The 72089-nt window shown below is 39.5% G+C and overlaps 1 protein-coding gene and 1 pseudogene across 4 annotated transcripts; one reads left to right on the top strand and one right to left on the bottom strand.

The window, feature by feature from the left end:
* Positions 1-21997: 21997 nt before the first annotated feature.
* LOC100765649 lies at positions 21998-22869 on the top strand (annotated as a pseudogene).
* A 7450-nt stretch (positions 22870-30319) lies between these two features.
* Klf8 (Kruppel like factor 8) lies at positions 30320-69760 on the bottom strand. 4 transcript variants are annotated; one of them, XM_027432001.2, is made up of 8 exons: positions 69603-69760; positions 68835-69470; positions 65976-66153; positions 59119-59192; positions 45619-46177; positions 43383-43494; positions 42634-42773; positions 30320-36225 (listed from the first exon to the last, which is right to left on the bottom strand). In XM_027432001.2, exons 4-8 carry the CDS (start codon positions 59188-59190, stop codon positions 36044-36046), a joined length of 1065 nt encoding a protein of 354 aa, XP_027287802.1. In that variant the 5' UTR covers positions 59191-59192; positions 65976-66153; positions 68835-69470; positions 69603-69760; the 3' UTR covers positions 30320-36043. The 4 variants fall into 4 exon arrangements, with proteins under 4 accessions (XP_027287802.1, XP_035305904.1, XP_027287804.1 ...); XM_035450013.1 differs by having other exon boundaries at positions 69355-69470; XM_027432003.2 differs by lacking the exon at positions 65976-66153.
* Between the last annotated feature and the right edge of the window lie 2329 nt (positions 69761-72089).

Genomic DNA, 72089 nt, shown 5'->3' with positions numbered 1-72089 from the left:
GAAGGCAGCAAGAGCTCTGTATTAGGGACTTTAACTGACCACTTCAGAAACAACTGTTTTTATAATTTTCTAATATATTTTTATTTTATGTACATTGGTGTTTTACACACACACACACACTATGTTTGAGGGTGTTGGAGCCCCTGGAACTGGAGTTATAGACAGTTGTGAATGCTGGGAATTGACCCAGGTCTTCTAGAACAGCGACCAGTGCTCTTTTGTTTGTTTTGTTTTTAGTTTTTCGTGTAGCCCTGGCTGTCATGGGACACTCTCTGCCAACCAGGCTGGACTTTATCTCAGAGATTAACCTGCCTCTGCCTCCCAAGTGCTAGGATAAAAGGCAAGTATTCTTAATCGTTGAGCCATCTCTCCAGCCCCAAAACAACTGTTATTTTAAAATGAATTGAATACATTCCATTTTCTGAGTATTTGTGTAAAGAAATGTATACAGCTGTGTGTCCAAATCTTACCTAAGTATTATGCAAAAGTTTTCAGAATTGCAAACAAAGTTTAATACACACAAAGTGAACAAGTGGCGTCTCTTACATAATGGTTATTATATCTGGATTACTATCAAAATAGTCAGTGAAATTCTTTTGACATTACTGGTCATTATAATCAGTACCATTTAGATTAACTTGCAATTTGGAAATCCGTCTATCTTAGTTATGTTCTATTGCTGTGAAGGGACACGATGACCAAGGCAACTTGTAAAAGAAAGCATTTAATTGGGGTCTTGCTTACAATTTCAGAGGGTCAGTCCATTATCATCATGCAGGGAGCACGGCAGCCTGCATGATGCTGGAAAAGTAGCTGAGAGCTGCATTCTGATCCACAGGCCCAGAGAAAGAGACTTGGCCTGGCATGGATTTTTGAAACCTCAAAGCCCACTCCCAGAAAGGCCACACCGCTTAATCTTTCTCAAATAGTACCAGTCCCTGATGACTAAGCATTTAGATATGTGAATTTATAGAAGCTATTCATATTCAAACCAGCAATCAACTATTTAAACCCCAGAATAAATTTGTATGATTTGACTAAACAATCATTTTGTTATTGTATATATGAGGTGGACTTACATATCAGAAAATGAGTCTATTTGTGGGCATTTTCACTCTCCCATAAATTTGTGAGAGGCCTGAAGTTTTGAAATTTTGCCCATGTTGTGGACTTATTATTTTAACAAGCCTAGGATTTTAAACTTCGTTTCAAGGTAGAAGCTAAACACACACACACACACACACACACACACACACACACACACACACACACACGTGTCCAGGCTTCTTTGTATGTTGAGTTTGTTTATGCTCCTCAAGTAATTAGATGTCTAGAATAGAAAGCTTAGGAGAACACTTTGCCAAACTGGTGTCTTCCTAACTAGAACTGTTAGTAGTGATAACCTCTTTCAAGCTTATGCTCACATATCCTTAATTGCATCATTGGTATCCTCTTAAGGAAAAGATAATTAAGCATACTGTACCACAATGCACTCCAAGCAGTGCCTACTAATGATTTAAAAGAAACAGATAATTGGTAGCCTAAGAAGAGTGCCTACAAACAAAAACATTCCACTTCGGTTTTTAAAAATAGTTTTTGTTTATTCTTTTAAAATATTTTTATGTTTATTTAATAATGAGGGCATGCATGTGGAAGTCAGGAGAAAACTTGGAGTTTCTGTCTTCCACCACTGAGCTTTCTGGAATTAAACCCAGGTAGTTAGGTTTGGCAGTAAGAGCCTTACCCCAACGGACCATCTCACCAGCCCCACCTTTTGCTTATTCTTAGAAGACAACATTAAATGAGGATTTATGTATAAACATAACCTGGAATTATGTCATTCTTTAATTGAAACAATAATTTGAACGTATCTCTTCAAATAAGAAGAGTTAGGATAGGCTGTCGATCAATGCATAAAGCTATCAGTCATAATTACTACGTCTAAGGAACTATACACAATGAAAGCATAGCTCACATTGCTTTGGCCATTGTTAAGCTTTCTGGAAAATTCTAACCCCGGTGATTCTATGTCTTTTGTCAGCTACAGTCCTGATTCTTTTCTATAGCACCCACAATCAAGTTCATGAAAAGTGACTTACAAGCAATTATTTTTAAAAAATAGTATTTTTAAAAAGTGTGTGCTCTAGTTGGTTATATTTCTATTTTCCTTGTAAAACCCTGTAACTATTGTCTGCTGACATTTTGCAGAAGAACAACCTCTAACAAATAATTTATTTTTGAGATGTTACTCTTTCAGGCCTGAGTTAGAGTTTAGAGGGCATGCACTGAAGTCTCCAAGTTCTTCTTTCCCAGAACAAAGAATTGTATCAGGAGGTCCAATGAGATGACTCAGTGGGTAAAAGCACTTTCCACACAAGCCTGGTCACCTGAGTTCAATCCCCAGAAACTTCAAATAGGACAGTGGTTCCCAGCCTTCCTAATGCTGTGATCCTTTAATACAGTTCCTCATGTTGTGGTAACCCCCAACCATAAAATGATTTTCATTACTACTTCAGTAATGTAATTTTGATACTATTACGAATGTAATGTAAATATCTGTGTTTTCTGATGTTCTTAGGTGACACCTGTGAAAGGGTCATTGCACACACACCCTCAAAAGGAGTTATGACCCACAGGTTGAGAACTCCTGATATAAGAAAGAGAGAACCAACTCCACAAAGTTGTCTTCTGGCCTGTAAACATGCACCATGGCACAATTATATCAACATACATATTCACAAATAAAATACTAACAAATAAAATAAAAATTGAAAAAAATTGCACCAGGGATGCATGATAAGGTAAGAGGTAGTATAGTAAGAGAGAGAGAAAGTATACTAAGAAACAGAAAGACACTCTGGAGAATGAGAGTGAGCTAGTAAGCTGGGGACAGGAATAAGCTCAAAAATGGTAGGCCCCAAAGCCGGGTGGTGCACGCCTTTAGTCCCAGTACTCGGGAGGCAGAGGCAGGCAGATTTCTGTGAGTTCGAGACCAGTCTGGTCTACAAGAGCTAGTTCCAGGACAGCCTCCAAAGCTACAGAGAAACCCTGTCTTGAAAAAAACAAACAAAAAAAAATGGTAGGCCCCAAATCTCATGGTCCTTCATAGGTCATTTACATAGCACTTGCCTCTATCACCTTTATATAGAGAGGGTTTTTCTTACATATGCATTGCTTGTTGTGCACAGCTCAGGTGAATAAATGTTTCCAGTCTCTTTTATCAACTGGCCTCTTTCATATTTTCGAATAGGGATTTTATCCAGTCCCTATTCTCCTGCCACACTAGGGTATCACATATAGGATAGACAAAAGTTAAATTCAGAAGTGGAGTACAAATAAGCTTGTCATCAGAGTCACTCCTCCTAGAATCTAGAACTTTCAGTTGCTTGAATTTGTCCATAAAGAGTTTTATTGACATTAAGCCCTTGACCTCTGTCACTAACTCCAGTCCTGTCATAATTCACCCTAGTAAATGAAAGCATCTAAACAAACTTCCAGATAGTTAGTCAGAAGCATCTTAGAAGAAAATCACTCAGAGATAAAGGGGGAAATTGAGGACTTAAATGAATTCACACTGGATGTGATACATACCCATAATTCCAATAATGAATGGCTGAAGCAGGAAGAGCCTGAGTTTGAGGCCAGCTTTGGTTACATAGAAAGACTCTTTCTAAAGCCAATGGCAACAATGGAGTCATTTGTGGCAGCCATTTCAAAAGGAACTCAAACCAAGACATTATGAAGACACTATTTTTATGCACAGTTATTTGATATGAATGAAATACCCTACTCTCTTACAGTCAGACAGTAACTGTTTGGAGCCTGACCTGATGACTTGGGATGTGTTACACAAATGATTAAACCCTAACTCTTAATGAATCCTGGTACCTCATCCCAAATAGGCAGTCTCAAAAAGAAAAAAATAATATTATAAGTTTTACTGAGCAGATAGTAAGCTCCCCTTTTCTTATCTGATGAGCTAGGCCAGAAGGCAAGGTCACATAGCTCTTGACTGACAGAAAAGGACCCCTGCCCCAGGGGAGAAGGTGATTATCTTTCTCTGATAAGTCACGTACTGGGTTTCTGTTCACAGTGTATATTCTTTGTGAAAACTTTCCATTCAAAGGGATTGTAAATTCTGTAATGGTAAGTTCTTTTGCCCCTCACTTGAGGCTCCTTGATCCTGGAACAACACTATCTAACACTAAATTTCTTCCACTAGAATCCATTGCTAGTAGTCCTTATTATATGGATTCTTTTAGAGCAATGGATCCACTCTTGGCTCTCGGTGAGCTCACCAGAGAACGAGGATGCCAGATGATTATGGTCACCAAAGCTACCTTGAGTCATTTGTTTCCGGGCTTCTTGTTTATGCCCAAGATGAACAAGAAAACATAGACAAGGAGCAGAGAGAATATATTTTTGTTAAGGAATGTTAGAGTACTTAGAGTAGGAAGAATTCCAAGAGAGATACCACCATGCTGTCCAGTTTGGATGGGCCCTAAGGTAGTCTTTATTATGATTTCTCATTCTTTGAGTGGATTACAAGCTAAACCAATGAGGCACCCGCACAACCTATGCATGTTCCCTTGTTCTACCAGAGAGATAGTAATGTGTTACTCATCCAATCAGGGGAGTTGTCACACATTATCCACTCTGTCTTCCAACTCATTTAACTTACTCTGTAGGCTATTAATGGAGCCTCTTTCCTCATTTGCTATTGGGCTAAATGATTAATTTATGATCCACCTTGAACCCTTCCCTTACTTACTGCAAGGAGATAACTCCTGCCTCACTTTGTCAGAGATACTAACAGTAAGCATGTCTTCCTATAGGAGTTATTTAATTGGGTAATTTCTGAATTTGGCTTTTTCTTTACACTCTGCTTTACAGCAGAGCTTCTATTTTCAGAATGAGATACCTGGTTATCTCTTCATTTGTATGCTTCACCCATTCCAGCCTCTTCCTTTCTCAGGCATTATTTTTCCTCCAGGGCAGGGAACCTACAAAACCAGATTGGGTGACATCCTAATTCCCTAATTGTCATACAAAGGTGAAGATGATTAATCTGGGGAGAGATGATGACCAGTCTCCTTGTAATTTTTCTGCATTTTTCCTTTACTACTCCTTAGTAGTTTATTTTATTCCACTTAATAACCTTTTCAATATTTATAAGTGATTATTGTAAACACAAAGAAAGTTTTTTCTTCCAAAATGAAAAATAAAATTGCCCCCTCACTTCTTGGAGCATTTCCTTGAGATATTTACCTAGTATTTGTAAATCTGTCCCTTTGATGTGCATGTAAAATTTTTTCTTGGCTTCCGTGTAGCCCAAGAATGTTTTAATTAAGTGTTCCAGAGCCATCTCTTTGAAATGTTAATATCAAGGGAGATAAGATGCCCCCCCCATCTCCTCACCCTGAGTATTCTGCCTAGGGCTCTTACTTTAAGCATTAACTATGTGCTTCTCAAAGACATATGCGAACTCATATTATTCTTTCATCCAAAAGCAATTAGATTTCCCCATTACTAGATGAGTTTGTGATGAACACTGGGGGGAAAGCACATGAAAATAATGTTGCTGAATCCTTTTCCATGACAAGTTATTGTTTAATTTGAGAGCATGTATGTCAGGGATTTCATTTTTCAAGATTATATATAGTTGGCAAGTTATTCTACTTAAGTTTATTCAGTCATATTGGTATGAATTATGAACATACCTGGATGAGTCTGTCTCATTAAACAAAAAAGTTAATGTTTAAAGGATGCCATGTAATCTTACATATATTCACAAAATATCCCATTAATATTGTACTCAAAGGACTTTGTCAAATGTCAAAACCCATTTTAGTCCTTTACAGTTTCTAAAAATGCCATTTTCTTCTTTGGTTTTAAAAATGTGCAGATCTAGTTTTAGAGTATATGTAGTACAATATATTAACAACAGTTATTAGCATACCTTTTGAGACTTCAGAAATCAACCTGTCTCGTAGCTCTTATTAGCAAATTATTCAGTACAATAAAAAGAAGCCTATTTGTGTTGTAGGAACCTCAATAGTCCTGGGCATATCATAACAAACATGGACAGGAGTTTCTGAGAGAAGATGCTTTTCTGTCTCAAGAGCCATCATTAAACTGTCTAGAGTCCAGCTTCAGGGCAAGTTTTGTCCTCCTTGAGTAAATTGCCAGTTCTTTCAATAGTGTACTTTAGTCAAGCAATTCTTAACAGTAGGTGCTGGCAGATGTGCTTTGATAAGCATTTCATCACTCAAAAACTTAAAGATAGTATCTAACACTGTTTGGTAGCTAGTTAAGTATTATGTGGGTAAGTGGCTATTTGAGGTGGACCTCCTTCATAATCAACAGCATCATAAGCCAAGGACTAAACTATAGGGTTCTAATTACGGGTAAGAATGCTGGGATCTGAGTCTTATCTCTGGACTCTGGAGGAATCCCAGTATCTTGGATTGCCCTATTGTCACTAACTGATAACTATTTGACTCTGTTTCCAGGAGTCCAAAACCTTGTAAAATTATTTTCTAGCAGGAGGCTAGAATAAGGATAAACCACTGTCTCTTTCTGTAAGAGTCTATCTAAATGGGTCCATTATTCACTGGGACAGGAGAATGATCCTCAAAAATAGTCTGAGAACTTAGACATAACTTGAAGCCTGTATAAAATGTGGATGGGCACAATGGTCTCTTTGGCCATTGTCCATCCACTTTTACCCCCTGAGAATATGCTGTCTTCCACTCTGAAGGAAACCATGCCAATCTTCTATACTTCACTGTCTCATGTGAATTCTTCCTTTTAAAGAGATTTTACATTCCTTTGTTGGGGTAAGTTTCCTTATATATACAATGTTTTATTTACTAAGCACATTTCTGTGCAGAAATCATATGCTATCCATCTAGACACATTTTGGTACACTTTGCCTATTGATAGAGTAGTTCCATTTATAATGTTTTATATCTCAAAAAGCTTTGAACTTGACCAAGCTATCCATTAATTATCTCTGAAAAAAAGTCCCATTTAAAAAGAGAAAGAAAAAAATCCCATTTGATTTTAGCTCTATTTGATAGCATTAAAACCAACTTCAAATATTATTCTCTGTACAATGGCACTGAGTAGACAGAGCTCTTTATCCACCTAGATCCACAGAGCCACATCTGAGGGCTTTTGTTCCATACCTGGGACTTAGGAGACAGAGTATTCCTGACCACCTCACAGACTTCTTACTCTGACAAGTCACACTGCCAATGAAGACACACCAGCAGCTGTCGCACATACAACTGGCATTTGAGTAACAGGTCTGTGCCAACATGTGTGACAGAAATAGGTACTGCCATCATAATATCCAGGTAACTAAAGACCCATTTAAAAATGCCAAACTGAGATAAAAATCAAGGGTACAAGGCCATGGTAACAAATTCTACCCATGTGACTTAGCTACAGAGACATTAAGACATGATTCAAATCCCTTTATGCAATCTGCAGAGCCCTGGGATCATCCTGTAATGTGCATTCCAAAAAATAAAAAGCTAAGCAGACAAAGTTTGACATAATGGCATTATACAAATCAAACTGGGAAGGTCATAATTAAGTATTTATTTTGACAGAGAAACATCAAATCCTTTGTGTACACCTTTAGTCTCACTTAATAAAGCCACTTGCACATTTTTCCTTTTTTAACTTTCTCTTTCCCTCACTCTCTCCAATGCCTCCCACACTCCCATTCAAATTAATGACCCATGTTTTCATTAATTATTATCTCATGCATATGTATACATATATATTGCTAAATATAACCTGTTGAGTCCACATAAGGATAGCTACATGTATGTTTTTAGGGCTATTTGGTATCAGATAACCAATTGATGTGCTCTTCCCTAGGGATGACTATTCTCTCTCCCCGCCCCCAGCATTTTTCAGTTGCCTGAAGTTCTTTGTGTAGGGTTGAAGCTTCATGGGTTTTCTCGTCCATTTTGGCACATTCATTGGTGTTCAACTCATGTTTGAGTAGTCATGCTAGTGAGACTCCATGGGTGTAAACTTTAGTGTTTCAAATTGAGCATTTTTTTCTTTCCTTTCCAGTAATTCAGAGAGTATCAATTCCAACTAAAATCCTCTAGGTTCTGCTGATTCTCTGAGAGTGGGACTCGAGTCATCATTAGGAGAGAATTTTATCTTAAAAGTGTCATCTTGAACTTCAAGGATGTCCATTAAACATCACAATTAAACATGCCAAAAGAGAAGCCATGTTGTCAAAATGCCCGTTTAACCCACTCAAACATTTCAAACCCATTCTTTTGTTGACCTTCTGTACCTCATTTTTTATATTCTTTCCCTTTTTATTAGACAAGAGAAAGCAGGCAGTTACATGCTGATAAATGCCAACTGTCTGAATTCACATAAAGGCACAGTGTAATCTCTGAGACTGAAACAGAGAAAAGAGATGGGAAAAAAGGCTAGATTTCTATGCATCACTACATGGGAGCCTAACACTCTCTAATCTCTAGCACAGTGAACCCTCCAGGGGTTTTTGTTTTCCCATGGAGCGTTGTAGTGGTGTTGATTCACATCGTTTTTCAGACAAGAAGAGATCAAAATAAATTTAGAAAAGTTGAGATGCTCTTTCCATGGTATTTTGCTTGAGGTATTTCTTCCCCAAGTAAACTGTGGTTCTCACTTCTTCATTGTAGAAACTAAAGGTGCTATGCAGGCTGCTGGGAGAAAGACACCAGTGATCTTACTTACTGCTGTATTATACATGCTATAATACTGACCTATTAGGTGACATGTGCCTAGTGGTGACATAGTAGCATGACTATGATATGGTACCCAACTGCTTTCTCATTGGCATTGAGGCCTGCTCCACAGGAGAGGATTTCATGCCTGATACAATACATGTGGTTTAAAGCCCATGGCTGGGAGGTCATACATAGGCCGAAGGGTGGAACCAGCTATAGTTTCTTGCTAAATGGTAATGTTGTCAGACTACCTTCTAAATATTTATGATCATCCCATAGACTGGGCTGCTCTGAAGCTTGGACAGAGAGCCTTCTTTTCTGTAGTGGACAGCAGTCAATGCAGATAATCATAACTGATGCTGAGACTACATGTTTGTGCTTATCAAGCCCCCTACCACCAAAGGTTGGAGAACACCTTAAAAGAAGAACCAATGGAGGAGTGAGAAATGGGAAGAGTGCTGTGAAATGCTGTCTTCTGGATGTTGTGTCGCTGTTGAACAAGCAAACTCACAGTAGCTGTGATTATATGCACAAGATCAAATCAACCAAACTCCCATACTGAAGGGGAACAGCTCCCTAACTCTTCTTTGGGAGTTCAGACACTATAAGGATGCTCATACTCCAGTGGGTGGATGGCCCCATATCTGTGCATGTATAAGAAACACTAATGATGCTTACTGGATTATAAAACAAAAGAGGAAGAGGAAGAAGAGGAAATGAAGTTGGGAAGTAGATGTACATGAGATCTGTGGGGAGCTTGAGAGGAAGAATTGGGAGATGGATATAACCATACTTCATGGCACACATGCATGAAGTTCTCAAGGAAAATAATTAAAGCTGTGTTTCATTGTCTTTAAACCAAAGAAGTCATAATTGTAAGCCTTAAACACTTATGGTACAAGTACCCAGACAGAACACAAATTCCTATAGGAAGAATTGGCAGTAACCTTACAAATTTATTAAAAGTAAACAAATATTTCAGTCTTCATATGGCATATACACATGTGCACACATACGTAAAACATGTTGTCTAAGTGGGAATCTCCTTAGGCAAAACTGTGATAGAAATGTAGCTTGTCTTGTGAACCTTGTGGCTTGTGTTTCCTGACACCTATTTTTCTTCTTCTTTTCTTTTTCTTTTTCTTTTTTTTGTTTTTTCTGAGACAGGGTTTCTCTGTGTAGCTTTGAAGCCTATCCTGGCACTCGCTCTGGAGACCAGGCTGGCCTTGAACTCACAGAGATCCGCCTGCCTCTGCCTCCGGAGTGCTGGGATTAAAGGCGTGCGCCACCAACGCCAGGCGACACCTATTTTTCTTTATTGCCCCTCTTGCTAAGTGTTCTTTTAGTTTTCCACTCCTGTGTTCCCTATGCTTTGTCACAGTGGCTTCTGAACTGGATTCAGATTCCAAATGTGTTCTGTCTCACCTAAAAAACAGTTAACATTTCTGAATCAACAGTTAAAAATCCTCCAGGTTTCCACAGAAATGAGTACATACACATGTCCACATATTCATGTGTCTATTTCATTATATCTTATATAATATCTTATATTATATTCATGTATATGAATATTATTATTTCATTATATCTTCTATGATATAATTTTAACTCAAAAAACCAAAAAGCCAATGATATTCTATTTTTAACAACTGAAAGATTTACCACAGTTGTATCTGAAGACAAAATGTGCTCAATCTATGTAGTGGCTGTCTCTTTAAAGGAAGTCAATACATGGGCCTTACTATTCATTGTGTTGCCAGAGTTAGGATCAGAGTCTGGGCTCTGACAGCTCCCATAATAAGCAGGTTCCATAGTACCATTAAAGACACGTGGGGTACTGTAAAGCAGAAAAAGGAGACATTCATGGAGCCATTTTGGGAAGAACAAAAAGGTCCCGTGATTTCCCCATGCCAAACTTATCTTTAGGGTGCTAACATGAGGTTTAAGTTTAAATAGAGGGCCAGAGCATGTCTGACCGTTCCTGTGGAGGCTAGCCCATCCACTATCACCATCTCAGTTCCAATCCCTAAGGAAACTGACCTGGCAAATCAGCACTGTGTGAAATCTTTTCTATTCAGATACGCTCCTCCTCTGGCTAGCACCAGGCTCCCAGGCTTTTCTTTCTTGCAGCAGACTCATGGGAAAATTCTGATTTCTTGGAGTTCTGTTTCAATAGTTCAACAACCAAAGGGAAGGGCACAAATGTCTCTTTAGAATATTTTTATTCCTATCAGGACAGTTTTATTTACTTTGAAGAAATTCCTTCATTTTTCTTGACTGCAGGCTTTGTGGGGTTTTTGCTGTTGTTGGAGAAAAAGAGAGGGAGGGAGGGAGGGAGGGAGGGAGGGGATAAAAGTTGGGTGGGTAGAGAGGATCTGGGTAGAGTTGAGGGGAGGAAAGAATATGATCAAAATATACTGTATGAAAAAAACTTTCAAATAAAAATTGTTTTAAAGATTACCAGTTTTATTCGGGGCAAAAACCTACAGAGGGGGTTCTCTGAGAATCAAAGCCAGCCAGCCATGTACAAGCTGAGAGATATGGGAGAAAAAGCAGAAGGGACAGGGAAGGAGGTTGAAGAGTTACTTTCAGGCCCTAAAAGGGCCTTTGTTTGTTAGGAATGATAAAGAATGGTGAGTCGTGACAGAAAGAATGTCAGGTGATTGATAACATCTCTATGGCCAGGCATGCTGTGGGAGCCTGCAGGGAGATAGTGGCAGGAATCTAGGAAAAGAAGTTACTTTAGTCCTGGACTCCTCATCACTGTGGCTTGGGGAAAACTTCCAGAACATTTCAAAATGGTGGTTATAGCTAACACTGACTACATTCCCTGCTTTGTTCCTATAAAACCTTAGATTTCCAATACTCTGTAGAGCTTACACTAACCTGTGTGTGCCAAGGTTTTTCACTTGTTCAAGATTTTTTTTTGATGCTATTCTGAATGGGACTGTTGTCCTGATTTTCCTCTCAGTATGCTTGTTATATAAGAAAGCTGATGATGTTTTACAGTTTTATAGTCTGCCATTTTGTTGAAGGTTTCAACGAGTTCCAAGAGTTTCCTGGTGGATTCTTTCGGGTCTCCTACAGATAGAATCATATTGTCTATTAATAAGTGTACTTGAAACTTGAACTTCTTCCTTTCCTATTTGTATCCCCCTTTTTTGTGTTATTGAACGGGAGTGGAAAGAGTGAATATCCTTGTCATATTCTTTATTGTAGCGGAGATGCTTTGAAATTTCCTATTTAGTTAATTATAGTTAACTCACACACAAACTTTATTGAGATAGTTCCTTCTATCCATCTATTCCTAGTTTCTTCAATTTGTCAAAACCCTTTTCCACATCTATTTAGATGACCACGAGACTTGATATTTTTGAGGTATTCTTGAATTCAGTTGTCAAGTATTTGATTGAGAATTTCTGTATCACTGTTCATCAGAGACACTAGCTTCTAATTTTCTTTTTCTGTTTTTAAAATGAGTTTTCATTTTGGCTGATTCTTCATAACTTCCTGCCCCTTTTCTCTGTTCTACACTTTCACTTTGTCCATCTGTCTTCTCCTTCCCCGTAGACCCTCTATCTTCAGTCACAAGACTCTTTTTTTCTAGTTTCCTGGCTGTCCCCCATATCTATTCCCAGAGGCCTGGACATATTTGACAGTCATAGGCTAGGAGGTACATGTAAGAAAATACATATCACACTTGTCTGTCTAAGCCTGGGTTAGCACAATATAATGTTTTCCAAATTTCATTTTTCTTTATGATGGAATAAATCCCCTTGTACATATGAATCACATTTACATTATGTATCCATCTCTTGATAGATATCCATGACCTACTTTATTTTTTGCAGCTTTATCTGGTTTTGGTATTAGCATAATAATAATGGTTCTGTTAAAGGAATCTGGTAACTTTCCTTCCCTGGTACTTTGAAATGGTTTGAGAAACATTGGTGTTTGCAATTCTTTAAAGCTCTAGTGGAATTTCCAATTCAGTAGACACTTTGTAATTGAGGTGGCTGCTTCTTATGGATCACTTTCAATTGTTTATCTCATCTAGGTTTAATTTGCAACTAAAAGTTCATTAATTTTAGGTTTTAAAATTTATTGGAATATGGGGATTTTAAGGCTAGTTTTGATTTCCCTAGTTTCTGTTGTAAAGTCACCATTTTCATCATTAATTTTATTAATTTGGGTCCCCTCTCTTTCATTTTGCTAGTTTGGCTAGGGGATTGTCAAACTTCCTTATCTTTTCAAAAGAATGAATTCTTTGGTTCATTGATTTTTTTCTATTCTTTTCATTTCATTAATTTTTGCCCTAATCTTAATTATTTCAATGAAGTGATTTTAAGTTTCCTTGTCCTTGTTTTTCTAAGACTGCAAGTTTCACTGTTAGGCACTTTATCTGAGACACCTCTCTCTCTCTCTCTCTCTCTCTCTCTCTCTCTCTCTCTCTCTCTCTCTCTATTTTGGAGTACTTCCACGATGTTCTACGGACTTTTGTATCTTGTGTTTTCAATTTCATTTGATGCTAAGAAGTTTTTAATTTCCCTCCTGATTTGTCACTTGTGTTTTTAATAACCTACCACAAGGCTGTGCATGCTCTGTAGTTTCTCTTACAGTGGACTTCTAGTTTTATCACACTGTACTCAGATAGAATACCAAAAATTATTTTAATTTTCCTCCATTGGTTAAAACCTGCTTTGTCTTCCATTATGTGATCTACTTTTAGAGAAAGTTCCAGGGCTGCTGAGAAGACTGGACTCTGCATGTTTGATGTTTTTAGGTCTGTTTCATCTACAGTTATTTAACTCAAATGTTTCTCTCATTTTTTCTTAAAGAATGAATTGTGTGTGCAATAGACAGTTTTATGTCACTTTGACACCAGCTGGAGTCATTTAGGAAAAGGTAATCTTAATTTCCAACTGGTTGTGGGTGGTGCTACCCCTGAGCTGGTTGTTCAGGATTCTACAAAAAAGCAGACCGTGCAAGCCATAAAGACCAAGCCAGTAAACAGCACTCCTCAATGGTTTTTGTTTCAGTTTTGACCTTGAGGTTTCTGCCTTGAGTTGCTGCCCTGAATTCCCTCAGTGGTGGACTGTGTAAGATGAAATAAAAAAAATAACCTTTCTTTTCCAATTTCCTTTGGCCTTGGTGTTTTAAAATAGCAATAGAAACCCTAACTAAAACAATCTGTTTATTATTGAGAGGGGGTACACCCCTCTTTTTTGTTGTTTTTCGAGACAGTGTTTCACTGTGTAGCTCTGGCTGTCCTGGAACTCCCTCTGTAGACCAGGCTGGCTTCAAACTCATAGAGATCTGCTTGCCTTTGTCTCCTGAATGCTGGGATTAAAGGTGTGTACCACCACTGCTCGGCTATGGTACACCCACTCTTGATTGTCTGAGGTTACTGTGCATCTTTACATCCAGTATTGTTTGTTTTGTGAAGTTGGGAGCACTGATATTCAATGTGCATATGTTTTAAATTTCTATTCTCCTTTGAGGGTCTGTTTCCTCTGTATCCTTTTTTGGACTAATTTTTAAGAGATTAATAGTTTTGAATCATGTGTAAATGTATGTGTCTGCATGTAAGTATGTGTATGCGAGTGCATGTGCCATGTTGGCCAGAAGGTGTTGGATGTGCTGAATCTGGAGTTCCAGGTGATTGTGAGCAGAGGCATCGGACATGGGTCCTGGAAATTGAACTCCAGTACTCTAAAGAGCAGTAACCATTTTTTACTTCTGTGTCATCTCTCTAGTTGTTTTGAAATCTATTTTTTGATACATGATAATAGAACAGTGACCCCAGCCATTTCTGCTTCTATTTGCTTGGAATGCCCTTTTCTATCCTTTGACTCTTATGTTTCTGCCACTGTTTACATGGTCAATTCATTCTAGCACCTCCACTGTCCTGTTTTAAGCCTCAGAAAAGATTCTGGATATCCAGCTCCAGTGAATCCAACACCCACTCTGACAATGTCCAGGAACAGAGTTGGAATATGTTGAATGGCATTCACTGCAGAAGTTACATGAATCTCTGATGTCTCAGAACAAAAGAAAACCATAAATCAATGCATTTACCAAACCTACCGGTATAAACGTCAGGTATGTGGGTTACAACAGAGCAGAAACGTCTCTGGTGTGGTTTTCAGATTCAATCTTGTAACCGTCTTAGCTTTAGGGTTGGTGGAAACTAGTAGTCTGGTAAGTTTGACAATGCATTCCAGAAGTTTTACCTAACAGCCACAAAGTTAGATCAGAGATAGAGGCTGGGAATAAATGGCCATTATGTGGACTGAAGATAGCCCAAGATGATTTGGCTCCCGATCTGTAACATTCCATCTCTCCACAAATCATGAAGTTCTAGTAAGATAATCAGTTTTCAGGATCTTCTACACAGACATGGCTTCTTGAGAAAACTTCACTTCACAACTTAGTTACAAAGTTAACTTTGCTGTGCCTTTCTTCTTCTGAAAATAGTTTTCTTCTCAGGGATTCTCAGGTGTCACACCCTCCATATTCCATCAAACTACTCCCCCAAATACCTTTATGTTTGGTTACACATGTTCAATTTGCTAGTCATTCTCACATATGTTTGAAACACACATAGATACTTACCAAATTATTTCCTAGGTTTTCTTAACTCACAAATAAAAATTTAGAGACAAAGAGGCTCCTCAATTTAGACTAAAGCAAAGATTGAAAAACCATGAGGGAAACTAAAGGGAAAGATGGAGGTCAAATAAACAGTGTTGTGCTTATTTATTTCTGTGAATACCTCTTACAACATGACTCTTTAAATGTGCTATCATTTTGATATCATTAACTGTGTCTACCTGTTCACAAGATAGAATAAGCTCTCCTTAGCTTTTGTTTTCCCACATTTTACCTTTATGTAAATATTCAACAGCCGATTTTCAGTCAGGTATATATATTTTAATGATCCCATTTATGCTCTTTTAATATTTACCATTTAGGAAGTTTTGTGAGATAGAAAAGAAATGAATTGATTTTGTGTGTCTTTCCAGCTCACAGTGCAATAAAAATAGAAATAAAACAAAAATTTGAAAAAAACCTACAGAAACTAGACAAATAGGTGAAAAGTGACAATACACCCTTGAATGTCCATCAAGTCATTGAAGAAAGCAAGACATTTTATAATGTTTGGAACTAAATAAAAATGATAGCACAGCTTACTAGAGTCTTTTTGGTACTAGCAGATTATAAATATGAGTGATTACACTGAAAAGTCAGAATGACCTCACATAAAATAATGATGTACCTCAAAGCCTTAGAAAACAACCCAAACCCTAAAAAATAATAAATACCAGTGCAGAAATTTATTAAATAGAGTCTAAAAGAACAATGCATAGAATGAAAGAGTTGGCTGCTTGAAAAAAATAAGGAAGACTGACAAACCCTTAGTCAACTAACAAAAAGAAAAAACAAAGTAATAAAATTTGAGGTAAGGGCCAGGTGTATTGGTGCACACCTTTATTCCCAGCACTCAGGAGGCAGAAGCAGCCGGGTTTACAGAGAGAATTCCAGAACAGCCAGGACTGTAACAGAGGGATATCCTCTCTTTCTCTCTCTCTCTCTCTCTCTCTCTATATATATATATATATATATATATATATATATATATATATATATATGATACAGGAGAGGTTGTGATAAATACTATGATAATCAGACATTCTTTAGGGGATACTTTTAAAACTTACATTCTAAAAAACTGGATAACCTATACAAAATGGATAACATCCTGGATAATTATTAACTGCCAATTTTAAATAAAGATTGTATAATCAATTCAAAGAGATCAATGGTTTTGGAATCATTAATAAGATATCTTCCAGTATATATACACACACACATATATGTGACAACTAAAGAAAAGAGAGGCCATGAATTTGAAGGGGGGCAGACATGAAGGAGAGGAAAGGGAAGGGGGGATTACTTAATCATAATCATAATATATATACACATATATGTATATATAGTTTTAAGAAAGGCCCAGGACCAGATGGATTCCTTGCCAACTTCTTCCAAGTCTTAAAGGAGAGATAACATTAATGCTCCTCAAACTGTTCATAAAACAGAAGACAGAGGAACACCACAAAACCACCAAACAAGGCAAATGTTACCCTGATACTAAAACCAGATAAAGACATAACAACAAATGAAACCATATATCGCAGTCCCTGTGAACTCAAATGCAAAAAAAAAAAAATTCTGAGTAAACTGGACTCAAGGATTCAATGAAAACATACAACATACCCTCACTCATGGGGTACAATGAAGGCAGTCCTAAGAGATAAGTTTATACACCTAAATGCTTACATTAAAAAAGTAAGATCTCTTAAACAAAGAGCTTAATTATGTTCCTTAGAAAAACAAGAACAAAACATACCTCCAAACCATCAGACAGGGGAGAAATAATTAAGATCAGAGCAGAAATTAATGAAATAGAAATGAAAAAGGTCAGTGTAACAAAGAGTCAGTTCTTTGAAAAGATAAAACAAGATTCATAAACTCCCAACCCAATTAACCAAAGAGAAACCCAAATTAATAAAATTCAAGATGAAAAGGGAGACACTTTAACAGATGAAATTCAAAAAATCATAAGGGCATTTCTTGAACACCTCTATTCTACTAAATTGGAAAATCTAAAAGAAATGGATGTGTTTCTAAATGTATATGACCTACCACAACTAAAACAAGATAAAATAAATAATTTAAACAGCTCTATAGCCAGGAAGAGATCGGAGTAGTAATAAAAAACAGGCTTCAACTAAAAATTATTAATGGCCAGATGGGTTCACTGCGGAATTCTGTAAATTCAAATGATTCCACTGAGTAGAAGAGGAAGGAATGCTTCCAAGTCTTTTCTATTAAAGTATGAGGGGGTAGGAGCTCATGGGCCCCATCCCCAACTGGGGCATTGTGGATAGTTGATAGCTTCTGGAAAAAGGACAGTCTGTTTCCTTCAAGGTTATTGCTCCTGGTAGGCTGGCCATGTTCCAGTGGATGGCTCCACGTGGACCATGAGTTTATGAGCAGCACAATTTGGACTCCGGGAGATGATAAAAACAACAGGCATGACGTTGGAAGAGGGTAGAGATTTAGGGATTGAATCTTGTGGGATGTTAAGGAGCAGAGTATGGAGGATCACACAGGATCAAAATCCATTATTTGCATGTATGATATTCTCAAAATTAATAAAGATGTTGTTTAAAAAGAATACCAAAATATATCAATAACAATAAATGGTTTCATGGATGTGGCAAAAGAGAAAACCTAATACAATGTTGGTAGGAATGTAAACTAATGCGGCCACACTGGGAATCAGTCTGGAGCTTCCTTAAAAAATAAAAATCAGGGCTAAAGAGATGGCTCAGTGGTTAAAAGCACTGGTTGCTTTTCCAGAGAACCCACGTTTGATTCTTAACACAAACACAGTGGCCTATAACTGTCTACAACTACAGTCCTAGGGGTTCTGATGCCCTCTTCTGGCTTCCATGGGCACCAGGCATGCATGGGGTGAAAAGGCATAGATGCAGGTAAAAACGCTCAGATACATAAATAAACAAATTCAAATTTTAAAATCCTAAAGATAAAACTATTACATGACCTCACTATACCATTCCTCAATTCTATACCCTATGATAGGGATACTTGAATAACCATGGCATTGCTGCCCACAATATTGCTGTTCACAATAGCTAGGAAATGGAACCAGCTTAGATGGTCATCAACTGATGAATAGATAATGAAAATGTCCACAAAGAACTTTTCAACTGTAAAGAAAAATGCAAGTTTCTGGGAAATAGATGGCATTGAAACCTGGACTCAGAAACAAAAGTGCCATGTTTTCTCTCATATGTGGATCCTAGTTTTAACTCTTTAGTTATGTTTTTAGCTTAACCAAAAATATGTGTAAAATCCAGGAAACAAAGGGAACATGGCTGGATAGTGGTGGCGCACACCTTTAATCCCAGCACTTAGCAGAGGCAGGCGGATCTCTGTGAGTTTGAGGTCAGACTGGTCCACAGAGCCAGTTTCAGGAGAGCCAGGGATGTTACACAGAGAAACCCTGTCTTGAGAAACCAAAAAAGGTGGGGGGACATGGAGGACATTGCCTTAGATGAGGGGGATCATAAAATATGGGTAAAACGAAAATAAAGCAGGAGAATATTATGAGTGGAAAGGTTTAAACAGGAAGGGATGTGGGAGGACTGGGGAAATGAGAAGGCTTGCAGGGAGGTTAACCTTGAATAAGGAACGATAAAGAAACAATATTAAAACCCAAATAATATGGAAGACAGATTGAAAGGTGTCTCCCTGATTGCCTGGATGAGACTACTCTTAGAAGTGATGGGTTATTAAACACAGTTCCTAGTCCCAGATATGAAATACTCCACAGGAGTGGGTCAGGGAGGTGCCCAATGTCCCCCAAACAATATAAGCGCTTGTTAATCCTATTGGCTGCTTGCCAGAACTAGATGATAAGTTCATACTCCAGAAGACATCATACACCTTGGTTGTAAGATATGGAGAAAGCAAGCTAGAACCAAGCTGGAAACTTTCTCTACCTACTTCGCCTTCTGCTGCTGTGATAAAACACTGACCAAAAAAATTTTCCACTTATGAATCAGTTTAGTTCAGCTTACAATTCACAGGAGACCACTTCCTGAACATAATGCCAATAGCATAGACCCTGAGATCAACAATTAATAAATGGGACCTCCTGAAACTGAGAAGCTTCTGTAAGGCAAAAGACACAGTCAGCAAGACAAAACAGTAGCCCACAGACTGGGAAAAGATATTCACCAACCCCACATCTGACAGAGGACTGATTTCCAAAATATAAAATGAGCTCAAGAAGCTAGCCACCAAAACACCAAATAATTCAATTAAAAAGTGGAATACAGAACTAAACAAAATTCTCAATAGAGGAATCTAAAATGGCTGAAAGACACTTAAGAAATTGTACAACATCCTTAGCCATCAGGGAAATGCAAATCAAAACACCTCTGAGATACCATGTTACACCTGTCAGAATGGCTAAAATAAAAAACACCAATGACAGTTTATGCTGGTGGGAGTGCAAACTTGTACAGCCACTTTGGAAATCAGTATGGCAGTTTCTCCAGAAAATGGGAACTAGTCTACCTCAAGATGCAGCATTTCCACTATTAGGCACATACCCTAAGGATGCACATTCATACAACAAGGACATCTGTTTAACTATGTTCATAGCAGCATTATTTGTAATAGCCAGAAACTGGAAGCAACCTAGATGCCCCTCAACCAAAGAATGGATACAGAAAATGTGGTACATGTGAATTTGAGGCCAGCCTGTTCTACAGAGCGAGTTCCAGGACAACCTCCAAAGCAATACAGAGAAATTCTGTTTCCCCTCCCCAAAAAAAGAAACTCAAAAGGTAATTATGAACAACACAATCCAATTTAACAAAAGACACTTCTCAAAAGAAGATATGCAAATGGATAAAAAGTCTATTTATAAAGTGCTCAGTCTCACCAAACATCAGATAATCACAAGCAAAAATGAAAGCATAGTGAGATATCATATCAGTTCAGTTCAAATATAAAAAATAATAAATGCTGGCAAGTATGCAGAGGAAAGGGACTTTTCATATACTGATTGAAATCTAAGCTTTATGGAAAACAGTATGAGCAGGGCAGTGCTGGCACATGCCTTTATTTCCAGCACTCAGAGGAAGGCAGAGACAGGCAGATTTCTGGGAGTTCAAGGCCAGCCTGTAGACACAGCGAGTTCCAGGACAGCCAAGGCTGTTATACAGAAAAATAAAAACAAAAAAACAAACAAACCAGCCAGTATGGAGATTCTTCTTAAAGCTGCAAGTAGAAATACCATAAAACCCAACAATTCCACAGATGGGTACAAAGGAGATGAAGTACCAACAATGCATGCCTTCCCATTTTTAATGCAGCACTATTTTCAATATCCAAAATATAGAATTTCCCCACATATCCTTCAGTAAATCCAGATTACAAAGAGTGAAATTCTGTTCTTTTGTGTAGCATGGGTGAAACTTGGAATCTTTATGCTAAGTGAAAAACAGCCAGACACGGAAAAAACAAACCTACTTGTTCTTAATCATTTTTGAAATCTAATAAAACAATCTCATAGGAGACTAGACTGGAATAGTGGTTAGTTGAGACTAGGAGGGTGGAGTGTGTGGAAAGATGTTCAGTGCAGGGTACCAAACATAGTTGGGAGTTGAGGAACTACTTCTCTAACACAATAGCATAACTATAGAATAAAATATATAATGCATCTCAGAATGTCTAGAAAAAGAGTGCTCAGAATCTATAACATAAGAAAGTATTGGCCCCCCGCATATGGCAGAGGAAAGGCATGCTCCCGGTTGAAGAAGGGACACTTAGAAGGAAATGCTGAAACTCAGACTCTATCTGCCCTCAAATCTCTGGCCCCGTGGTTCACTTCTTCACACAGCAGCATAAACAGTGTTTGAGAAACACACACACACAAAAAAAAGAAAGTATTATCTGACATAAAAAGTCTTGACTTGGGGTTGAGGTGTGTATGTGTTGTATGAACACTGTGTGTGTGTGTGTGTGTGTGTGTGTGTGTGTGTGTGTGTGTAGAATAGTCTCCCTAACCCTTGACCTGTTTTGAATATTGTGTACATTTACTGAATTACCATAATATACTCCATAAAGATGTGTGAACATGTTTCAATTTTAAAAAGCTGGGTGTGGTGGTACATGACTGTAACTACAATACACATGAGGATAGTATTGGAGGTCAGCCAGAGTTACACAGTGAGGCAATGATTTTGTACACATAGAGAAGAGAGATGGAGAGAGGCAGGGGAAGCTGGGGGCAGGCATGATGCAGCCATGCCCAGTAGTGCAGATTTTGAGGCAGGATTAGAAATGTGAGACTAGCCTTTACTATAGAGTAAAACCATATGCATAAAGTACAAAGTCATATTATGATTTACAAACATAACAGAATAATTCAATGAAGTTTATTCACATATGCACCACCTCAAATCATTTTTATGCTAAGAACATTTGGAATTTATTCTTAGCAGTTTTGGAATGCATAATACACTACTGCTAACTATGTTCACCATACTATGCACAGAATCTTTAATACAGAAAAGAATAAAAGACAAAAATTCAAGGAAGACCGAAGTGGAAAACTACAGGATGTGTAACAGTGTTTAGTATAAATGCAGTCAAGTTCATCCTACAAAGAAAAACTAGCTCAATACTTGAACACTGAAAATAGAAATCACCAAACCAATGACTTAAAGAATAAAAACATACCCACAAGATGGTGGCGTGGCAAGAAGAAAGCTGGAGCATGTGGCCATGAGGGGAGCATACCAAGCCCACCGGGTTATTCAGCTATTCCAGTCAAGACCTCAGAAAAGCAGCAGGCTTCTAATTACTTCTACGTGAGACAGCACAGAGTTCACCAAGACACTCAGTCCACATGACCTCCCAATAGGACCCTTTTTGTCCTCAATGTGCCCCTGTACTGCACAGAGGGGTTCCTGTCTCGACTCCTGTCCTCCTGTGGCACTATCAAAACAGTCGAGTTGCAAGAGAAACCTGACCTTGCTGAGAGCCTTGAAGAGTCAAAGTCGAAGTTTTTTCACCCCAAGCCCATTCCGGGCTTTTATGTGGTATTCCAGAAGCCAAGTGGACTGTCAGCTGCCTTGAACCTTAAGGGCCCATTGCTGGTTTCTATGGAGAGCCACCCTGTGAAGAGCAGGATTCATAAGTGGATCAGTGACTATGAAGATTCAGTGTTCAACCCTGAGAGTCGAAGTAGACACATTCATGAAGGCCTACGACAAGAAGATAGCTGGGGAGGAGACCAAGGCCAAGAAGGAAGGAGTCCCTGATGAGGAGGGCTGGGTGAAGGTGACCCACCAGGGCTACAGGCTTGTTCTGGAGAGAGAGAAAAGAAGATATGCCCGCAAGGAGCTGCTCAAATTCTATGCCTGGCAGCACCGAGAGACTTCGCGAGATGTTCGAGGAGGACAAGCAGAGGATTGAACTGAAGCATGCCCAATGCAAATTCCAACCCTACTGAGCTATTCTGGTCCCTGGAGAGCAGGCTGTGAACACAATGACCAGCAGGACTGCTCGCTCCCTCAGGGACTGTGCTTTGGGAAACAGACACCAGGCCAAGAAGCTGCTGCTGTATCCCTAGCTCCATCTCTGCACCCACAGGCTGGAAGTGCAAGGCCGCAGGAGGATATAGCCTTCAGAGAGCTGGCCCTTCCTCCTTCAGCCTGTAAAGACACACCTGGGAAACCTGACTGACTGTCCACTCCCACCTTTTGCCCTCTGTGAAGCCCCTGCCCGCAACAGAGCCATTTGGAATGCACTGAAGTTGGGAGAAGATTTTATTGCCACACAGCCTGGTACCAGGACCAGCTAGCTCCAGAGACCCATCCGCAGTCTTGCTCGCTCAGCATCACCAGCTTACCTGTCCCCTTCTTGAAGTCAGATATTAAAGGTCAGAAACATGTCCCCCTGCCCCTAGCTCTGCTACAGGAGTCTCTGCTGCCTCTCTTAGTCTTCCAGCTCAGTGAGACCCACCCCACCTTTTTGTGGACTGAGGGGTGCTGGACAGGAAGTGTGAACAAGCTACAGCCTGGAAGCTGTCCTGGGTTGACTCCGGAGGGAGCTGACAACTCCAGCCACAAGGTGGTGGACGTAGTGATTGCCTGGGACTTCCACATACTGGAACCACTGGAGAAAGGGGCAGGTGGTGAGATGTTGCCCACGCGGGAGACTCTCCCATGGCTGACTGCCTCCAAGTGGGTCAGGGACAACTTCTCTTCCCAGCAGCCTGGGTACTGGAGGCTGTGAGATTACAGTGCTAAACTGGGACAGTCACAGTCAGGGTCCCTGCCAGTATTGATGGACATGAAGCACTGTCATCTCCATGAAAGTCAGGGTTCAGGACAGCTCCCACTGCAGATCTCCCAGAATAGGAGATTCCCCTTCCTGGTAGCATCCCTGGGCTGTGTGCAAAGGATACAGGCCTAGGTAATTTAAGTGGATGATGACTATAGAGGGCCAGGACCTACACAGGCTCCTGGTTTCAGCACAGGCCTCCCCCTGCCCAATAGCCATCACGCGTGCTAAAGTGCTGGTTCCAGGATTAGTGGAGGCAAGTACACCAAGTGCAGGGCTGCTTCTAAGGGCTGGGCCCCACAGTAAGCCTGGTCAGGGATCAGGTGAGGACAATAAAACTGAGGATCTGCCAACCAAAAAAAAATAAATGAATAAAAACACATGATGAGTGTTTCCCCACCAGGCAACCTTTATTATACAGCTATTATGAATACTACCACATGATCATCAGAACAGAAATGGAGCTCCAAGCATGGTGACTCGCATTACTTAATATCACAGAAGTGACATTTTCAGTGGGAAAATGAGTTTCAACAAACTGTGTTAAGACAAAATGTTTATCCATGCAGAATGATAAGTAATCCTTAGATTATTAATCCTATCATATATAAAATTAGTTCTAGGTAGAATCTGTGTTTAAATGTGAAAAAAATGTAAATACAGTTGTTTTACAAAAATAATATAAAAATTGGGATATGTTGTCAGAATGAAAATCTATAGGGAAGTAGAGAAAACTGTATAGAAGGCAATGTAGAACTTCAACATAATTACAACGAAGGATTCAGACAAATTCAAAAGCAAGTTCTGAAGCTCCAATAACTATCTAAAATTGTCCCCAAATGGAGAAATGGTGCTATTTTTTATAACTGCATGTGTCAACCACTGGCTACAAGCTAACTGAAAGAAGGGCGTGTACCTCTGAGGAAGCATGCTTTGGAGAGGAATCCATTGAGATGTATTGTTTGAGTTTCATTTCTGTGCTGTGACAAATACTCTGGACCAAAAAAAAAAAAAGCATCGTAGGAGAGCCAAGAGTAGGGTTATATACTTCCAGGGGAAGTTAAGGAGATCAAGCAGCAAGTTATAGCACATCTGCAATCAAGATCAAGGGAAATCAATGTATCTGCTTGCTAGCTTTCTTCACTCTTCCACACTTCAGGATCCAGCCTCGGAAGAGTGCTGCCCATAGTGGACTGGGTCAATTAACACTCAAGACAATGTCCAACAGACATGTGTACAAGCCAACCTCATCTTGAAAACTCCTCAATTGAGACTCTCAGGTGACTCTAGATTGTGCATTATATATCCAGCCAAAACATATGGTATCATATGTATCTCCTACTAACATCCCCAGTAATTTGAGACTAAGTACTTCTAGCTTGGAAGCAGGTATCTGGAGCAGTTTTCAACAGATACTTTAATAGAAGGTATCAAAAGGGATATCTGTGGAAAAAATTCTCATTGGGAATCAAGAAAATGCTACTGGAAGCCAGTGGCATATTTTTCATACCACGAGTTGGCAAAACACAGAAATTAATGAAATTCCAGCTAAACACTGAACTGAACTGGAATCCAGTTGCAGAGAGGGAGGAGAGAGGGAGGAGTAATGAGCAAAGGGGTCAAGACCAGGCTGGAGAAACCCACAGAAACAGCTGACCTGAACAAGGGGGAGTCCTTGGTCCCCAGAATGATAGCTGGGAAACTAGCATGGGACTGATCCAGACTCCATGAACGTGGGTGTCAGTGAGGAGGTCTGGGCAATCTATGAGGTCAGTACTTATCCCTAGCATAGGAATGAACTTTGGGAGCCCATTCTACATAGAGGGATACTCCCTCAGCCTAGACACATGGAGGGGGGCTAGAACTTATCCCAAAGGACATGACAGACTCTAAAGATTCCTCCATGGAAGGCCTCACCCTCCCTGGGGAGCAGAAAGGGTATTGGATAGATAGAATGTTAGTGGGGGGCAGGGGAGGAGTGGAGGGAGAGGAAACTGGGTTTGACATGTAAAACAAGCTTGCTTCTAATTTAAATTAAAAAAGTGGAAAAAAAAGAAATTAATTTTGCTAGGTATCAGATCTTACCTAGCATGTTTTGTTATCAGGAACATGGGATCCCTTTTATAGGCTTTTAGTCTCATGAATTAAAAAAAAAAAAAACTTAAAACACATTTCGAAGAAAATTTAAGGACAAGTTTATTAGTTTAAAAGAAAAAAATAGGATAGGCAAGCTGGGAATCAATGGCTTCTGACCCTCCTGTTGTAAGACCCATGCTTCAATGCCAGGGAAGGAGGAGGGTCATGAGAGGTCAGGAGGTTGAGGAGAATTTGATGAGTCACAGAGTGGTAAGACATATCCATTAGGCAGGCAAAAACCAGCAGTCTCCCAAGTACACACAGGCTTACACATGCGGGCATGGACACATACACGGACTAGCACACAGGCCACATGAAGCCTGGACAATCTATGGGACCACTTGTAGTGGATCAGTATTTACCCCTAGTACACAAATGAACTTTGGGAGCCCTCTCCACATAGAGGAATACTCTCTCAGCCTAGACACATGGGGAAGGGTCTAGGCCCTGCTCCAAATGATATGACAGACTTTGAAGATCCCCTATGGAAGACCTAACCCTCCCTGGGGAGCAGAAAGGGGATGAGATAGGGGGTTGGTGGGGTACAGGGGAGGAGGGGAGGGAGAGGGAACTGGGATTGACATGTAAAACAAGCTTGCTTCTAATTTAAATTTAAAAAATCTGAGAGAGAAAAAACCCTCAAATTATAAGTAGAAATATAAATTGATGCATTGAAAAATACTTTATATTGCTAAGCTAAGCTTAAAAAGGTAAATGTCTGGGCTAGACATGGTTAATCACACTGCTCTTCCAAGAGATTTGGGTTCAATTCTCAGCACCCACGTGGCAGCTCACAACTGTCTGTAACTCCAGTTCCAGGGGATCCAACACCCTTATACAGACATACACGCAGGAAAAACACCAATGCAGATAAAAATAAAATTAAAAATATTAAAAAGACCTATTACCAGGGTTCCTTTCCCTAGTTATTTTCCTTAGAGAAATTCTTACAAATAGACATCAAAAGCCATTTAAGAGAACATTCATCAAAGTTGTATTTCTCTAAGAATTTTTACATTTAAACTTAAAACAGTGTAAGGGGAACACCCTACCCCAAAAGGGATAGTATATTTGGATAGCTAAGTACTTATTCCATCATATTTGAATATGATGAAATATCTCACAGCAATAAAAAGAGAAGTATTTGAGTTACACATACCATCATGGATGGATCTCACAAACAGGATTCTAAGTAAAGGAATCAAGGTACAAAAGAACACATACTTCAAGTTCAAAAACAAGAAAAGTAAAATAGTTGCATTTGTATTCTTTGATGACAAAGGTATTTTTCAAAAGAGAGAAATGATATGATTATCATTAGTAGGATAGAGCTGGCGCTGGAACTGACCTGAAAGCCTTTTCCTAAAGGATTAGCTTTCACCAGAAAAGGAGCTATGGGAGTTTCCAAAGGAGGGAAGCAACCTGTAGATATATTTTGTTTATGGCCTAACAAATAAAGCTTGCCTGAAGACCTGAGTGCAGAGCTAGCCACACTAGTTAGCCATACACCTAGTTAAGAGCGAAGCCACTAGTCAGCCATAGAGGACAGGCAGTGGTGGCCACACCTTTATTTAAACCCAGCACTTGGAGACAGAGGCAGATGGATCCCTGTGAGTTCAAGGTCACCATCGGCTACATGAGAGTGAGTCAATCTAAAAGAGAAACAGAGCTCACACCTTTAATCCCAGCACTAGGGAGGAATATAAGGCAGAATCTCGGTGCAGTCTAAGTACAGTATGAGGTTTGGTGGAGACAGATGCAGTCAGATTTACTCTGAGGTAGAGGTGAGAGCTAGTGGCTGGCTGCTTTACTTTTCTGACCTCCATCTATAACCCCAATATCTGTCTCTAGGTTTTTATTATTCGTGTTACAGCAAACCAACAGTCCCACCCAGCTATAATGCCTATAAAGCACAATGCCAGCACGGCACCATAACACCAAGGTTCAGTAGTGGCACTCATACCTTGGCAATAACTTACAGCTGGATTTTTTAAAAGAATTTATTTATTTATTATGTATACAACATTCTGCTTCCATGTATATCTGCACACCAGAAGAGGGCACCAGATCTCATAACAGATGGTTGTGAGCCACTATGTGGTTGCTGGAAATTGAACTCAGGACCTCTGGAAGAGCAGTCAGTGCTCTTAAACCTCTGAGCCATCTCTCCAGCACTAACAGCTGGATTTAAGGCCTGCTCAACAATAGGGAAATAGTGCCTGATCCTGGAAACCCAGCCAACTACCCTGAGAAAGTGAAGCCATGGATCTTGGAGAACCTACAACTGTCACTTGCAGAAAACTACAACCAATCAAAATATAGACTTGTGGAGCCTAGTCCCAACAGATATATCTGTAATACAACTCCTGTACCTAAGGCTCAGATAACATTGAGGAAGGGGAGGGAGGAGATTGTAGCCAGACAACAAGGCATTTGCTGTGAAACTGTATCTTCTAGAAATGTCAGAAGCCACACCCATAAAGTATGAACAAGAAGAGTTGAACAAGGAATAAACATGCTAATGTGGAGGGTGGGTTAAGTCCATGAAGCCTCAACCCTAGACAAGAACTAAAGGCAACTAAAGGATGCTGGGAGCAGGAAAAACAGTATTTGTCAGTTAACAGTATACTAATTGGTTATCTAATAACAAATGGTCAGTCCTGAAAATATATACATGTAACATTATATGGACTTAACAGATTGTATTTATTTATTTAGGAATATGTATGTTTGTAATAATAGTTAACATAAATGAGGCCACGAATTTAAAAGTGAGCAAGAAGGAATGCGTGGGAGGGTTTGGGAGGAGGAAAGCAAAAGGGGAAATGGTGTGATTATATTATAATTTCAAATTTTAAAAACTAATTTTCAAATGAGAGGAATTATATAATTAGCATTGAACAGGATAGAGGCCACTTCTCAGGAAGGGAACCAATATGTGGTGAGCGTATGTGGTGGCCTCAGAAGGTCTGAGCAACAAATGCCCTATTTTCAATCTGAGCAGTGACTGACTATATGGATTGACTCTATTCCTTCAACTACAGATATAAACTTTACTCATTCTTTCCCAAAGTTCTGATGACTTATCTAGATGGAAATTGTTTCTCCTAGACAACTAAATTGGCCATTTCCCCACTAGGCAGCCAGCAACAAAGGGTACTTATAAAGACTTGAAACCCTAAGAAAAAAAAGAGTCTGAGAAACGGAAAGGTCTTGTCTATACACCTGGAAAGTACCAGGGAGATGGTAGAATACAAGAAGGTCCCTGTAGGTGCTGGTGGCAGTACAGGCGGTAGAGATGAGTCATCTCTAATCCACTCTTGACAACATAATGACAATCAATCTACACACAGGAACTGCAAAAGTGAAAATCCTCAACTGAAGCTTTAGGGGTTTCTGTTTTCGGAGCACAGGGTCAGTAACTCTGAATCAGTGTTCTGAAGGTGGGAAAATGATGTGTTTATATTGGTAGGAGCTGTTGAAGGTTAAGAAATGAGCTACATGACTATTAGATGACAAAAAAAAACTATATACACAGAATGGACTTGCAGATAAGGAAATTGTCTAATAACCATTTGTTATGTGCTTGTGATGGGGGGGTGTCAAAGCTTACAAGTCCTGCTTCCTTAATGACTGCCCTTCTTTTTGGTTTTCAAGACAGGGTTTCTCTGTATAACAGCTCTGGCTATCCTGGAACTCACTCTGTAGACCAGGCTGGCCTCAAGCTCACAGAGATCCACCTGCCTCTGTCTGCTGGGATTAAAGGTGTATGCCACAACCGCTGGCCTTGTAAAGTTCTTTTTAATGGTACTTTCAAAGTAGTTTTTGCTCATAAAATAAATACTGCAGGGAAAACTGTAAACTCTGCTGTTTACTATTTTTAGGACCTGTAGTGGAAATCTCATCCTGACAGCGGTGGGAGCAGCCACTTTTAATTTGTTCTTCCAACTTCTGGCTTCCATCTCCTTCAGACTTTCCCACTTTTACTTTTCTTCTAATGATTCTCTGGAAAACAAAAGTTTCAGATGGGACTTCTTCCCATGAGATTGCTCAGGACTACCAATGTATTGAGATGTCTTTGGACTTTCAAGTTGTCCCAATACCCTCCTTTACCTAGTTACTTCCTCCCAAAGAAAACTAAAATGGCAAAGAGAACAGACCCAGGCAGGAAAAGATAGGCAATTGTGTGTCTGTACCCCCAAAACTCTTACGGTATCCTACACAGGAAATACAAAAACAGCATACAATATTCATCAATCCCTATTCATGGGTATGTCTGAATATATCAGCAAGAATTGGGAGGGCCTCATGTACTTAAACAGAGAAAACCATTGTTTGAGACAGCCTGGCTTCCTCTGTTGCTACCCAATACTACATAGTACCTTCTGTCACAACTCTTTTAGTCAGAGTTTCAGAAAATGAGCTACTTGCTCCACACTGAAGAAATACAATGAGAAGACAAACTGAACACCAAACCAATGGTTTCTGGTTTAAAATATTTTTATTATTAAAAAAGTACAGTAATCAGACAGAACAAGATTGCTTAGTACTCAAGCACACACCCTGCCTGGAAGCTGCAGCGGGGAGTGCCCACTGAGCTACAACAGAGGAACCTATGGGTGGCCATGCTTACTGAGGCAATTCTCGAGAATCTTCAGGTACACAACAAACTTGGATAGGAGTGCTCAACATCACACCTCTGAACAGGAACAAGTATAAAATGGAGTGAAGAGAGGTGCTGCTCTAAAGCACTAAAACAAGGAGGCACAAACAGAAGAGTTATAGAGACTAATGCATAATATACTGTTTTATAATTTCTTTAAATAATGACAAAACTCCAATAAATCCCTTCACTGCAGGCTCCTTTCCCCACCACAAAAAGTCAGTTTCTGGTACTGCTCTCCTGCTGTGACCTCCTGTCAAAAACAGGGATGAACATCACTAGGGACCATCTTCCCTTTTCATTCAGGAATACAACGAAAACAGCACTGTATACAACATAGTTATAAAAGTAACGTCCAACACAACTATTTGTACTGACCCTAGGAAACATCTACTGGAAGGGAAGGAGAATTTGTTAACAAAATAGTTATCTCTTCCCTTGCCCCCAACCCACCACCAGAAAAAAAGAAATGGAAAGCGATAACCCAGTGATTGAAAAACACCTATGTAATTTCCATTCTCTTCCAGTCCACTCCCAGCCCAACCATCCCACCCCACTCCCCTCCTACCTTTACTGTTCAATGTACAGTACACGCAGAAAGAGAAATTTTTAACTGATGAAACGGAACTGACCAAAGACTGAAAAGCTTTGAGAAATTGTCTTTGTGCTTCTGACAAAGTTATATGTAATGCAGTCCAAGCAGAGTAAGAAAGGGAGAAAAATATAATTTCAAAACTATGTGTTTTGCCTCTTATTATTTTAGGTCCTAATACGTTTCTGGAAACAGTTGATAATCCTATAGTCAGAGGATTAGGGAAAGTGAGGGTGACAGAGCAAACAGTATCGCTTCCAGTGGCCACTCTCCATTGATCTTTCTCATTGACTTAAATTTACTGGTTTACTGATGAGGGCTAATCTCCTTTCCATAAGATAAATACAGGGTACTCTAATTAGAATCATAGTAATGATTATAATACTTTCTTGCTCATTTAGAGATCACGTATCATTTTTTAAACATCTATTAATAAGAAGCCTCACAACACTCCTGTGAGGTAGATATGTGGATCCCCATTTCTAGATGGGTTAATAGAGGCACAGAGAGGTGATGTGACTTGCCTAAAAACTGGGGAAAATAGAGAAGAGAGGCAAATCAGAGTACCACCCAGTTGTCAGAGATCCATATTTAGTAGAGAAAAAGACAGTGTTTCTTTAAACTAGGCCCATGCAGTTGCTTTCCCATTTATCCCTTATATAGGAATTAACATACAATGGAAGATAAACAAGTTTCCTTGACTTATTCAAGGTTATGTCAATCACTAATGGTTTGCTTCATGTCAGTATTTTGGGGGATAGGATAGAATTGAGAATACAGATGTCTTGTAGACTATTCTGTTTCAAAGAGTTGTTAAAGTTCTAAAAATGTTACTATCATGTACATAAGCACCAGGTTCTAGTAATTTTTTTCTCGTGGGTATACAGGATAACACTTAAGACACTGTTAATATGTTTATAGATTGGATTTCAACAAATAAATGGCAGAAGGTGGAACCATGGTTCTCACCGTTAGCATGGAAAGCTATGCAGGTAACTAAGGCTTAAAGACAATGCCATGAACTCAGGTAAAGCTAATAAAGATGATTACATATGGAAATGTTTATAGCCATGTGCATATATATATAAAACTCAATATATATGCATATATTTCTTTGTTCTATTGGATGAGAAGGTCTTGAAGAAACAATATCCCCAAAGTAGCAAACATACATAGTGCACAGATCTTGGTTTCTGATACAATTCTTCAGTCAAAGGAATTAGAGTTATTGAAGAAATGCCTGATTATGAAAGAGCCCTCCACAAAACAAAAGCAAAATGAACCTGGAACATCTTGAAACACAAAAAATTAAGCAAATGCTGAAAAAACCTGATGGGGTAGGTAAAAAAAAGACTTAAGGGTCAATTCAAAAGAGCTCCTAACAGTCAAAGTTATAATTTGGGCAACAAAATAAAAGTAGCATTGGACTAATAAAATAAACTATAAAATAAATATCAATGAGTCCATGTTGGCATAAATAAACAACTGTGTAAATAAATAAATGGGGAGGAGGCAAAACTCCTATGCAGAAGAATTCCAAAGAATGTATGTAAGTACTTGCTCTCAAAAACATGGTGCATAACTCTCTATTTCCATATGTGTAGGCTTCATATAATAACTTCCTTCCCAACAGTGTCAGATGATGAGAGGAAAGGGAGTACATGAGAGAAATCTCATATATACTATCCCAGCATGAAGAATGATAAGCCACAGAAATATGATGTTAGGAAAATAGTAACTCACTTGGGTGGTTGTTCAGGCCTAAAAATTAACCTAGTCTTTTCATGAGAAAAATAGCAAATAAATCCCAACTGAACATACTCCCAAGGTCCTTGAGAGCAAGGATGTCTGAGACTCTGTCACAAGCAAATGAGCTGTGACTATGAATACAATGTAGTATTTTGAAGGAGATATTAGCACAGAAAAAGGACAACAGATAAAACCTAAGGTAGTCTGAGTAAAGCACTGACTGCAGTTAACTTGAATGTATCAATATTATTTCACTAATTGTAGTAAGTGTACCATACTAATGTAAGATGTGGAGTAACAGGAGCTCTGTTCTACCTTCACAATGTTTTTTTTATCCTGAAAACCTAAAAGAGTTCCAACATGGAAACTTTATTTAAAACAAAATTCTTTGTGCAAACATTTTGTTCTGCACATAAGGAACTCCACTAATCCATCCAAACAAATTTACATGTCCTATATTTTACAATGGCAATTATCAATAGTTATGTTCAGCTGCCAAATGTCTACAGAAGGAGTAATTCTACTGTAATAAATTCCTGAATATTATCCATCCCTATGAGATTTCCATATCCTAGGCAAATGCCATACTAACAGTGTTTTGCTGTTGTGTGCCCATTAAACTTAGTTAAAACTTCAATTAAAACCAAGAGAGATGCATTTCCTTTCCTTTCTACACCACTATCTAGCAAAATGGCATGTGCTTTTGGTGCAGTAACTCTACACTGTACTGTGTTTGAATCTATTGACTATGGGAATTTTTCTTAACTGTGACACATTCCTAAAGAATATGCTTGTAATTGGAAAGATTTTACCATTTTTGGAAAAAAAGGGCAATGAGAATAGGGCTAGAATTGTTTCTCGACTAAAGACAAGGAATCAAGCATTTGCACAGTCTATTATCACTCTGCAGAAATATATTTGAATAAAGGCTCAGAGATGCTAGGAACGTCAATATCTAGGATCCTAATTTGGTCGCCCTTATGAGCACTATAATTTGATAGTGCTCACTTATACATATATGTCTCCAAGTAAATATGTGTCTCAAGTCTAATGGGTACATGCCAATTCTGAACTCTGGAAAACAAATCTTAGGATCCAAAGTGGGAAAAAAAGTGGGTAACCCTTTGGACTCTGTTCTATAATATTGTACCAACTACTCAATGCTCAAGCCCATGCATGGTAGTAATATACATTTATCACAATCTGTCATACAATGTGGTCCCCATTAATAGACTGGCCCTAGATATTTATTAGTGCTTTAGTAATTAGTATACAGCTTGAAACTTGTATACCCCAAGTCAGAAAAAATCCTATATGAAGATGGTGATAATAGTAAAGCCTACACTTCATCTTGAAAAGTACAAGTAGGCCTTAACTTATGGATAATTTATGGGCTGGAAAGACATTGAAAATTGAAACAAGCTAAATTTAAAAACCAGAAATAACAAAATATGAGAATAGAAACACTGTGTGCATGATGCTAACTGGCAATAATCATAAGTACATTCTACTTACTTTGCCATCAACTATATATGAATTTTGAGTGATTTAAAGTTTTCTGAAGTATAACATATAAAATTGGACAAATATTGCAACCAATCACATATTTTTTTTCTTTAATTTGGTTTACTAGTGTGATCCCTGGGAGAAGGAGTATACAGGTCTATAAGGCCTCAAGTAAATAACTGTAGAAAGACTCTAACCCGTATTTGCCTCATCTGTAAGAAGTGAGGGATGGGTAGAAGTAGACAGGACCCCTTCTAGATGGTAGAGTTCTAGGATTTAGCTAGAAAGGACAGCCACAGGAGGTAGTAACCTAAAGTGTTCAAGCTAGAACTTTTGGAATATCTGCCAAGAAAAAAGGTTTAGTATGAAGACAACCTTTAGGCAAGAGGCTGTGTCCAATCCTACACTAATACAAAGCCCCTCTCCTTTTTCTCCAGGAGAGGAAATATGCCACATGGAGGTAGATCTGAGGTCCAAGGCCAGGAACAGAGGGTTTTATGTCCCAGAGAATATTAGGAACAGTCTGATTGGGCAACCAAATGTATAATATGCAGCCTGCTGTTATGTCTAAAATAAATGGCTTGGGTATTGATAGCAGTTGTAAAAAATTAAAAATGCTTTTTATATGTCAGTGTCAGAAAAAAATCTCTTCTATCCCATTAAAAACAGAAGAATGAGTGCCCCAAAATGGCATGAAGTAAACAAGATTCCTCTGGTGCAACCCCTTACCTCTGTATAACATGCTCAGTGTGCAATTTCTCTCAGGTAATATGCTGAATGGTTGCTTTATGTAAACAAAAGAATAAACAGTCCAGTGTAGCCCATCGAAAGCGCCATTTCAATAGGCTGCCCTTTGAATGAGGTGTGGGATTAACAGCAGTTCTAACACCTTATCCAAATAATTGCTCACAGGGTCCTCCCAGGTCTACGTTTTCCTGTCACTACCTGACATATTTTCCTAGAATACTTCTCCCTACTGATCTGTCTTCTGTGCTTTGAATATTTGTCCAAACTTAAGCTAAAAGGAATATAATTGTGCCATAAAACCTTTAATTATAAAGGAGCATGAGGAGGAAGAGGAGGTCGAGAAAATCCCTTCATTTCTTTGATGAACTTCAAAAGGGAGGGCTGGTACTGTCTATAAACCAAACTGGTAAGAACAAGTGAAACTGGATCTACAAAACCTTCGGGGTTAGAATGAGACACTATTTCAGACTCAATTCTCTGTAAATCTGACCAATCAACTCCACTGTTATGCCCCTTGTACCTATGTCTGAGAAAAAATCCCTCATTTTAGGATAAAAGTATTACAAAACAAGAGAAAAGTGTGTGTGGGGGGGAGCAGCGGATGTTTGTTCACAGCCTTGAGTTGATTCCTGTTTTGTTTGCTATTGTAGGAAAAATGTCTATAACATAGCATGAGGGGTCAGGGAGGGCAACCATGGGCGCCGCACTAGAATTCAACCCAGGAAGAGGTTGAGAAAACTGAAGTCTGGACAGTGGACAGGTGAAAGCGGAATATGAAGAGCCGCATGGGAGACCAGCTAACTTTTTCTCCAGTCTCATCAACCTGGCTCAGTAGGCTGTTCTAACCCCAATCACAGGGGCAAGTTGTAGTCAAAGAGGCAAACATAGTCTCAACCTCAGCACACGCTCAGGAGACCAGTGCAGCACATCCACTGTGGCCTGGGATATTCACATGGTGTCATGACGGCGGCGGTGTAGCGACAAGTGGTCAGATCGAGAAAAACTGCGGTTGCAGTCTGTGCACCTGAAGGGCTTGATGCCTGTGTGCTTACGGAAATGGCGAGTGAGCTCATCCGAGCGAGCAAATTTCCAGGAGCAGCCATCCCAGGTACATTTGTAAGGCTTCTCTCCTGCAGGGGGAACACAACAAAATGAAGGTAATCAGGAAATGACTGACCACCAGAAAGATAGCCGAATACATGATTTGTATTTATAGCAAAGCTTTAGTCTCAAAGTACAACAATCACCTTGAAGGGGCACTCTCATTCATCTTTTTAATTAATTAGTTTGACAAATTTAAAAATACTGAGCCCTGCCTCTGGTAGTGGATCAGTATTTATCCCTAGTATACAAATGGATTTGGGAACCCTCTCCACATAGAGGGATACTCTCTCAGCCTAGACACATGGGGGAGGGTCTAGGCCCTGCTCCAAATGATGTGACAGACTTTGAAGATCCCCCATAGCAGGTCTCACCCTCCCTGGGGAGCAGAAAGGGGATAGGAAGGGGGCTGGGAGGAGGGGAGGGAGAGGGAACTAGGACTGACATGTAAAAAAAAGCTTGTTTCTAATAAAAAAAATATATTGAGCCCTGGTTGAAAAAATTAGTTTGACAAATAAACATCATACTACTTCTCTTCTACAAGTTGCAAAATATGCATACACTGTAGACAGGTTAAATCTAACTGATTAGCATATGCATTACTTCACATACTTACTGGTTTTTGAAGTGAGGATACCCCAAAGTCTACCTGACTATACACTGCTGTTTGCAGAATGTCTAAACTTGGGCTGAGATGGTAAAGTGGAGAGAACACGGGCCCTCAAAGACTCTTTGAGTCTTGCTTCTACCACACTAACCACATAGTAAATAGTAGCTTTCCCCTGGCCAAGTCTCTTTTCTCAAATCTAAACAGAGGCAAAAATATCTCACAAGGTTGTTCAAAACATTTAAAAGGTAGACAGTGGAGGCCACACATAGGAAAGCATGCCTGCAACCCTAGCAATCAAGAGGGAGAGGAGGGAGGAACATTACAAGTTTGAGGCCAGGCTAGTCTACATAGTGAGTTCCAGGCTATGCAAGGCTATATAGTGAAGTACTGTCTCAAAAGAGAAAAGAAAAAAAATTAGATTGCTAGTGAGCACTGTAATTGAAATACAAACTATTAATTACATTCCTCCTATCTGTGACCAAATGCCTGGCAAGAAGTAAGTTATGGAAGAAAGAACTTATTCTGGATCATATGGTTTGAGGGCATGCAGTCCACTAGGGCAAAGTAGCCATGGTGGCAAAAGGCTCCATTTGGTCAGGAGCTTGGATTAGTGGGTACTTACATCTCTGTAGATCAATCAGGAAGCAGAAAAGAGGACAGAGAGTGGGGCTGGGCTGTAAGCCTACCTCCCAGAGATTCACTTCCTACAGCAAAGCCCCAACTGCCAAAAATTCCACAACCTCCCCCAAACAGCACAAGCAGCTGGGGGCCAAGTTTTCAAACACAAGAGCCTGTAGGCGGAATTTGACATGCAAATTGTAACACAAATCCAGGTGGCTGCCACTCTCTACGCTACTACACTGCTCTAACCATATTCTCTCATCGGATACTTTCTAATGAATAATCTGAAATAAATCAAATCCATCTACAATAAGAACGTATGACTTGATGGAAAGAGCATTCAACTAAAGCGTGCTTGCTTCTGTGTAAGGTCGGAAACTCATACAAGGGAAGGGATGAGGAAAGCTGTCAAGCCCAAGAGAGAAAGAAAAATGGAAAAACTTAGTATAGGGAGAATTACCACAGCACAATCACATTATATGCATAGGTCACATACCATACATTTGTACATTTGGGATAAAGGAAATATCAACACACTGAAATAAATAATTATAGAAAAAGTATCAACAATGAGAAAAGTCAAGGTGAAAGATTGTAGGAGGCCTCTTTAAAATAACTTTTTGTACTGTGAATACTTTAAAATCATGTATATACATATATATGTATGTATCATATATATTATAATGAAAAATTAAGCCAGGAGTGGTAGTAAACATGTGTAAACCCAGGACTAAAGAAATTGAGGTAGGAGGTTCAAGAATTTAAAGCTAGACTAGGTTCCTAAGTGAGATTGTGTTGCAAAAGTTAATTGGGGCAGGATAGATGGCTCAATGATTCTTAGCACTGGCTGCTCTTCCTGAGGGACCAGGCTAAATTCCCATCAACCACCATCAATAACTCCATTTCTAGGGGATCTGATGCCTTCTTCTAGTCTCTGTGACACAAGGCACAAACATGGTACACAGACATGCATACAGGGAAAACACCCCTATACATAAAATAAAAATAAATAAACCTATTTTTTCAAGACAGGGTTTCTCTATGGAGCCCTTTGCTGTCCTGGAATTCACTCTGTAGGCCAGGCTGGCCTTGAACTTAGAGATATGCCTGCCTCTGCCTGGGATTCAATGCATGCATCACCACTGCCCAAACAAGATTTTTTTAATTAAAGGAAATATGCTATATGAATAACTGGTTAAAATTAGGTTACAAATCATTGTAATATTTGTTTTTCCTTATATGCTTCTGTTTCTCATCTTATGATGAGTGTGTACTATTTTATAATCAGAGACAAGCAATAATGCAGACACGATGTGTATTACGATTCTAACAGTCTTTGCTCTTCTATCCTTCCTTTCCCCATTATAAAATTTTCAAGGCATTTACTTTTTGCTGTTTTAAATTCTGGTGGTAAAAAGATTTGTATCTTTCCTTTTAACTTACTGCTTGCTGCCTACTAATCCTGTCAAGTGTCCACTAATTAACTGTATAGCTGTTAGATAACAGACCACAGAATGGAGTCCAGTCTAGCTCACAGGTTTGGAGTATTACCAGGAAACAATTTGGTTGATTAAAGATGTTATTTACTGATCATTTCAATTGCTGCATTAGCCTCTAAGAAGACTGACACACAGCAAGCCAAATGTATTAAGACTAAGGATAACCTGGGTGTAGTGGTACACACCTTTAATCCCCGACACACAAAGAAGAGACAGCCAGCCTGAGTTCAATGCCAGCCTGGTCTATAAAATGAGTACTAGGCAGGGCTACGTTGTCTATCTCTCACCAAACAAAAGGTTGGAAGATTACACATGATTATTAACATCTAGAAAGGAGAATAGAATTTCAGAGAATGTAGGGAGTGCAAATGAGATTTTTTTCACTTTTATTCAAAATTGTAATATCCCATTGCTACACTTTATAGCACATTTGCTATGTATAGACTTCATTGTAACTGCTCAAGGATTTCTCCTAGGTATTCCTATTTTCACTACACCCAGATGAATAATAACTGACTTGTTAAAGTAGTGCCACCATGTGGCAACTCACTGCTAGAGCACAGATTCAAAACAGTTCAGGAAGTCCAGCTTTCTACTTCAAGATCTTTGCCTTTTATTACGGTTAAAGAATCTTTTATTCAAGCTAAGGTCAGTGTTATCTAGACACCAAAACCTGATGAAGACACATGAAAAAAAAGCAAGCAAGCAAGGTACAGGCCAACAGCCTTGATGACCATGCAAAAATCCTCAATACATTCTTTTCAAACTGAATTAAGCAGTATAACAAAAATAATAAGCCACGGTTAACTTGATTTCATTCTGGTGTGCCAGGACAGATCAACATGCACAAATCAGTAAATGTAAAATAGTACATAAACAGGATCAAAGATAAATATTCCATGATAATCTCAATAAATGCAGGATAGGACTCTGATATAGTTCAACATATATTCATAATATAAACCTTGAAGGAATTAGGAACAGGAGGGTCACATACCAGCATGATAAATGCTATATACAGCAAATCTATAGCCAGCATAATACCAAATGAGAAGAAACTGGAAGCATTTCTTGTATAATAAAAAACAAGACAAATCCGCACTCCTTTTAAATACAGTGCTTGAAATTTTATCCATAGCAATATGGCAAACCAGAGAAGGAGAGAGAGGGAGAGGGAGGGAGGGAGGGAGGGAAGGAAGGAGGGAGGGAGGGAGAGAGGGAAAGAGAGAGAGAGAGAGAGAGAGAGAGAGAGAGAGAGAGAGAGAGAGAGCAAGAGAGCACTGAGATGGTCTTCTTCAATTGGTAAAGGTACTCTTGCTGCCAAGCCTGAGTTTTCTTTTTCTTGTAATAAAAATATAGGTGATGCTTCGAAAACAAAAGCAGAACCAGACACTTAGTAAATACTGTTATGATTGTTCTGTGTCCCTTTATTATCATTAACACCATGCTATAAACAATGAATCTGAATGGTTTCCTAAACCTTTCCAGCACTAATATAACTCTATTTTCTTATAAGATATATAATATAACAATGTAGAAAATGTATGTGTACTGCAGTCTTAATTTAATTTTCTTTTCTTTTTATGGTTTTTCAAGGCAGGGTTTCTGTGTGTGACAGCTCTACCTGTCCTGAAACTTGCTCTGTAGGCCAGGCTGTCCTCGAACTCACAGAGATTCCCCCTGCTTCTGCTTCCTGAGTGCTGGGATTAAAGGCATGTGACACCACAGTGAGGCAAACTTACAATTTATATGGATGCACAAATGACCTAAATAGCCAAAGCAATCTTAAACAAAATGCTTAGGATAGTAATGCTGAAGGTATTCCAAAATACTACAGAGCAATAGTAACAACAACCAAACAACAGTACTGGGTATAAAAATCAGACATATAGACCAACGGAATAGAATAAAAAACCCAGAAATAAATCTACACATCCATAATCATCTGATGCTAGACCCCCCAAAAAAAACCCAGTATGTTTCAGTATAAAATAACTCCCAAAGGTTATGTGGGCTATGTGTTGATGGCTTGTCCCTAGTTGGCAATGCTAAAAGTAATTGAATTATGAGGATTATACTCAATACTTAATCCATTCATGCTTTTAAAACTTTGTATTATTTGTAAATGATAGAAAACATGAGTCAGGGCCTGTGTAGAGGAAGTCGATCAGTGGCAGCATGAAGGTATATATATTCAGAAGGCACATCTTGTCCATGGCCTGTCATTGTTTATCCCTGTGTCTCTTATACACCACCATGTGGTGAGCCACTCCATTCCCTGACATGCTCTTCCCCACAATGCTCTGCTTCACTGGAACCAACAGACAGGTGGCCACAGTCTAAAACTCCTGAAACCAGAAACCAAATTAAATCTTCCCTCTATCAAGTTGATTTGCTCAAATATTTAGTTCAAATGATGAGAAGTATCTAATGCATATATACTGGGGAAAGATCATCCTTGACAATAAATGGCTCTGGGAAAACATTGAAAATATATCCCTAGCTCTCACTAAACAAACCTCAACTCAAAGTGGTACAGAAACTAATGGTGGAACTGTAATTCTGAAACTCTTTGAGGAAAATATGTAAAATACTTTAATGACCCTAATAGTTCAGGAAATAAAATCGAGATGAGACACATCGCCAGGCGTTGGTGGCGCACGCCTTTAATCCCAGCACTCAGGAGGCAGAGGCAGGCGGATCTCTGTGAGTTCGAGACCAGCCTGGGCTACATAGTGAGTTCCAGGACAGGCTCCAAAGCTGCACAGAAAAACCCTGTCTCAAAAAAAAGGTGTGAGACATCTTGATAACAAATTAAAATTCATCTGCAGAATAAAGAAACAATCAACAGAAGAAACTGACAACTGATAGAATGAGAGAAAAACCTCTGCTAGTTTTGAATGAGAGAGGATTCACATCTAAAATATACAAAGAACTCAAAAAAGTTAAAAGCATATGAGCGATTCAATCACTAAATGTGAAAATGATGTGAACACACACTACTGAGAAGAAGAAATACAACTGCTCCAGTAAATACATGGAAAATGCTCAGTTTTCAGCCACTATAGATGTACAAGAGAAATCTATTATTCTATCTTAGCCTCGTCAGAATGGCATGTATAATAAATAAAAATATAACACAATACACTGAGAGGAATATGGAGAAAAAAAGACTGCTGATGTACTGCTGGTAGGAAAGTAAACTAGTACATAGAAAGCAGTATAGAGATTCCTTAAAGAAAACTAAAAAATATGATGAATGTGGTATTGGATGTTTATAATCCCAGCACCTGGGAGTCGAAAGTTATCAGAAATTCAAGGTCAGCTTTAGCAACATAGTAAGTTTGAGGTCAGAGGTTGGTTACATGAGATCCCATGTCAAAAAAGAAAAAAAACAACAACCAAAGCAAACAAACAAAATCAAAGGGGCTGGTGATGTAACTAATTTGGTAGAGTATTTGTATCTCACCCATGATGCCTTTAATACCTAGCACTGCAAAACTAGGCACAACAGCACACTTACTTGGAAGGTTTCTGTTTTGCTAGACTGTTTTTGGTTTTAGGCTAAGAACAACAGGGCCAAAACCCGTAAGTGATCTTCTCTTTCTTGTATCTTTTCTCTCTCTCCCCCAGCCTCCTCTCTCATAGTATATGTGTATACAAGTGTGTGCTAGAGCTGGAATGAGGGGGTGGGGTGGGGGACAGACCTGTATGGATCCTGCGATGAGCTTTCAGGTGAGAGCTTTTGGTGTACACTTTGCTGCATCCTGCAAAGTCACACTGGTGAATCCGTCTTCTCTTCAAGTCAAGAGAGTCTTCTCCCTGCATTTGGGCCATTGTTGCTGGTCTAAGCAAAGAAAGTAAGATAAGACCAATTACAGTGGTGGTATTTCATACCATCTTATCATTTATGCAAATTTAATGCTAGCTCCCAAAGAGAAGAAATGGTAGGAACAATGAAGCAATAGTTTCAACTGGGCCAGTCTGCTTAGGAAATGCAGCTCCCTGAGAAAGCACCAGAGTGGTAATTTTTCCTTGAGTAGTTACGTTGTCAAACAGTAGGAACATTTCACTTCAACAAGGGCCACCCTGGTGCTTAACAAAATGCATTTTTCATATAACATGTTTGTTCAATACAAGCTAATTGCTTCTAATCCGTTTCAAGATTAAAATACTGGGCTATTTTAAACTTAGAGAGAAAAACACTACAAAAAGTATAACTTTTGGGAAAGTGGAATAATTTTTTCAAGAATAGAATTCATGATACATTAGGATGTAATTCTATCATAATATGCATGAACAGACACTTATATGTCCACACACTTACATAGTTCCTAGGGAAAGCAGTTAGCTTGTATTTTGTTTTCCTCAAACTTTTGCTGTTGTGTTCTGTTTAATTCTAAACACACACACACACACACACACACACACACACACACACACTCTAAGTACTTACTCTTGGTGCAATCCATGCAGACCCTGTAAGGCTGAAGATCCACTCTCAATTGCACTCTCATCACTATCACTTGGAAACTCCAGTGGAGACATGGAGGTGGGGTCAACTTTGACTAAAAGCAAAGAAAGGGAGCACTGTAGACCAAGATGTATGCACCTCTACAATTATTTTCACCTCAACAATTATTTCAGGATTTCCAGTTTGGCCCATATTAAGAAGTGAAGACAGAAAATCATTTTTAAGCGGGTGTTGGTGGCGCACGCCTTTAATCCCAGCACTCTGGAGGCAGAGGCTGGCGGATCTCTGTGAGTTCGAGGCCAGCCTGGTCTCCAGAGCGAGTGCCAGGATAGGCTCCAAAGCTACACAGAGAAACCCTGTCTCGAAAAAGAAAGAAAGAAAGGAAGGAAGGAAGGAAGGAAGGAAGGAAGGAAGGAAGGAAGGAAGGAAGGGAAAGAAAGAAAGAAAGAAAGAAAATCATTTTTAAAAAGAAAGAGGAGGAAGATAGTAACCAATAAACATTTTTTGTAGCATAAGAGGGAACAGAAGTGTCTTTGAAGGAAGGGTAGCAAGACTGTTCTTGCATCACCAGGATGTGAATTTCTCTAGAACCCAATCTAAGTGTGATGTATCCATCCCTCTACATGTATCATCCCAGCTCCTTGGAAGGGTCTGCAGAAAATATGGGTTCAACGTATTTTGGGTACACTGAAGTCTCTGAACAGTCCCCTGACTGTCTTGAGAAAATTCTTGGAATTATCAGTTACAATACTCAAGGCCAATTGTAAGTTCAAGGCCAGCCTGTTCTACAGAGCTAGTTCCAGAACAGCCAGGGGTACAAACAGAGACCCTGTATTGAAAAAAACTAAAAAAGAAAAGAAAAAGTTGAATGTAGTATTTCAAACCATGTCAGAACCAACAGATTTTCTTTGATCATTTCTGATGATGAACTAAAATACATGTAATTCTGGAAAGGGAACTGTTGTTGAGGGCAATGAAAGATGGGGCTTAATTTATTCCTTCTGAATTCTGAGCTCACCTCAAAAGTTAAATAAGATAGGACTGGTAACACAGGCCTGAAACCCCAGCTACTGAATAGGCTGATGCAGAAGAATCATTAAGTTCAATATCTGCTTGGGTAATATGTTTAAAGACAGTCTGAGTAACCTCATGAAACTGTATCAGTATTAGAGTACTTGTTTGACATGTGTGAGACCCTAAATTAAACTAGCAGTACCACAAAACATAAATGGATAGATGATAGCATATGAAACTCTTCTAAGCAAATTTTCAGCCTTTTTTGTTCAAAAAATGATCTGCGGTTAAACAACTACTAGGGAGCCCTGTGGTGGGTGTCCCTGGAGAGGTGCACAGTCACATCATAAGAGTGTTCTTGAGAATCGCCAACCCAGTTAGGGAAAATGGACTCATACTCTTGAAAGCAAATAAAATCTTAAAGCAATAAAATCTTAAAAGGAAGGTCACAGATGTCAAATAAAGGACTGTCCAGGAAACATGGCAATATTGCAGAGACTTTTCTATAGAGAATAGGGAAGGTGTGGTAAGAGGCCAGAGCTAAGCTTGGCCAAGTTATGGTAGTGTTAAGAATATTATGTTTTCTATCAAAGAACTCCTAATGGCACAGGAAAAAATATAGGACAATAACCTAGGAAGTCACAGGGATGGACAATTTCTTAGTGAGTGTAAACTATTTTTTTGAGTTTATAATTTAACTGTGTTCAAATTTTGCATTTTGCTTTAAAACAGCAATATTTTAAATATAATGCTCTCAATTCTTTACTATCAAATAATAGCATATGAAAATTCTAGGAAGATACATAATATTTCAGTCAAGAATATGCATACCTGTTTGAGAACATGGTCTAAAGGAGATCAATTATAGGTTCTTTCGTGACAAGGTCTCCTTGGGTAACCCGGACCATGGTGTGGCCTGGAACTTGCAGTCCAAGGCTAGCCTGTGACTCATAATCATCCTGCCCCAGCCTCTCAAGTGCTGAGATTACAGGTATGTGCCAAAACACATGGCTCATATATATTCTTAAGCATTACACAGAAATAATTTTAAAACCATGTTTTAAAAAGTGATAATTAAAACAAGTCCCCTTTGAAACAGTGCCCCTCAAAATTGGAAGAGGTGAAAAGAGACATGATAGAATGGCTCAGAAAAGCAGCTCTCTGTAGGCAAATGACTGTAGGAAGCTGTACACCCTGCACTCACCTGATCCAGCATTTTTGCCATCTCCTCCAATGAGTGGAACAGTAATAGCTGCAGGACTCCCATCTGCAGGCAAACTGGTATAGACCATAGGCAAAGACTGAACCACCAGTGGGATTGTCTTTAGTCCGCCCATCTTATTTGGCAAACCGACTGACGGGATAGTGTGAATCACATGTAAAATCGGCTGGCCCCCGGTCCCCTGAGAGGAGGCCAGGATAGAGCCTGGAGTGAGAACAGTAGGAATGGTTGCTGAGGTGCCTGTGTCAGATGAAGTAGACACCACAATGGCCTGGGCTGCAGACGGTGGCTTGGGAGGGCGTATTGGAGCTTGCAGCATGCTAGCAGGCTGGAGAGGAGCCTTCGGCTTGTGAAATGAGAGATCAACTGGTTCCACCTGTGGCAGGTTGAAATCACTAGCCAGGAGTTCTTCTGGTGGCTCAATCTTGATATCATTAAACAGGGCTGGGTTCTCCATTGAGCTGGCATCCAGGAGTGGTGAAGTCATATTACTTCTGTCTGCCGTCACAGAGCGATTTCTGGTCTGAACAGGGCCAGTGACCTAAAATAAACAATTATGAGGCAAGAAAGCCACCATTAGTACTCTAAAGAGATATGGGAACAATGAAAGAAAGAAATCTCTATGCTCATGGAAATGATGCATCATACTGAAAGAAATGAGACTGTAATGCATGGAAGAAAGAAAAGGAAAAAAATGTTACTAAGCACCACTGTCAAGTATTGGCACTGCTATATCATACAATTGATAAAAATTCTTGACTTCAATTTTCACAATCATAGATCTAAAATGAAACTCAATTTTAACTTGAAAAATACACTATAAGGATATTCATTTGGAAAATAGCTCTTCAATAAAAAGGAAAGCAGAAACCATTTACACAATCTTCCTGCAAAAGCATTGTGCTAAGTTCAGTGACAGCAGTTATGAATAGGACAGCAAAGCATATACTAACTACAATATTAGTATAATATGAGTAGCTTGCAAGTCATACTGAAATAAGTGATATGACATATAAACAAAAAGCTCCAGGGAAACAAACGAGGAAGTACATGTAGTACAGTGGTATATAACTTGCCTAGTAAAATCAAGGCCATAGGTACTATTCCCAATGTAAAAAAGGTTTGTTGGGGTGGGGGTGGAGAGAGGTTAGGTAATCTGTTCTATCTACACAGGGAAGGCTTTAAGAAGGTGACATTTTTAGATGAGCCAGATAATTAATAGGCTTTCTCAAGGAGAGAAAGAAGAATAACACTTCTATTTGCAACTTTATGTTAGCAAATAATAAGCACAAGGAATACGATACAGGGTAATTAGTTGAATTTACATGCAACATTAAAGTTTGTAAGTTATAAATTGTGGGATATTTTTAAAAAAAATATGAGGTGAGAGGATCATGAGTTTGTGGCCAGCCTGAGACACATAGTAAGACTTGGTCTGTACACACAGAGAGATAGAGATATAGAGAGATAGAAACACAGACATAGACTTGTACTCCCATGTTCACTTCAGCTCTATTTACAACAGCCAAGACATGGATGGAATCTGTCTAGCAACTGATAAAAGGATAAAGAAAATGTGATACGTATACTCCATAGAATAGTATTCATCCTAAAAAAGAATATAGTCCTGTTATTAGTTCAACATGGATGGAATTTGAAGATCTTTATTTTAAGGAAAATAATGGAGGTACAGAAAGACAAACACCACAAGATCCTACTCACGTGTGGAATCTTAAAAAAAAAAAGACAAAACAACTCAATTTTTAAAGTTTGAAGCAGAAAAATTTACTACCAGAGCTTAGAGACAATGGAAATAAGATGGGTAAAAACCAATCAATGGGAACTCAGCTACAGTTTGATGAAGCAAAGAACCCTGGAATCCTATCACATAGCATACTGTGTGGCTTCATATAACACTTGGCTGGAGAGATGGCTCAGCCATTAAGAATGTTTCCTGCTCTTGAAGATGACCTAGTTTCAGTTCCTAGCACCCACATAGCAGCTCACAAGCCACCTGGAATTTCAGCATCAGAGGGACCCAACATCCTCTTCTGCCTCTAAAAACACTGCATGTACATGTACTCATGCAGACTCACATGCATAAAAATAAGTAAAAATCAAAATACAAAATATTTTGAGAATTTCATAACATAGTAAATATGGGGTTGGAAAAACAGGTCAGCAGTTAAGAGCACTGGCTGCTCTTCCAAAGGTCCTGAGTTCAATTCCAGGCAATCACATGGTGTAACAAACACAATCACCTATCTATGGTGGGATCTGGTGCCCTCTTCTGGCAAAAAGGTGTATGTGCAGATAGAGCACTCATACATAAAATAAATAAATCTTTAAAAAAATGATAGATGTTTGAGTAAATCACTATGGTTAACATAAGCTGTACATTATTTAATGTACACAGACATCCAAGCATGATGTGCCATCACATTAAAGTATATGAACTTTGCTTTTAATTCAGCAGTTAAAATACATTCAAAATGCTAAAATGGTCATTGAGTATGCAATATAAACATAAAAGTTCCAACCTAATTAAAATATTTCAAAAAATTAGATCAAATTAGATGTCAAGGATGTTGTGTACTGTGTATAGAATAGCCGAGAAATATAAATCATGAAAATGGCCTTGGGAGACGGCAGTACCACCTCAGACAATAATCAGAGCAAGTCTCTGTTCTCTGACAACATACTGGAATTATGAAGTTTTAAACCATGAGAGATGTTCAAAATACTTACTTTATAAGTGAAAGGGGTAAACTAAAGTAAAAGGCTTCACTCCTAGGAAAGAAGGGACCAGACCCTCACTCAGCCCCTGCTTTAGCAGCCATGACAGGCTACAGAAAAGACACAAGGAAACTCCAGATCCTCTGACCTCCTGGACCCTAGGGCCAAAACTAAACACAAAGAAACTCCAGATGCCTCCTAGGTACTTGGTTCCTGGGAACTGTCTGGCCACAAAAGAAACTCCAGGGGAGACCAAAACCTCTCCTATAGTCTCCAGGATACAGTTCTAAAAACTATTCATATCTATGTACAACAGGCCGCCTGCAAGTAACAAGACAAAGCCATAGAAACCACAGAATATTTCCTCTCAGCAGTGACCATTGAGAATACCTGGTACACAGGTATTTCATGACAAAATATGACTTTGAGAGATTTTCCTGATTGTTTCCAAATGTCAACCAATCAGAAACTAACCCATACCTACTGAAGTAATCCTGTAACTTTTGTCTTTAAAACCTAGCAGTACACAGGGAATTTCACCCCCTCTGGAGGTTGTTGTGTCAGCTTGCTAGACAGGGTCCCTCCTGAGGAAGGATGGACAATTTAATAAACCTCATGCATTTGCATCAGTGGTCTGTCTCCCTGGTCTCTTTGGGGATCCTTGTGACTAGGGCACAACATTTGGGGGCTCATCCCAGGATCCCGAGAGACCCTCTGGACCCCAGAACCCCAGAGGTTTTCATCACCCAGCTGGGTAAGTTAGATTGTTCTCGTTAATTTTCCTTTTTCTCTGGCAGGTATCTCTGATTCAAACTCTGTACAGGTCACAAGTACCTAGGCGGATGCGCTAATTGGTAGACCTGAAGGAACCAAGAGACATCCCTCTTCCTGATCCGGATGGGGGCCCATATGGGGCCTTCCCATCGGGATCCCTGGATCCTATTTGTTCTTCTGATGTTATGAGGATGATGAGCCCCTGGCAGACCTTCATCCTATCTATACAGTTTTTGGCCTAATATAGCATGATCAAAGGCGACCCTCCGCAGAACTCTGAAACTCTGTCTTGGAATTCTGATCATGTCTTGGGCCCCTTTCTTTTGTCTAAGTGATGTGTTTGTTTGTTTGTCTTGTTTTGTCTCGTCTTGAGGGTACTGACAACACAGACCTGACTGGGACGAAACCTAACATGGGACAGACACCCTCCTCCTCTCTAGATCTCTGCCTGGTACCTTGAAAGGACATGAAACAGATAATCTGGGATTGTGGCTAAAAATGTTGGAGAAATTTTTTTTTTCTTTCAGAAACACTGGCAGCCAAGGGCACTCTGTGCTCACCAGCACTACTCTTCTTCCCTGCCTTCCTAATTATGTCAGTCTATATACTTTGGGAAGCCTTAAAAGTCAAAGATTCATTGTGTTTTATGAAAAACTATGCTTTTACTTCCACAGGAAAAAAATATATAGGTTAATAGTCATTTATGGTGGCTGCACATAAGCATCTCCCATGAGAGATGGATCACTCCAGCTGCTGGCTGCAGGCCAGTACTCCCCTGCTGGATCCTGATGCCTAGACACAGTCTTTCTGCACTGCACTTCGCCTTGGGCAGCTAACAGCCAACTCAAGTGGAATGGCCAAGGTACAGGTTTTAGTGGGTTAATATGATATTAACCATCCTTTTGTGTGCTAGTCATTTGTCATCTGTATGTCCTTGGTACTAAAATGACTGTTCATGGCTTTTGCCCATTTTCTACTTGGATCATTTGTTCATGTCACTGTCAAGTTTTATATAGGTTCTCTATCAGACATGTGGCTGCTTAACTTTTTCACATAACTTGTACAAGGGAAAAGTAAGTATATTTTACCAACCTTCATGCATGGCCAATCACTGACAAAAGAGATGCAGGGCTGGAAATGTTCCTCAGTTGGTAGAGTAAGAGACTCCTATTCTACCTTGTGCCTTCCCCTCTTTTAAGGAGCAATAAAATCTACTCTGTTAATTAGAGTTTTCTGTTCTAAAAACTTATGTAAACTTTGCAACTTAACGGTCACCCAGGTAATAATGGTTTTAAGGACATAAAGGATATTTTATTTTTGCTATAAGTTACCTCCTTCCCTCAGCCTAGCCAGAGGGACAATCTAGTCAGCTTCTACCAACAAACTCTGCTGCCAGACATAATTCATTTACCTTTTTGCCTTTTATTTTAGTCACTGACAGTTTTCTTCTTTCACTGTCTCTGTTCCACATGGCTTGTTTTCAGAGAGTCATGCCTTTCCAGGACCCGGTAGGGTACGTGTTTCACTCAAAAATCCTGCCTGTTCATCTACAGAAGATCTACATTCTTGTCACTAAGAGTTTTAAGTTACTCTGTCTCTTTAAATGTCATGTCTGTTTGCTAAGTTAAAACCAGTTACAGTCAGGATGGAGGGCTCTAAATAAAACTTCTCTCCACAGCCTCTCAGTTTAAATCCAGTTCTCCAGACAGATCCTACACTAATGTCATTGTAGCCATATTAAGTACAGAAAAATTTTGTAACAGGGTTAAACCTTACTCAGTCCCCTGTATAAATGTATTTGTTTTCAAAGGTTAAGCTTTAAACAAATAACTAAAAACAAAGTTGTCTATCCAGATTTACCTAGACAACACTCTTGATGCTTTCAGAGATCTACAGAATATGGCATTTAAAATGTTGACTAAAAAAACTTATAAGACAGAGAACCCAGATCTTGACAGTGATCCAAAGTCTCCAAAGAAGATTACAGGACACCTCGCTGTCTACACAACACTGACCGGGGGGCAAGATGACCCGATGCACACCTGCTGCCAGGACCTGGCCCAGGCCATGTACAAGTAACAGGACACTGGCGATTGATTATACCCCTTTTGCCTAGACAAAATAAGGTCAGTCTTTTCCATGTCCCTCTTCCACAGAGAGAGGGGAAAAAACTCTCACCTGATAGGCCTGGCAAAGATTGATGCTGTTCTTTGATACTTCTGCCTGCTAATGGAGACTTGGGTATGGCTAGCTGTATATGGACTGGACCCTGTCAGTTTTTAATAGATTCAAAAGCTGTATAAAATTTATCCTTCTTAGATCTCTGGTAGTATTAATGGTTAAACTATAGCCAGCTTGATAGCTCATTTAATAAAGTTCTGACAAGCTGATAGAGCAGTAACTACCTGCTGGTCAGTCACAAGCTCAAGGTTAAATTTATTTTGCTTGTCATCTAAATATAAACATAAAGGGCTTTTCATCAGGCCAAAGGCATCTCTGTCCAATCTATACCTGACTCTGGACAGAAGAAAAAATGTACAAGCTTCTAACTCAAACCTGTAGTTTTTGCTAGGACTCAAAGGTATAAATCTGTTCCTGCTGTTTTAGAGATACCTGATATCTGATTTTTCTACAATGTGAATTTCAGTACAGATTGGTAATGCTAACATGTCTAAAACTGTTATGTCCTTTTATATAATAAAGTTCAATTTTATTTTGTTCATTTCATTTTATAGGCTTCAGAGGATCAAAAGTCATAAAGCTTAGATCCACTTCTCACAGGTCAAAAGGACTCTATCTAACAAAAATTACAGCTTTTTGTTATCCCACCTGTCTGTTCCTGAGAATGGGATGTTCTCCCTTCGTCTTGGGACTCCTGCCCTTCCTGATGACTAAAACTATGGGCCTAAAAGTTCTGATTGAGTGTATAAGTTTTAACTTCTGTTCTTAGTTTAAACATGTCTCAAACAGGTTTACGCTTCTGGTTTCCGCTACTGGCAGACACATCTGATTATCAGTTGCTGACTGCTCCTAAAGACTATGAGCTCTAGACTTGCTGTGGATGTAAATCAGTCCAACCAATGTAAACACTCCCTGTTTCTTCAATAGAGTCTGCCAACCAGATGCTTCTGATAAATACTCCATTGCCTAAATTCCCTCTTTGCTTTTGACTAGCATTTCAGCCTGCTTGGGACCCTGACTACGACACCCCAAAGTCAGCAGGAAGTAGCACGGGAAAAAAATATGTCGCCCCCTTTCCCTGGTTGAGATGCTAAGTCAAAGAAAAACTCCCTTACATAGGAGACAAGATGATAATAGAAATTGTCTACTAGTAACCCAGAATTGGGTTACCTATAAGAGGAGGGAATGAAAGGGGTAAACTAAAGTAAAAGGCTTCACTCCTAGGAAAGAAGGGACCAGACCCTCACTCAGCCCCTGCTTTAGCAGCCATGACAGGCTACAGAAAAGACACAAGGAAACTCCAGATCCTCTGACCTCCTGGAGCCTAGGGCCAAAACTAAACACAAAGAAACTCCAGATGCCTCCTAGGTACTTGGTTCCTGGGAACTGTCTGGCCACAAAAGAAAACTCCAGGGGAGACCAAAACCTCTCCTATAGTCTCCAGGATACAGTTCTAAAAACTATTCATATCTATGTACAACAGGCCGCCTGCAAGTAACAAGACAAAGCCATAGAAACCACAGAGTATTTCCTCCCAGCAGTGACCAATGAGAATACCTGGTACACAGGTATTTCATGACAAAATATGACTTTGAGAGATTTTCCTGATTGTTTCCAAATGTCAACCAATCAGAAACTAACCCATACCTACTGAAGTAATCCTGTAACTTTTGTCTTTAAAACCTAGCAGTAGACAGGGAACTTCACCCCCTCTGGAGGCTGCTGTGTCAGCTTGCTAAACGGGATCCCTCCTGAGGAAGGATGGACAATTTAATAAACCTCATGCATTTGCATCAGTGGTCTGTCTCCCTGGTCTCTTTGGGGATCCTTGTGACTCAGGTACAACAATAAGCAATTGAAATAGTCTACAGTTATATTTGGAAAGAATGGAAAAAGGAGGTTCAAGGAAAGGCTGGGTAATAGAAGAGTAGAGTGACATGAGCAAAACTATTAAATTTCAATTTCTGCTCAAAGACTAGAGAGCAGTGAGACAGGAATAATACTGCATTTAAGGGCTGGAGAGATGGCTCAGTGGTTAAGAGCACTGCTTGTTCTTCCAAAGGTCCCGAGTTGAATTCCTAGCAACCACACGGTGGCTCACGACCATCTGTAATGAGATCTGGTGCCCTCCTCTGGCCTGCAGACAACATGCAGGCAGAACACTGTACACATAATAAATAAATAAATCTTTTTAAAAAAAGAAAGTAAATCTAAGAAACATTTTAAAAAACTGCATTTAAAGAGAGGAAACAAACAGAACTATTTTAGTAAGACATGTGGAGAAACTTGACTGCTGACTGAAAACATGAGGTATGAAAGAGTTTTGTTAATCATAAGGTGTGATTATGGTACCACAGCACTAGCTACTTTTTAAAAATTGATGAGAGAAAATGAGGAGCTGAATCCTGAAAGGGATGAGAAATAAGGAGAGGTTGTGTGTCCTCTTGCTATGACTTCACTTATAGACCCCGCCCCCCAGAAGTATTCTGGGAATGACTGTGGGCACAGAAAAAGAATCTATACTCAATATCCAGAACTTAGCCAGGCTTCCATCTGCTTTTTCTGTTCTGCTTGCTGAGACATTGTTTTCTTGGCTTGCAAGCCCCCATCTGAACTCAGGCCTTGTGGTAATCATTTTGTTTTTGTTTTTCTTTTCTTTTACATCGTGCTTCTTCATATATTTATTCCATCATTTCAGAAGCATCTCATGCAATCCATAATCACGTATGGATTAACTCCTTTGTGAAGGGGGTTCAGTAAAATCCCGCTAGCAGGAGCAGGTGTGGTGCCAGGTGAAGATTAAAGGATGTAGCAATCAAGAACTGCATCACTGGGACTAAAGAGATGGCTTAGGGTTCCCAGAACCCACATCAGGTGGCTCCCAACTACTTGGAACTCCAGTTCAAAAGGACCCAATGTCCTCTTCTGGCCTCTTTGGGCACAGGCACACACATAGTATTCACACACACATTCATGCACCCAAATATACATAAAAACAAATTTTAAAAAGGATCCATTTTACTAAATATCCTTTACTGACAGCCGAATCTCCCAAGTCAATTTAAGCTGTCATTTTATTTTTCCTACATTCCTATTTGTCTCTGCCTGAGTAGCTTCGTTCACTGGTAAAAAATCTGTAAGCAGAGCAGAAAGGCCATCTATTTCCATATTTTTTTAAACCATTACTTCTGATGATACTGAAAAGGAGCTACAATAAAAGTTGTTAGATGAGCAGGGCAGTGGGGGCACATACCTTTAATCCCAGCACTCGAACTCTGTGAGTTCGCGGCCAGCCTGGTCTACAAAGTTATACAGAGAAACCATGTCTCAAAAAATCCCAAAAAAGTTGTTACATGTAATATTTTTTATTTCTTTCTTTTTAAGATTTACTTTATAGATGGGCACTGGTGGCCCACGCCTTTCATCCTATTACTAGGGAGGCAGAGGCAGGCAGATCTCTGAGTTCAAGGATACCTGATCTACAAAGTGAGTTCCAGGACAGTCAGGGCTACATGGAGAGACCTTGACTCAACCCCCACCAAAAAAGATTTACTTTTATCATGAATTATGTATGCATGTATATGTGTGCACATGTGGGTATGTGCACATTGTGTATAGATTTCTGTGGAGAACAGGTTCAGGGAACTGAACCTTAGGCCCTGTACACTGGCACCAAGCACTTTTAACCCTGAGCCATCTCTTTACTCTCAGAGAAGCAGTTATTGATAACTTCATCCTCTGATCTTCACCTGGCACCATATCTGCTCCTGCTAGCAAGATTTTACTGAGCCCCCTTCACAAAGGGGTTAATCCACACATTATTATGGACTGCATGAGATTGCTTCTGAAATGATGGAAGCAAGCATATGAAGAAGCATGGAGAAATTGAATTGCCTGGACCTGGAATTACATGTGGTTGTGAGCTGCCTAATATGAATGCTGGCAACTGAATTCAGATCCTCTGCAAGTGCAGTATATACTATTAACCACTGAGGCATCTCCTCAGCCCTACATATATTATTTTCTATAAGAAGATAATTGGTGCTGATGTATAAGTAGATACAATAAGGAAGTACCTAGTTAAATTTTTCAATGGGATTTCTAGGGTCTATGTTTTAGGTCTGGAATTCTAAGGATGCCAGAATTCTGAGTCTCAAATATAAAGTGGAGACTATTTTGTAAATTTCCTCTTTGGCCAAGGCCATTTTTAGAACAGAGTGCTACCCACAAAAAAATGCTATCAGCACAAGGGCTTGTGCTGAGCTGGTCCTCGATCTACAGCTACTCCTGAATATTACTCAGGAATATCCAGAATGGAAACGGAATAAAGTATAGAAACAAATACCTGCTTATTGCTTCGATAAGAGCCAATGTCACAGGCCATGTTCAAACTTGGTTGGGCCTGCTTATAGATTCTCAATTTTTTACTGAAACTGTCTGCCATGGTGCTTGTCATGTCTGTCTCTGTCTCTGTCTGTCTGTCTGTCTCTCTCTCTCTCTCTCTCTCTCTCTCTCTCTCTCTCTCTCTCTCTCTCTCTCTCTCGTTATCATCACATGGCTTTGAGACAAATGTTAGAAGGTGGTTATTTAGGCCCTAGTGTTTTAATATCTTCCATAAAGAATACCATCACATTTTCCATCTGGACATACTGATTTCACATGTACTTATTATACTGACATGAATATGGCCTATCGCAAGTATTTCCTGTGTGTCAGTCCTTCTACAAGCAAGCTCCTTAAAAAACTGTACTGCAGTTAAATGCAGCCATCAAAGCTCCTCTTACTTTTGTGACTTAAAGACAATTATTCTATATTTATCCACCAGTATAAGCAATGCTTTTGCTTGTGTGTACCAGTGATTACCTTTTACATGTGATCAAAATAGTTGTAGTAAGAATCCTGATGTGCAGTATGATTTATTCTGTATTTTGTATAAAACAATCACTATGGTAAAAAAGGAAAATCAAATAAACAACAATAAACAGGCACTATCCACTTTCTTTTCTCATTCTACACAGCAAGTTCCACTTGGAGACTCTGAAGAAGAATGTTAAGGAATGAGTTTACAGCCCAGGATTATGGTGACTGCCTAAGGAGTAGCTCCATATTCTATTCTTCAACGAACATAAAAACTCCAGGTTTGAGAGCTCACATGGAAACTGATGTAAAGCTCTGCCATGCGATTTTTCTGCTTAACTCATCTTTTTCCTTCTTCAATACTGTGGGGCAGTTTCAGGTTGAGTGTTCTCTAGTCAATAATTAACCACTCTTCAAAGAAAGAGAATGGCTACTTTCCCCATTTGCTATTTTAAAGCCTGAAGCTACCACTTTCCAGGCTTTCTGATTCTGTGAAGAAAGTTGTACATGGAAAAGTCCAAAAACTTGGAAGTCGCTTTAAAGATGTTTTACTTCTCATAGTCCTCTTTACATGCCCAGGATCCTAATCAAGCCTTTAAAATAAAAGAGCATTTGAATTGGCATTTTTTTATTTTCTTTTTTTACATTTTGTGTTAATTTTAATGATAAAAAAGTGCACAGGGGAAAAAAAGCCTGGTATTTCACTTATATTGTATAACAAGCTAACCAAACTGGACATGGAGGATAAATTATTAAACAAATCATTTTACGTATTTTCCTATGACTTTTCTTCAATGAGACTTCTGTATTTCATAAGGCTGAGGTATAGTGCACTGTCAAAAATATAAGAGGCAAACAAGAATTGTGAATTGGCATTTTTCTTAAATTCATTATTGATAAATTAGCATAGACCATGGAGAAAGGCAATTCTACAAAGAAATCCAGAAGAAAAAGTGGTCACTTTTATAAGTATTTAAGCTCTTAAACATGTGATGAAGATAGCCTTGACTTCAGTAGACTAGCGGAAATCAACTGAGGAAAACTAAATTGTTACTTCTCATTTATCTGAAATAGCTCTGATGCGGAGCTTTAAACTAGGAAGGCAAGACAAGAAAGAAAATGAAACAACAAAATACTGCAGGCAGCGCAGTAAGTAGAAAGGAGAGGAAGGAGTGTTGTCATGGTAACAAGATAAAACCCAGGCTCCTCCCCAAGAGAAAGATAAAAGCTGTTTTTGTACACAGGTCTCTTCTAGCTTTGCTCTGGGTTTAGACTAATCATTTTCATGCCTGGGTGCACTTGTGTGTGGGTACACATATATTATGCACATTCATTATTTTGGTGGAAAAGCCAGTTTAACCCTCTGAAATTCCAATCCTTCTCCAATAATGCCATGATGTGTTTCAGTATTAGAAAAAAAAAATGGATGGAGATGAATATTATTAAAAAGATAAATTTAATCTAAACCTAGAGGAATTTTGAATCTTATATATTCACCATCTCAATAATATTAGGGAATAAAGCACTATTGAACAATTCCTCTTTATACAAACTAATGAACGTGACAAGTTAAAGAGACTAGAATGCTAACAAAAAACACCTGGGGGTGGGGCAAGATTTAAAAAAAGTGCACACATCTGTAATACCATAACTCAGGGGACGAAGGCTGAAGGATGTTAAGTTCCAGGTCAGTCTAGACTACATGACAAGAGCCTTTCAAAAAAAAACACAAAACAAACAAATTTTTTTTAAAAACCCAAAGAAATAAAACCACAGAATATATATATGCACTATATATATATATATATATATATATATATATATATATATATATGTGAATTCTAGGTATTTGTTTACTATACAGCATGGAAATATTAGTCCCTAGTTTGAAATCAGAAAAAGAGGAAATAATTTCTTTTTAATGTATGACTGCTTTTATTTTAACAACTATATGCTTGTTGTAACATATTATACCAAGCAGAAGGATGGTCACCCAGAAAAGATCTATCCACACCCTAGTATCCAGAATCAATGAAAATCACCTACTTGGGAAAGGAATAATTGCAGATAGAATTATGGATCTTAAAACAACCACTCTGGATTACCTAGGGGGTGGAATTCAGTTCTTTATAGGATCTGCAAAATAAGGTGATGTGAACACACCAGACTGATAGGGTCCTAGGACAAAGAATGCCTGTATCTACTAGGTGTGTGAAAAGTCAAGGAACCATTTCTCTGTGACAACTGATATGACAATTTGATGGTCCAGGGCAGTGGTAACAACGTGCTTTGAGACTTCTGCTTCTAGGATTCTGTGAGAATGAATTTGTTATTACCATGGTGGGCAGCTCACAACCACCTATAACTCTAGCTTCAAAAGATTCTAATGACTCTGGCCTCCAGAGCACCTAAACTCATATGCCACATAAGGACACAAAGTACGAACTCTTTCTAACTCTGATCTAGCCAGTCCGTTTTGGACTTGCCATACCTCTATAATCACAGGAGTCAGCTTCCTTAAAATTAATATATGTATGCATGTCTCTATCCTTTTTTATATTCTCTCTCTTTCTCCCAAAGTATTAGCCAGGGTTCTCCAGGGAAACAGTTAACAGAGACAACAGGATACCTCCTTAGAAAACTCTAATACAGTGTTCAACATGGCTACTGAAGAAATTAAACAAAGCACACAATCTTTACCATATCTGAAATTTGGGATAGTGCTAAATAAATGATCATAGTTCTTCACCAAAGACTACAGGAACAATATGAACCTATTTCTTTAAGGCCAGATAGTTGAAATTCACACCCAAACATTAAATTAATTCTGGAAAAAGTTACCTTTTTTATCCCTTCTCATTTTCCATACTTATCATTTGAAAATGGGACTTCAATTCTACAACGCTTAAGAGATATTCAACTCACAAAGCTCACCTGTTTGTATACCTGCATTGAATCACTTTCTGAATTAAGTTGGGCCTCCAAGTTGTTTATGAATCGATCCATATCTAGAAAAGATACAAAGGGAAAATAGTTTTTAGAACAATACTGACCCCATTATATGTACAGAGTATGACATGTACACTTGGTTTCACCTATATAAACAGTTTTTCAGACTAAATTTATACTAAAGTTACTAAAACATTCTAAGTTAATCTACTCACAGAAAAGAACATCATTTATTCCCGAAACTAGCTGCCTACTTCCTATAAGTACTTTCCCTTCCTTCATGTAAGTGAATCTATTTCTTTCGGCCTCTCCAACCTGTCCTATTTTGGTGATTATCAGCATACTTCTACAGCTTCAAAAAATTTCCAATCCTGGTCCAGTTATTGTTTTCAATAAGGACTTTTAAACTACTATATGGGTATTTACTCGAGTGATATATGTACAAAGATAAACCAACACACCAATTTTGTCTATATATCATGAATCTCCAAGCCAAGCATGTTTAAAAGCAGTTTTCATCTTCCTCTATACATAGCTGTTTCTCTTATGAAGAGATGGTGTTAATGGCTTCATTCAAATACCGTGAACCAGTCAGACCATAAAAAGCACCTGTGTTTTCCTCTTTAACAGCTTTTGTTTGCTTTATCCATGCTTCAATTTCAGAGGAAAATAGAAGCTAAGGAAACAAAGGAAAATCTACAGCTTTCCTATAAATTAGCCAGTCAATTTCAGATAACATTTGTGCCTCCTCAACCCTCTCCTATCTTAAGAAGGCCAGACAGGGGCTGGAGAGATGGCTCAGAGGTTAAGAGCACTGACTGCTCTTCCAGACGTCCTGAATTCAATTTCCAGCAACTGAGATCTGGTGCCCTCTTCTGGTGTGCATATATACATGGAAGCAGAATGTTGTATACATAATAAATTAATAAATAAATAAAATCTTTAAAAAAAGGCCAGACAGTAGATGACTTGTAACTAGTCCTAGCTAAATATAACAACTAGTCGAGGATGCTATATGAATGCAAAGAAAAAAAAAACAAATTCTGCAACACTTCTCTAGGCTTTCCTGGCAGCAACCAATCCAGCTCTTCAAGCTACTGAGTGCCACCCTCTGGATTACAAGAGAATTATGTGACATAATACTGTTTTTCTACCACCCTACCTCTTTTTCCAATAGGAATTGGAAAATGCTTAGCTATTCTTTCTAACACCTCTCATGTCATGTTAATGGCACCACTTGTGTGTTTCAATGTAACCTCTTCAATTTTATTTCATGGTTTCCTACATTTTCCCAACTCTTGTTCTTAATAGAAAGCCTTCCCCCTCCCTCCATCCCTCCCTTCTGTACTCCCCCTTTCTTTCAGTGAGAGTGAGACAGAGTTTTACACTGTGACCTAGGATGGCCTGGAACTCACTGTGCAGCTCAGCCTAGTCACGAACACAAGCAAATCCTTCTACCTTACCCTTCCAAAAGCTGGGATTACAAGCATAAAGTATCATGCCTGACCCCTTGTTCCTTCTTTTTGTCAGTATCATGATAAGCCTTCAGAAACATGTTGAACATCTATCATAGTTTTTCAGACAATGTCCTTGGTCCTTAGAATACACCCAGGGGTGTGTGGTAAGAGCTTAAATGTTGTTAGAAGTCAAAGTTTTCTGAATTCTGGCCTGAATTGCTCTTATTCCTTACTATATATTTCCCCCACTGTTCTAACCCTGGGAGGCACTGTAGAAATATCAGTGCTCTGCAAAAGACCATGTGAAATCCTGTCATTCTAGATGGACAAGTCTAGTTTCACAAAGAAAAACACATTTTCAATTCAGAAAATGTGATTCATAGGCATCTAACCCTCAGATCAATACTCTCTGCTACATGTTCTTTGTGCCCATATGCCTGACTCACCCAGAGTCCAAACTGGTATTATTATGCCTCATATACCTCTGAATTTTCAAATGAAATTGGAAACAGAAGTCTTCCTTTTATTTCCCAGGGAGGTTTCCTTTGTATATTACTGCTTTTCAACTGAGAATGATTTCCTTATTTCCTGACATTCAACAGATGAAATAATTGATATTAAGTTCATTGTACTTTTTCATGTTGTTATATCTTGACTCCAAATATGCAAATCACCCTCTTCCTACTGCTTTCTTTCTTTCTATCTTTCTTTGATTGGGGGGGGGGGTGTCTCACTATGTTGTGACCCAGGTTAGCCTGGAACTCACAACAACCTCCTCCCCTGCCTTGGTTGCTGAAGTACTTGGATTATAAACATTATCAGCTCAAAATTTTGTAATAACAAATTTTGTGATAATGACTAATTGGGCAAGGGATTCTGAGCTCCTTGTGACAATATTAATAGCACCAACACATAAATTATTGTAGGATTTCTTATGTAAATAAGTGTACAAGTGAGCCTGGCAGTGGTGGTGCACACCTTTAATACCAGCACTCAGCAGGCAGGGACAGGTGGATCTGAGTTCGAGGCTACTCTGGTCTTCAGAGTTCTAGCCAAGGCTACACAGAGAAAACCTGTCTCAAAAAATGAAGTTAGGGCCAAGCAGTGGTGATACATGCCTTTAGTCCCAGCACTCGGGAGGCAGAGGCAGGTGGATCTCTGTGAGTTCGAGACCAGCCTGGTCCAGGACAGCCTCCAAAGCCACAGAGAAACCCTGTCTCGAAAAACCAGAAAAAAAAAATGAAAGGAGGGAGGGAGGGGAGGAGGAGGGAGGGAGGGAGGAGGAGGGAGGGAGAGAGGGGCAGGCAAACAATGTTTTTAGAATTCTGAGATTCCAAATTTTTAAAGTAGCATACATATATTTTCTACATTGTTTTATTATATATCTCGTAAGAAAACAGGGTCATGTTAGTGCTGGAAAAGGGATTTAGGATATAATTCAGGTTCACTGTTTAACTATAACATGGTGTTAATGAAGTGATGATGGAAAGACAAGACTACTGCTTTTGTTTTTGTCTCCTTTTCTTTTGCTTGCTTTTTGAGAGTGCTGCAGTAAATAGTATAGAACTCAGGGCCTTCAACATGTTAGGCATGTACTCTACCACTGAGTTATATCCCAGCTATGACACTGTTATCCTGTTAAAGAAATAAAATACACAATTGGCTCATTTAATCCTCACAACTATTATGTACATTGGTGTTTTGCCTGCACATATGTCTGAGTATGTCACGTCCCCTGGAACTGGAGTTACAGACACTTGTGTGCTGACATGTGGGTGCTGGGAATTGAACCCGAGTTCTCTGGAAGAGCAGCCAGTGCTCTTAACCACTGAGTCATCTCTCTAGCACCAAGGATCACTTCCATCAGGAAAATCACAAAAGGTACAAAAATACAGCCACATTGTAAAGATCCAAATGACTTAGTGTGACACCTGTCTTATTATTTTTTAAAATCAATTTATCTTTACAATCCTGGAGGTTCACATTCTGCTCCTCAGTCATGCAGGTGGCAAGTATCATAGCCTCTAGTGTTTTCATCCATTTGTCCTCTCCTCAGATGGTGATTGCTAAGCCCCATTTTTCTCTTATACAAGCATAAAACAGATAGTACTGTTGATGCCATACATACACAAGGAAATATAGGATCAGAGCAATTAAGCAATGCTAAAGCCATGCAAGATGGAAATGATTGAACTAATCGGGTATGATGCTCAATACAAAAGCTCTTTTTCTACCTAAAAATACTTGAATGTTTTCTTCTTGAGATGACATGGCTATTACACTCAAGAACTCACAGAAGCTGTGGTTACCTGCACAAGAACTACAAAAGTCCAGCATGAATGCAGAAGCCCAGAAGGCTCTGCCTCTAACTAAGATGCTATTATTGTTGCTGAGTCAGAGAAACATTCTTTGGGGGTGTGGCCATTAGTAGGTTGCATATGCTCCCTCCAGTAGATGGCTCCACATCCATGCACATATCGGTAGCACTAAGTAGACAGTGGGTTTTTTTTTTTTAAAAAAAAAAGATGGGAAAATGAAGTTGTGTGGGGGCATATGGAGGAAAGTTGGAAAGGATATGTTCAATTTCATTATATACATGTATAAAATTCTCAAAGAATAAAATTTTTAAATAAAAAAAAACCTACTACACCCCTGCCCTTCGGAATATTTTGGTAAAGTTGAAAACAATAATGGGGAGCTTTCATACCTTCACAATAATCTCTGTTATTGACAAAGAGTAAAGGTGCTCACTAATTTTGGTATTAATCATAAATGTGCATCAATCACAATTGGCACACAGCACTTAAGTATCAGTTGAGAAATAGAATAAAAGGCCACAGTAGCAAAGACTCATTGCTCTCAAATATCATATAAAATCTTACCTTATCCTATCATCTAATTACTTAAAAGAAAATGGAATCTAGATTTTAAATGAAATCTAACTTTAAAATGTTGGCAATCAGTCAATTTTGAAGAGTATGAGATTAGGCCAAGTGGCTTGATGCCCCCCATTCATATGTGAAAGACCTTACTCCTGAGGTGACTATATTTAGAGATATGGCCTTTATAGAAATAATTAAATGTAAGTGAGGTCATACAGATGTGTGCTCTAACCACAGAAACAACACAGGAGAGTTCTGTCTCTTCACTTAAACAAAGAAAGACATTGAGAATACAGCAAAAAAAAATGCAGTCATCTGGGAGATAGGAAAGCAGCTCTCATGACACAGTCACCTATGCTGAGACCCTGATCTCTGAATTCTAGCCTCTAGAACTAGATACATAGAATTTCTGTTGTTTAAAGCACCCAGTTACCGACAGTTTGTTATAACAATCCTTTATATACTACTTACTGAGTTTTCATTCCTGTTAGAAACACTACAGACTTTTGTGCATATCCTGAATGTTGACCAATACAAGAGTGGTTAAATAAATTGTGGTCTAACAATACAATAAAAAAACTGTACAGTCACACAGAACAATGAGAAATTCTTATAAACTTATAGGGAAATATCTCCAAAGTATATTTTTAAGTAGAAAAAGCAAATGGTAGAATATGCAGAATGTGTTACTATTTGTGTATAAAAGGGAAGAGAGAAATATAATTAAGTTACAATCTCAAAATTAAGTTAAAAATATTAAGGGATTTAAAAGGCAAATAAACATGTAGAGACAGAAAAAGGAAAGTGATATAATTATATTTTAATTTAAAATGCATAAAAACAAAACAAAAAAGAATCAAGATTTTAAAATTATAAAAGAAAAAAGTTGAACAATGTGCATGTGTGTATTCAATATTTTATATACTTTCATATCTCTACAAAGAATCACAATAAATTAATAACTTTAGTTGCCTCCAGTGAGGAAGAATAAGTGGCTAATGGACAAGAATAAGAGGCAGAGTTTTCACTGTGTAACCTTTTTTTTTATGTTGGGTCTTGAACCATATGGAATGTTATGTATTGAAGAAAAAATAAGTAAATATCTGTTAAGTGAGAGTTTAAAACATTTTAGGGAAAAAATATTTGTATGAGCTGCAATTGGTTATAGAGGCAATTTTTTTAAGCCCCTGGTCTAAATTAAGGCTGTGGCATCTTTTAGGATAAAAAAAAAGTTGTTAGGAAACAAAGACAGGCAACAAAATACTTTGCCAACTAGATGGATAAGGAACCTAAGAAAGAAGAAAAGGCTTGTATTTTGTGCAAAAGACATGAGAAACACAACAACTACAACTACATTTTCTCACTGCTTATACTTTCATAAATTCTGTAAAGCATTTTCACAAAATTAATTTCCACAAGCATTTCACAGGGAGCAGTATGTTCCTCACTGCCATTTAATCCCAAGTAGTCTCCACTGTGATCCCTAATACACAGAGAACATTCAAACGCATAGTTTAAATAACTTCACCAAGGTTATGTTAATGGCAAGTTGTAGAACAGGGAAAGGCAAAGGGAAAGTCTCTATTTTAGAAATGGTAAGGTGGTGGTTACAGAAAATGCCAAAATTTTTGTGGTTTGAAATATCTCTGTGTGTAGGGGTGGGGGGCAGTTGGTTTTTCAAGACAGGGTTTCTCTGTTTAACAGCCCTGGCTGTCCTGGAACTCACTCTGTAGACCACGCTGGCCTCAAACTATGTGATCCGCCTGCCTGCCTGCCTTCGGAGTGCAGGGATCAAAGGCGTGTGCGTCTCTGCTGATACTGTCTCTGCCACTGCTGCCGCCGCCTCCACTACCACCACCACCACCAGGAAGGTTTGAAATATCTTAACAAGGTGCTAGTGTTACATTATTGAACCTTCAAACTCTCACAGACTAGGGATGCAGTTCAGTGGCAGAACATTCAAGTTAGCACATGTAAGACCCTTAAGTTTAATTCCTAGCACCACAAAAAACTACCAAAAAAATCACATTGTAGTTTTTAAAAACCTCAATATGCAGATAACATCTTTTTAGCATATTATACAGACCATCTAGCATGTTCTGGACATTTATAACTAACTCCCTGCTCAATAATTTATATGAGATGTCTCCCCGTCAGACAGACATTAACAACATTAAAGTAAGACAATAGAGCAAAATTGGTGAGACCCTTCACTTAAGTACGTTATTTACAACCACAAAGGAACATATCATTTTAGAAATAAGAGGCTAGACGATAAAGTTCAGTTGGGGTTAATAAAAAGAACAGAAATCCGACTTCTACTTATAAAATCTAAATAAATAACATCAGTCTGAAAGTCAGAAAGAAAACCAAACATGGTCTCAATTTGTCTTTGAACGGAGAGATAACACTCATCAATTCATACTCTACTTAGTAGTTAAATTGTAACCACACTGGATGATCATTTAGGTCAATCACACTAACCAGTTTTCTCTTCACTTACAAAAAATATGGCAGTTTAGAATACGACCGGAGGCCCCCGAGGTGGTGGTGGTGGTGAACGCCTTTAATCCCAGCACTCAGCAGAAGCAGACGATCTCTGTGAAGCCGGCCTGCTCGGTCTACAGAGCAAGTTCCAGGACAGCCAGGACTGTTGCACAGAGAAACCCTGTCTCAAAACACTAAAAAAAGAATAAGACCTTAGATCACAATCTCCAAAATATGTACCAAGTGTTCACAAGGGAAAGGTAATTGGGTAAGTACTATGAAGACACAATGATACTGAGTGTCATCAAGTAGCTCTCAGTCTCAAAGGGACTGGGGCTTAGTTATGAATACAAATAACCAAAATACAGCAGTGCTTTAAAACAAAATAAGCTTTAAAAACTTCTCAGTGGTTACAATGGTTCATGCCTAGAATTCTAGCACATGGGAGGCTGAGGCAGGAGGATTAAGGGCCAGGCCAGCGCGGCTACACAGACCCTCATACCTGTTTTTAAATTCCAATGAAATGCCAGATATACCAGATACTTGTTTCAATGCCCAATAATACGAAGAAGTAAACAAACAAAATACCATTTTCCCAGACCCTAATATCCAGTATGTCAATTTGCTAAATGAATTATGTATCCCCAAACTGTTTTTCCTTAATTCAACAGCTCAAGAGAGTTCATAAATTACAACTGACTCAAAGCGAAGGTAAACATATTGATGTCCCGGGCTGGAGTGATGGCTCCATGTGAAGAGTGGTTCCTACTCTTCCAGAGGACCAAGGTTTCATTTCCAGCACCCATGTTGGGCAGCTCACAGTCACCAGTAATTCTGCTTTCTTCACACAGGCAGCAATTTACTCATCGAGATACATACAAAAGCACATAAATAAATATAATGAAAATATAAATAAGAAAATAAATAAAACATCTAAATGTATCAAACATTAATAAGCCCCTGCCAGAATACAAAAACATGTGAAGTTGATCTCCACCTCTTCACATAAGAAACAAAACATTCTGTAACAACTAATATCTAGTTTTGGTATCTTGGCAATTAAAAAAAAAAAAGTAGAACCACTAAGAGCCACGTCGCTGAAATACATTGGCCAGAAAAATCAAGGGTGGTTGTAGTGATCATTTTTTCCCACCAATTTTCTTTCCTCTGAGCTCTGAAAGCAAGAGGATTCTAGAACATTCTGACGCTTTGAAGGTAGAGAAGGCCTTCATGCAGTTTGGTCTTGAGAACAGACTGGGTAGTTACATTTGTCACTTACACATTTTAAGTGTTATTTCCACCCGTCCTGTGATTTTTGCCTAGCTGCCCTCTAAGCTAACAGGAAGATACACTGTACCTAGTCTTTCTCATCAGCAGTTTCCAAGGATTAATGTCTCTCTCATAAGGGTTACCCCCAAACTTTGAAGAAGAGGATAAAGTCATATCTGAGTCACTGGTTTTCTGTCCAAAGGTCCTGCTGGTTACATCATCTTGGTTAAACTGACCAAATAATCAGAAGATAGGCAGATTAGTGGCCTTTTCTCTTGCAACTGATAAAATCCAGTGGGAAAAATGTTAAATCACAAACAAATAAGACATATATTCCAGCCTGTCTTTGCGAGAAATAGTCAAACCGCACAAGCTTTCATTCCCTTTGAGAACTAGTCAAAATGCACAAGCCTTCGTTCCCTTCGTCTGAAAGGTGTTTTACGGACAGGAAAGTACTAATTTGACCAGCAGTGCTCCAGACAGAAAACCCCAAAGAGTAGGAAAAGAAAGTGAAAAACACAGCAAAGTACTGGCAGCATATGTCATATATATCTTCTAAGTAAGAATTTTTTATATGCATCCTACAGAGAGAAGCAAGGTTCATCATCATACAACCAGTTAGTGGTGATAGGAGGGTTTCAACGTAGATCATTTTATTCCAAACCAACTATCTTCAGCTTAAAAATCCAAATTTAGATATTATTCTCTTCTCTCGGTCACTATTACATACTAAGTGGCATACATGTACTTTATAATTTTCCCAGTGATGGTAATATTAGAGAAAATATGGTATTGTTCCCCTGGCCACCTGTTAGGATGTGATCTGGCTTCTTTAAAATTCTTAGGGTCAAAAAAGTACAAAAAGCTTCACCTTGTGGCTAAGCAAGTCCTTTCGCTCCAGTAATCACAGCAGTTCCGGCTGATCATCCACCTACACGAACTAACCTCATGGCCACATCTTAAGGAGCCTAGACAGGGCTATGCTTTGGCTTCCCCCAGCAACCAAGCTCTGTCCCTCCTTAAAGAGCTGGCACGCCCTAACCAGCTCCTCCTCAGAGGTTCCTTGAAGGGATCTTGCCATCAGTACCAAGAGGCCAGGCTCCCAACTTAACTCTTCGCTGCCCCTCCTCCCTCTTTTGAGAAGCATCTCCAGGTACCTGCTACTGCTTGGGGGAAGGGAGGGGGTGACGTAAGTGGGATCACTGGTCTTCCAAATCCTCTTTGCTCTTGCTGAGACTTTGGATGTATGGGGTTAAAACAAACCACTTAAGGAGAATTGAGAGCACGGAGACAGGACACACTGAACAAGACAAACCTATCCATTCTTGACCCCTTTCAATTCTTCCACAAGGCCCCCTGAAGTAGCCCCTCCTCTTAGTCTCTCTTCACAATCCTTAAGGGAAGTCATTTTCCCTTGAGTTTAATTTGATTCCACATAATGTTCTTACCCCTTCCGCTCGCACGCCCCCCATCCCACTTCACTGCTAAAACCCAAAGCCAAGTGGGTGTGTGCGGTTGGCGGCGGCAGCGGCGGCCGAGGCGACGCGCTGGCGGGGGGGGGGTAGTTATGAGGACACGAGAGTGGGTTCTTTCCCGAGTCACTTACCGCCTGTGTCTCTAGCTGAGGACTCCTGAAGTGTCCGGAGATCATGCAGTCCAGTCCTCCCCAAGACTCATACTACTGAGCTAATCTCAAGACAGCTGTTCCCCTCACACCCGCCCATGTCTGACAGCGCGCCTGGCAACGCGCTTTAGTCTCCTCTTCCTTGGTCCCCCACCTCTCTGTTTTCTCCTGACTGGAAAAGGATGGGGGAAACGAAAAAGGGAGGGAGTCGATTCAGACCCAACTGGGCCACCCTCGGAACAAGGGAAACAAAGCTCTCAAGCATCCAAGCCCCGAATCGGGGCGGCGGAGCAGACTTCCTAAAAAGAATCCTCCCACTGCAGCCTTCCCTGTGCTAAAAATACAGCGGCTTCTCGGGGCGAAGTGGCCAGCGCTAAAGCTCCTGCGTTCCCCTTTTACCTCAACCGATTCAGTTCCGGCCAAGCCCATTCTCCACCCACCTCAGAACTCCTCACACCCTCCCCGAGAGACACGGGGCGGGGTCCCGGCAAAGCACCCAAACCTCAGATCACGACTTGAACGCAAAGTTGAGACGGAGGAGTCAGTGAAGACCCACAAGGAGACAGCGCCAGAGGATCCCCTCCACACAGCGGTTAGCGCTGCACACCCGGCGCCTTCCTAAAAAGAAAGGAGGAAAAGACGCTGGCGATTGGTCGAAACATATAGGAAAACACCGGCCCAGGGCAGGGGCTCCCACACGAGTGGGAGGCACTCCCGGTGGAGCACGCCAGAGAGACTTTCCGGTGGTACCTGGCCGCCCCACTGGTACACCACGCCCGTGGGGTCAGAGCCTGGCGCGCTCGCTGAACAACCTGAGTAGGTGGAGTGCTTAGCTCTTTCTCTGGCAGACTAGGCCCAGAAGAGAGGTGTGACTACCATGAGGACTCCACCTAGGGTGGAGTTCCTTAAAAGGGACAAGTGGCCGCTAGAGGGGAGTGGAGTAGGAGGGGGTGGAGATGGGTGGGGCAGAGAAGGCAGAGGGACAGGGGAGGGGGTGGGGCGAGACCTAGGAGCCAGGAGCTGGCCTCGCCCCTGGCGGCCAGCTCTCTCTGTTGGCCTCCTGCAGCAGCAGGTACAACTAAAATCAGTTTCAGTGAATCCTCAGTCCTTGACAAGGATTTTCGGGCACACGACATGGTCACCTATCCACCAGGATTTAAGCTCTCTAGGGGAGGGTGAGAAGGGTGTGGTGACTGAGAGTAAGGGATGTCTAGGAAGAAAGGGATGCGGAATGGGGAGTACCAGAAAGATAACTGAAAGCGGATTTTTACCCTCCCAGTTCTCCATGGCAACGTGTGACACTAGCAAGGACAGAGGGGTCACAGTGTCTTTTTAGGGATGACGCTTAAGAGGAAAGAGGAAAGGAGCTGGGTGCATTTCCTAGCAATAGATAAGAGAAGGTGAGAGTATAAGGAGAAGGTGGGGGAAATGAGTTGAAGATGAATTACTAACACCCTGTGGCCCTTGCAGGGAGAGTTCATAAAGGCTTTCTGAGTCTCCCAGCTACCAACCAGCTCTCTAAGAATAGAGTTCTCAACCCCCTGAGACTGCCTCTCAGCCAAGCATTGGCTAACATCCCTCAAGAACTGAATCCATAGACTAGAAGCCACATTTCCAGCATTTCCTTGTCCTTGCCTTAAAACCCTTCTCTAGCCCATTTTAATGGAAACCCAGGAAGTCACAGACAACCAAAGCCTCCTTCCAGTGCCTCTTCCCTGCCACATTTCCTTCAAAGGGGAGGCAAAGAGAAAGAAGAAACAAAGGATGGCAAGGGAAGGAGCAGCCAAGTAAGAGAAATAATAATAGGTTCCATGTATTCAGCCTCTCACATGGGCAGTTCACTGGGCCAGGTACCATTATAGTCATCCACTTTCCTTTATTCTTGGTAACAACCCTGGAAAGCAGGTAGCACTATATTTTTATGCCCATCAGGGAGGACTGGGGATTGAAGTCAGGACCTAGTATATTTGAAGCAAGCACTCTACCACTCAGATATGTTCTCAGCTCGTTTTTTGTTATTGTTTGTTTATTTGAGATAGGTAGTCTTACAATGGAGCGCAGGCTAATGTTATAGCCTAAGCTATCCTCAAACTCACCAGTCTCCTGCCTCAACTTCATTAGTTCTGAGTTTACAGGCATGCAGTGTCAGCTTCTTAAGAAGAATAAGGGCCTGGTGGTGTTGATGCACGCCTTTAATCTCAGCACTCGAAGCAGACGCAGGTGGATCTCTGTGAGTTCGAGGCCAGTCAGTTCTACAGAGCGAGTGCCAGGACAGGCTACAAAACTGCATAGAGAGAAACCCTGTCTCAAAAAACCAAAAAAAGGAGGAGGAGGAGGAGGAAACTGAGGGTCACAGCTCAGTATGTGCCCAGCAAGTATGATGTCCATTTGCTTAATTGCTATTTCTGCTCAGATGTCTTTTAGACATCTCATTTTCCTTCCATCTCCAAACAATCTGTTCTTCCACTGGTAGTTCATCCAGCACCTAAACATTCAAAGTAACACCCCAGAATCCTTCCACTTGCTTGATGATCTGAAGCCTGCCCGTATCTCAAGCAGCAGGGTTTTTGCTCTTCTACTAGATCTTACCTAGATTCAAAACTCCTGATAATTCCAGGCTTTTTCCAATCTTGGGGCCATGAGACACCTTACCTTCTTTGCCTGAAATGTCTGTTTAAACTCCCTGTCCATCTTTAAAAAGACCAACTAAAGGTCATCCTCTTTCCTTATTTAATTCATTCAGGAAGTACTGACCATTTCCTGCTGCACCTCTAAGTATCAATGTGTTAATACAACTGCTTATCCCTACTACTACATTATAATGACATGGAGGCTAGATCTCAGGTGTTAGGTCTGTAATGTAGATGCTGGGTAGTACTAGCAATGATAGTTATCGAGCAGTAACTATGTGCTGAGCTCTGTTCTGAGCTTCACTGAATCATTCTGACAGTGGTATAAGTAGGCCTTATCACTATCTCTTTCAAATGTAGAAACCAAGGAACAAAGATTAATCAGCATGTATAAGTACTTACTACTGGAAAGAATGTCCCAGTAGGAGGGGCTTTTATAAATGCCGAACTATTTCTCTATCCCATGTTTCCACTGCTGCCGATACCCACCACTGACCTGCTTACAAGGTTAAGACTTACTAAGTAAAAGCCATACAATGTACAACTCTACATACTCTTTTTAAAAAAAGGGTCATTTTATTCCTTGAATTCTTGCTATTAATGTATA

This window comes from Cricetulus griseus, chromosome X, assembly GCF_003668045.3.
Source record: "Cricetulus griseus strain 17A/GY chromosome X, alternate assembly CriGri-PICRH-1.0, whole genome shotgun sequence".
In the NCBI taxonomy this organism is placed as follows: domain Eukaryota; kingdom Metazoa; phylum Chordata; class Mammalia; order Rodentia; family Cricetidae; genus Cricetulus; species Cricetulus griseus.
The sequence above is the reverse complement of the archived record's forward strand: the minus strand, read 5'-3'. Positions and strand labels throughout refer to the sequence as shown.

What these genes read in the sequence shown, in the direction of transcription:
- Klf8 (XM_027432001.2), bottom strand. Translation starts at nt 59,190, where the DNA reads ATGGATCGATTCATAAACAACTTGGAGGCCCAACTTAATTCAGAAAGT. An exon ending in CAATGCAGGTATACAAACAG is followed by an intron (nt 46,178 to 59,118) that starts GTGAGCTTTGTG and finishes TGTTTATTTTAG; the next exon opens with GTCACTGGCCCTGTTCAGAC. An exon ending in TCATCGCAGGATCCATACAG is followed by an intron (nt 36,226 to 42,633) that starts GTCTGTCCCCCA and finishes TTCCCCCTGCAG; the next exon opens with GAGAGAAGCCTTACAAATGT.